This window comes from Lycium barbarum, chromosome 3 (genome assembly GCF_019175385.1).
Source record: "Lycium barbarum isolate Lr01 chromosome 3, ASM1917538v2, whole genome shotgun sequence".
Taxonomy (NCBI): domain Eukaryota; kingdom Viridiplantae; phylum Streptophyta; class Magnoliopsida; order Solanales; family Solanaceae; genus Lycium; species Lycium barbarum.
In genome coordinates this window covers 78,881,308-78,953,396 of record NC_083339.1, presented here as the reverse complement: position 1 = coordinate 78,953,396, position 72,089 = coordinate 78,881,308, and the positions used below count along the sequence as shown (strand labels likewise).

General features: G+C 39.4%; 2 protein-coding genes across 2 annotated transcripts; both read left to right on the top strand.

Moving 5' to 3' along the window:
• The first annotated feature begins 41,919 nt into the window (after positions 1 to 41,919).
• LOC132630969 (uncharacterized) lies at positions 41,920 to 44,228 on the top strand. The gene is made up of 3 exons (XM_060346563.1): positions 41,920 to 42,063; positions 42,987 to 43,274; positions 43,821 to 44,228. The coding sequence occupies exons 1-3, from the start codon at positions 41,920 to 41,922 to the stop codon at positions 44,226 to 44,228; spliced, it is 840 nt and encodes a 279-aa protein (XP_060202546.1).
• Positions 44,229 to 44,395: 167 nt separating this feature from the next.
• LOC132630968 (uncharacterized mitochondrial protein AtMg00810-like) lies at positions 44,396 to 44,953 on the top strand. Its single transcript, XM_060346561.1, has one exon. The coding sequence runs from the start codon at positions 44,396 to 44,398 to the stop codon at positions 44,951 to 44,953; it is 558 nt and encodes a 185-aa protein (XP_060202544.1).
• Positions 44,954 to 72,089: the final 27,136 nt, after the last annotated feature.

Here is a 72,089-nt window from a genome sequence, read left to right as displayed (position 1 = left end):
AGGGTTTTGATTTCTTGGGCTGGGAAGTTTCTTGGACCATGGAGGGTTATTTCATCGTTCATATTGCTCTAATAACACTTTATACTCAAGATCTGGTTAAAATGGGGTAGTTCCTATTGGGGTAGGGGTGTTTTGTAGTGGTGAAATTTTTCGGTACTCTTGCTCAAAAGTTTGGTACCCATTGTAGTTGGAATAGGGGTGTAATAGGTTGTAAAAGTCATGAATGCTATCATAATACTTAATTCTTGACAAAAATAGGGAAACTATGGTGAAAATTTGGGTTTTCTAATAGTTGGGTTTAGAGGGTTTTCGTTCTGGGAAGACGATCCCGCTGCAACAGTGGTTGGTCACTGGGAGCGGACCTGTTTGGTTGGGAGGTACCCGTTGTAGTGGGCCCATGCTCGCTATAGCGAGCCCGCTACAGCGACCAGGCAACGCCATGGCGGAGCCTTGTCCGTTGTAGCGACCCTTTGGTCGCTATAGCGGCTTCGCCGCAGTGAAGTTGCCTGAGGCAGAATCCAAAATTTTGGGTTTTCAACTACTTCATGCATGCTCTATCATTGTTAAATCTTAGTACCACAATACTCTAACTCAGTTCTCCCTTTTCAGGCTAACACTTTCACTCTACTATGGCGGATCCACAACAACAACAAGGACAACAACAACCAGAACAACAACAACAAGGACAACAACCAAAACAACAATAACCACCAACTTCCCTCGCATATGTTAGGTTTGCCTCCCCATGCTTGTCGGAGGCGTTACATAGAACAGCAGTCTATGGGCCTACTCTATGAGCGGGCCTTTATCATGGACCGGGTGGAAAAGCTGGCCCCGGAGTTCTACCAATGTTTACAACACATACTTTAAGGTTCGCTAGTCGAGGAGCTGGGGGACATTAACTTCAACTAGGTTAGGGAATTTTATGCTATGCTCCCTACTATTTATTGGACTGCCCCAGAGCCGGAGATTACTATCGGGGGGGGGGGGGGTAATCATAAAGGTGGGTGCTGAGGCTATTAATGTTATTCATGGGTTTCCCAACCCTTCACAGGCTGAGCTTAGGGCTAAAGACCACGAAGGGAATGGACCGTGGCTAGTGAGAATGCTGGTGAAGGAGTCCATGAGGAGAAAAACTACATGGGGTGTTGCCCGGTCTGCCATTAAGAGCCGGTATTTTACTCCGATACTCAGAAGTGGCTGAACCTCGTTGCCCGATGGGTTCGCCCTTAGAGAAATACTACTGATGTCGCTTATCCTCGGGCATTTATGGATGCTTGCATCTTGGATGGCGTGCCCGTGAATGTGGGGATACAGGTAATTGAGGAGTGGCGGAGTTTTATGGCCAAGGCTAGTCCGAGTTTGATGTTTCCCTCCTTGATTACCCACCTATGCTGCAATGTTGGGGTGCCCATGGAGCCTTGCGACCGCTATGTGGAGTGTGATGTCCCTTTTGACCCGCTGAAGGTTAAGGGAGCATAGGGCAGGTACAAAAAAAAAATAGGATTGGTTCGGATGACGATGATGACAGCGATGGCCCACAGGGCGGGAGTGGTCATTCATAGACTCCGGGTACCCTGGAATGCATGGAGGCAGATATGGCTGCGGTGAAGGCAGCCATAATGGGGTTTGCACGGCCTTCCATGGAGGTCGGGTCGTCTAGTGGTGCTGCCGGTACTGGCTACTTCACTATTGATCAGATGAAGGGCTATATGGATGTCCAGACCAGGATGGGGGATGCGGTGGATGCCTTGCAGGGTGCTTACGGATCTTTGGCCCAGGCCTATGTTGATCTCCGGGAGAACTTGGACTGGGAGAAGAAGAAAAGCTGGTCTAGGGACAAGCTCTTTGTGAGGATGTGGAAAGGCGTCAAAATCCTTTAGAAGGCCCTAGTCCCGATGGCGAAGCCTCCCAAGGTGACCATCTGAGATGTCCCCAGTTTTCCTTTCTTAGCGTGTCCAGACTCGGCAGCGAGGACTCTAGTGACTCGGAGGATGGTGGTGATGAGGCGACTAGTTGAGGAGTGGCTTAGAGATCCCCCCACCCCTTTTTATATCAGTTTTGGTTATCACTTGCCCTTGCAGGGCTTGATGTTCAGACAATTTCTTGGTTTTGGTCTGTTTTGGATGTTTGGATAATTTTCTCTTTGTTGCTTTTGGTGTGGGTGCCCCGATTTAAGGGCACTCGTAAGATAATTTCCCTAGTTGGGCTAATGTTTTTATGCAGGTATTTTGCTTTGGAAATGGCTTTTTCTTGACTTTGTTGATAAATTGCACGGGTTGGGAAAACAGGGAGCTGAAAGAGGAGCTACTGGTTCATGGTACCGCTACAGCGGTCACTTGATCACAGTGGTGGTACACGCTATGGCGATGACAGTCTCACTATAGCGACACTGTGCAGAAGCTTGGATCCACTATAGCAGACATATGCTCGCTATGTAGCTGTGCCCATACCGTTGCAGTGGTGCTACAGTGCCAGTAGGCAGAAAATATTCCCACCAATTCAGTTCGCGTAGGGGCTCAATCATTTGCTTAGCGCGTAACAACATGGTTTTCCCTAACGAGTACGTATGCCCTATTAACTTGCTAATCTTCCTAAAATAAGCACACAATCTGTAACACTTACACTATCATGAAAATTTCTTTTGTTCACACAATTAACACGCACCTACTAATAGAAGGTCTTATTTGAGGCTAAATAGAGCGACACCAATTGGAATCAACAGATATCAATTAGCCCGTCAAGATACCAATTGGATTCAAGTAGGAGACGACGTATTGGGGCAGCACGATAGAATGAATGAAAGGAAACTTCTAGATATCCTATAGCCTATTGCGTATGGGTACGGATGTCATCGTACCATTCCACAAGACTCTACTGGACATTTGCTCTTGTACTTGTGAGACTGGTAACCTAGGCTCTGATACCAACTGTCACGACCCAAACTTACGGGCCGTGCGGGCACTTACCACATTACTAACTAGTGGGCGAACCCTTACCAACCAACCCAAAATTCATCCAGTTTGTAAGTAACAATTTCAAAATAATCACCATGTTTAAGAGTAAAAGTTTCATACAGACTCTGTTTTAAATACAAGAAACAGACAACTTCCCGGAATCTAGTCTGGAAAGGTACAAGAGCTCCTACAACACAAGGAAAACAAAAAAAACAACATGATCCAGCCTCTGCTTTGAGTTAGAAGTGCGAGGCTATAGGAGAATGCCTGGTAATCCACACGAAGAAACTTCAACTTAACCTGCAACATACCTACACCCAAAAAAGATGTAGCAAGACTAGTATCAGTACACCACATGTACTGGTAGGCATCATAGGTCCACCAAGATTAGTTCATGCAGTACAATATAAAGTCAATAAGATAAGCAGATAAGTCGACCCTCAAGACTATCAATATAGATTATTATATCGTCACGAACTTACCTTCTTACTCCCAGTTATTCACTCATCTTACCCCCATAAAATTACCGGCTATCTAACTAGTCATTGAAATCCCATTCCACCTTCCCTTAAGCCAATTAATTAAGTCTCATCTCCCTATTTATACTGCCATCTAAATTCCTAGCTTTTAGCCGTAGAGCTTTTCTATCCAATTCACTTACTAAGATACGATGCACTTATGGGACGACTCACCACTCAGAATTCGTTCTTACGCTTACATTCATAATACGCACCACCTCACACAACCTCAATCGAATCACAAAAGATGCACAATGCAATATAACAGACTGACAGTACACGAATATAAGGACATAGCAGTATGAAATGTAATGCAATGTAGATGCGATGCAAAGGCCCAATCATGCTATACACACATGCTAACTTATGTCATTGCTCAGTAGTTATTACCTGCTGGGGACCCATGGTGTCCATGTACCACTCGTTCCGGATACTCATCACACCCGATCCATAAATCCTCCACTCCGGAAAGAACCTCAGACGCAGATCCACATCATATAAATATACTCACCATTACCTTACTGCCAATGATTGGCTGACAGATAGTACCTTTTATTCAACCCAACTCGGCCATATGATCGGATAACACAACTGACATGTACTCAGGCTTTCTGCTCTATGTATTACCTCATCACCACATGTCATGTATGCAATGATGCTAATGAATGAAAATAGTGTCATAAATCAAGTCTTGATGGGCGTAGCACTACTATACCTTCCTTCAATCCTCTTAGTTAACAAGAACGACAATCATATGAATATTTCAATAAACTTGAAAATTGTTGCTCCCAAACGCAAGTATACGTGGTCATACAAGTAATATAGGATTTTTAAAGTCGAGATATCGTACCCACAAAGACATATGATTAACTATTTACTAAATTAAATGATACTAATTATCTACACAAAAAGTAAAATCTCAAGATATAATTATTAACTAATTAAAAAGTAAAACAAATAATAAACTTCAACCAAGAAAGAGCAGATTTTTATCGAAGAAGAGATAGATCAAGGGCTATGACCACTAACAATCCAGTTAAGTCTTCAACTCGGTCTACCTACGGGTTACTAATTGACGGGATAATTATAACTTTATGAGTATTTTCCGAGTTGCTCACAAGCCTGTAGATGCTACTATAACGCTTATATTCCTATGGTCGCCAGAGGTAACAAGAGTGCATTTACTTCTCTGTATTCAACTAAGCAAGGCTAAAAGGTATATTCCTATCCTCATTAGCGAAACGATTAATCGAACAAGCTCTATTTATTCTTATTACGCATGCAAATTCCCTATGCCTAGTTCAATTCACACGCCACAGATAGTGTCTAATTAGTGATCAAGTAATTAAACAATTAAGACCAAGACTAAATAAATAACCCAAAGATGGAAAATCAATCGATAGAAACGATAATCAAACGTCAACTTTCATGTTTGTGTCAAAGCCCTAGATCTAAAGAGTTAGCTCCACATAGACATGGAGGAAAAACAACAAATCATCCGAATAAAAAATGTAAAAATGAGTAATACGGAGAAGAGAAGGTAAACCGCTGTAACTCCGGCTGCCACGGCAGCTCTAAGCTCTCTCTAGGTCAAAAGTTATGAACTAATGGTTTTAAGTTTTTCCAAAGTTATGGAAAAACCCTGTAGAATATGTATTTATAGGGTACCAAAAGGCCTGGGCTTTTAAAAGACCAAATCCAACTTGGACCGAGAAATTCTAAAGTCTTCCTTTCTCGGCCACTTTGCTGCAAAGTACGTTTTCTATTATGCTCTCCTTTACCATGTAGAATTCTAACTTTCCACGTCCAGCAGCCCTTTTTTCTTATACTTACCATAAATAAATGCCACTTTATATGTTAAGTAATTCACTCCCCAAATAATACTGGAATCAAGATTTCACTTTTCCTTTTTGAGGTCCTGACAATATTTTAATAATTGTGCTCACTTGAACTTTCCTCCAGAAATTTGCATGGGCAGTCGCACCTTCACGTATTTGTTTGCACAAACTTTTTGTCTTCTTGTTTTCTTAATTTCAACACAGTACTTCAATATTCTCCCAAATTTTCTCATTCTGGCACTGCTTTATTCCTACACAATAAAATTATAATATTAAGCGCACATTAATATAATAATACTCAAAAGACGATTAAAATTATTAAAATGTGAGGCAACAATGAGTAAATATATGTATTTTTGGCCGAACATCACCACCCCACACTTAAACTCTTGCTCGTCCTCGAGTAAGCATTAAAATCACTATCAATAAATCAAGCGTAGGAACATCGCCACTTTGGTTGATACCAACAATTAGGCCCTATAGCAACTCAAACCATCTAATATACAGTTCCTGATCATCATGCAAGATATACAAGTCAACAAACAAACAATAAACTTCTAACTTCCTAACCTCATAGACGGACTCTAACTCATCAAATTTAAGCTCGCTCACCTACTTTGTCAAAGAAATCTAATAGCATCACCTATCTATCATGAAACAAGTGCCCTCACAAGAAAAAACAATAGTCCACACACCTAATTCAAGGGATGAATGTAATTTAAGAACTTAGCATCAAGGCACAACTCTCGCAGTCACAAAGAAATTCACATGTATGCACAAAGAACTATAGGCGTGCCCATTATGTACATCTCCACTAATTAAGCGTGCTCGAATAGAATCAAATAGGACTTTAACGGGTTGCAATGTTGGCTAGGGGACGGGTAGGAAAACTATATAATAGTGACTTACACTTCCCTACGCACTTTGCACTTTTAGACTTCATCACCCATTATTTTCATTTCTTAACTTTATTTTTCAACCCTCTCTTCATCAATTATTTCACTAGAAATTCTCATCATATCAAGAACGATTCATTTTTTTTTTTCAAGCATTTTTTTTTCACATTCTTTCTAAGACGGCCTTTTCTTCACTTTGGAGCTATCATTGGTCACCATTTTTTTCACTTGACTTTCCCTTTCTTCAAATTTATCAATTATTCACAGTCTAAGCTACAGTGCTCAAGGAAGCAAGGTGCAAAAATCAAGGATTCAACAAAAAGGGTCAAGGCAAAAATACGGCTAACAAATGAAAGGCTACAGGCTCAAAGGGCTAACTAGTGATACAATTTCTGAAAAGGCTAAAATTTACAAGCCATATCAAAGAAAGTCTATTATCATCTTCTAAACAAAACAACACTTTTTATTTCGCTTCAATAACATGCAGGGCAAGTTCTAGACTAAGATGAAAAACATGGAATATATGCAAGAAACCCTCACCACACATGGCACAAGTCTTAATCAAGATAGATCAATTCTATTCTAGGACAGATAGGATCATGACGATCTACAAAATAAGAATAAGTTATACAGAGAGTCATAACCTTGAGCTAGATGTCAAAAAGTCTACTATATTTTTCCTTATCAAACACTCACAGGAAAGTACTACTCAAGCTCAGGCCCAAATATGCTAGCATCAAACAAGTCACAAGGTCTTTCTTCTCTCTACTTTACTACTCCTAAAAAATAAAAAAGTTAATCCTAAAAATAAAAAATTACCCGGTTCAAAGCCCCCCCCCCCCCCCCCCCCCAAGGAAAGAATTGAGGTCATAAGAAAATCCAAGGGGGTGGATGATGAATGCCACTAATGAGGGGATTAAGAATTTACTAAAGAAAATCAAAGAAAAAAAAACTTTTTTGAATTTTTCAATCAATTTTTTTTCATTTTTTTTCCTCGACACTGAGACTCAAAACTAATAAAACAAAATCCTAAGGCATATTAAATCATCATCCTCAACCTTACCAGGGACGTATTTCCCACCCCACACTTAAAATCATACAATGCCCTCAGTGCATATAGATGGAAAAAATAAAAACTAGTAAAGCAAGAAATACTCCCTGGGATCCTCTAGGGCCTAGCTAGCAACATGCTCTCATCATCAAGGGATGAATGACCCCACACTTAAAACTCTGGCATGCTCCTCAACTTTCAACTTCGGGTACTCAGACTTCCCCTAATCTGCAAAATAAAAAACACAACAAAAACAAAACAAAACGTGACACTATAAAAAATTTTAAAAAAATACAAGCTGGGTTGTCTCCCAACAAGCGCTTGATTTAATGGCGTGGCACGACGTGAATCAACTTTTTCCTCCACCTTGAACTTATGAATTGTACCCCTAACAGGGCATCCAGTCTGCGGCTATGCTCCTTTGGTGGAGGTACAAAGATAATTAGGCCAAGTAATAAATTTTTCACTTTGCATTGTTCGGCCTTTAGATGAGGAATGTAATTCTCACTTTTTGGCACAACAAATTCAAGAATATAGGCACTCTTATCCTCACCCTTTGGCTCCCCTATAGACTCAGATGGATCGATTACCATCTTACTATCTAAGCACAATGTGGAAAAATGATTGGAATGAGGTCTTATGCGCCCTAACTCATGAATTGTACCACTATCTCCATCCCCATATATACACAAGCTAGAGTCATCAAAAATAATATTATCTACTTTCTCACAAGACTCTAGTGCACTTGTCTCAACATTGGCATCATCAAGAAAAATATGGTATAATGATTTACTCTCGAATTTTGACTCCTCAATTTGGTCTAGAAGATCCTTTTCAGCTTCACGCAACTCATCACTAAGTTGTTGTTCGTTAAAAGAATCAACTTTTGCACTCAAATCCTTATTCAAGTAGTGAACAGGGACACAAAATTCTTCAACCTCATGGTAGAACTCAATTTTTTCTTTAAATTTTTGAATAATACCATTCGAGAGTCTATCACTTAGAACGACATATATTTTAAAGTTGTACGCCAAAGATGCCAAGTAATGACAAGGTGAAAACTCCATGTAAAGAAAAATACACAAAACAAAGCAAAAATAAAATAGAATAAAAACTTGTAAAGATAAAAGAAAAGTCTAATCTAGAAAAACAGTTAATTTCTAAGTCCCTGGCAACAGCGCCAAAGACTTGTTGTTCCCAAACGCACACGCAAGTATATATGGTCAAACAAGTAATATAGGATTTTTAAAGTCCAGATATCGTACCCACAAAGACTTAGGATTAACTATTTACTAAATTAAACGATACTAATTATCTACACAAGAAGTAAAATCTCAAGATATAATTATTCACTAACTAAAAAGTAAAACAAATAATAACCTTCAACCAAGAAAGAGCATATTTTTATCGGAGAAGAGATAGATCTAGGGCTATGACCACAAACAATCCAGTTAAGTCTTAAAATCATTCTACCTACGGGTTACTAGTTGACGGGTTATTTATAACTTTATGAGTATTTTCCGAGTTGCTCAGAAGCCTGTAGATGCTACTATAACGCTTATATTCCTATGGTCGCCAGAGGTAACAAGAACGCATTTACTTCTCTGTATTCAACTAAGCAAGGCTAAAAGGTATATTCCTATCCTCATTAGCGAAACGATTAATCGAACAAGCTCTATTTATTCTTATTACGCATGCAAATTCCCTATACCTAGTTTAATTCACACGCCACAGATAGTGTCTAATTAGTGATCAAGTAATTAAAAAATTAAGACCAAGACTAAATAAATAACCCAAAGATGGAAAATCAATCGATAGAAACAATAATCAAACGTCAACTTTCATGTTTGTGTCAAAGCCCTAGATCTAAAGAGTTAGCTCCACATAGACATGGAGGAAAAACAACAAATCATCCGAATAAAAAATGTAAAAATGAGTAATACGGAGAAGAGAAGGTAAAACGCTGTAACTCCAGCTGCCACGGCAGCTCTAAGCTCTCTCTAGGTATGAACTAATGGTTTTATGTTTTTCCAAAGTTATGGAAAAACCCTATTGAATATGTATTTATAGGGTACCAAAAGGCCTGGGCTTTTAAAAGACCAAATCCAACTTGGACCGAGAAATTCTAAAGTCTTCCTTTCTCAGCCACTTTGCTGCCAAGTACGTTTTCTATTATGCTCTCCTTTACCATGTAGAATTATACCTTTCCACGTCCAGCAGCCCTTTTTTTCTCATACTTACCATAAATAAATGCCACTTTATATGGTAAGTAATTCACTCCCTAAATAATACTGGAATCAAGATTTCACTTTTCGTTTTTGAGGTCCTGACAATATTTTAATAACTGTGCTCACTTGAACTTTCCTCCAAAAATTTTCATGGGCAATCGCACCTTAACGTATTTGTTTGTACAACCTATTTGTCTTCTTTTTTTCTTAATTTCAACACAGTACTTCAATTTTCTCATTCTGGCACTGCTTTATTCCTACATAATAAAATTATAATATTAAGCGCACAGTAATATAATAATACTCAAAAGATGATTAAAAGTATTAAAATGTTAGGCAACAATGAGTAAATAAATTTATTTTAGGCCAAACATCAGAAATAAATACAGAAATCACATCTACCTAGGTATACATATGCTAAACAACACAATACCCCCTTTTTAACCATGACCAAAAATCACTTCCTACTCCATAACCCATAAACCTCAACGATAGTAGCACTCAACACTCAGTTAAATACTCGTTGTTGCCCTAGTTACTAATTACACAAAACATTCGTTAAATTGCAAATATATCATCCAAACTCCGTGTCCGAAGACCTAATCATCCAATCTCCCATCAACTCTAAATGTATACACGATTCACTAATCAAAGTATAACTTAAGTAAATCATAACCTACCTCAATAACGAGCAGCTATTTGAATTTTCACGAATTTCTCCCCTTCCTAGCCCTTATCCGAATCCATGAGAGATGATAGATGTGGGGGAATATGTGGAGAATGGTGGGAAAAGCCTTTTCTCTTAGTGTCAAGGGTTTTTCTTCTTGTGAAAACCTAATTGCAGCCTTGGAGAGCATTTTGTTATAAAGGAGGGTGAAATTTAAGCTGAGTAACCAAAAAAATGTGTCACTACCCTGCAGCGGACGAGGTCTCGCTATAGCGGCACCGCGGCGGTGGTCCCTTGGGCGCTATAGCGGCCCAATTTCTGCCCTGGGCCCACAACTTCTAACTCTTTCCCATGCAGCTTACAATTTACAATCGTAGACCTAGATTGGGCATTGTTTCTCGGAATATTAAATAACGACCGGATGGGTCGTTACATCAGATACCAATTAACAATCGTTTGTCCTCGAACAGTGTGGGGTAAGTTAATGATCACACTCCTGGACCTTACACCATAGGAGGCAAGATTTCGAGTTATCATTACGAAAAAGGAAAATTTTCAACGAGGTTGGAATAACGCAGCCCGGTACAGCGGTAAAATCACCGCTGAAGCGATCATTGACTAGATTCAAAAATAAATGGGGTGAATTCAGTTTACCCCTCCCACTTCCCATTCATCCCTCATAACTTAAAAATCCCCTCCCCTCCCTCGAAATTCTCTTCCCTTATTCCACTACCTAGTCCTCTCATCTCCTTCCCCACTCCCCTTTTTAATCACTCTACCCCCCTTTATTCCCTTAAACACTACTCATATTCTAAAGAAAAGAGAACAAAAATTCTCTGCACCCAAGGTTCACTTTTCTTGCAATGCTTGCAGATCTCTTATTATTTCAAGGTATGTACTCTCTTTCACTGTCCTACAACTTGTTTATGGCCTTCTATTTCGAAATATCCATGCATAACTTGCTAGATTAGAGAAAAAAATTGTTTTCTTGAACAAGGGTTTTGATTTCTTGGGGTGGGAAGTTTCTTGGATTATCGAGGTTTATTTTGTCATTCATATTGCTCTAGCAACACTTTATACTCAAGATCGGCTTAAAATGGATTAGTTCCTATTGGGGTGGGGATGTTTTGTAGTGGTGAAATTTTTCGGTGCTCTTGCTCAAAATTTTGGTACCCATTGCAGTTGGAATAGGGTGTTATAGGTTGTAAAAGTTATGCATGCTCTCATAATACTTGATCCTTGACAAAAATAGGGAAACTATTGTGAAATTTTGGGTTTTCTAATAGTTGGGTTTGGAGGGTTTTCGCTCTGGGGAAAACGGGTCCGCTGCGGCGGACTTTCCATCGCTACAGCTGTCCCGCTGCGGTGATGGTTGGTCGCTGGGAGCAGACCTATTTGGTTGGGAGTCTCCCGCTGTAGCAGGCCCGTTCTCGCTATAGCGAGCCTGCTACAGCTACGAGGCAATGCCATGGCGGATCCTTGTCCGTTGTAGCGGCCCTTTGGTAACTACAGCGAAGCTGCCTGAGGCAGAATATAAAATTTTGGGTTTTCAACTACTTCATGCATGCACTAGCACTGTTAAATCTTAGTACCACAATACCCTAACTCGGTTCTCCCCTTTTCAAGCTAACTCTCTCACTCTACTATGGTGGATCCACAATAACAACAAGGACAACAACAACTGGAACAAGAACAACAAGGACAACAAATACCAGCTCCTCTCGCATATGTTAGGTTTGCCTCCCATGCTTACCGGAGGCATTACATGGAACAGCAGTCTAAGGGCCTACTCCATGAGTGGGCCTTTATCATGGACTGAGTGAAGGAGCTGACCCCGTAGCTCTACCAACAGTTATAACACATGCTTTAGGGTCCGCTAGTCGAGGAGCCTGGGAACATTAACTGCAACTGGGTTAGGGAATTTTATGCTATGCTTTCTACCATTGATTGGACTACCCCAGAGTCGGAGATTACTATCAGAGTGGTCAATATAAATGTGGGTGTTGAGGCCATTAATGATGTTCATGGGTTGCCCAACCCTTCACAGGCTGAGCTTAGGGCCAAGGATCACAAGGAGAATGGACCGTGGTTGGTGAGGATGCTGGTGAAGGAGTCCAAGAGGAGGAAGACTACATGGGATGTTACCCGATCTGCAATTAAGAGTCGGTACTTTACTCCCGATGCTCAGAGTTGGATGAACCTCATTTCCCGATGGGTTCGCCCTTCGAGTAATACTACTGATGTCACTTATCCCCGGGCCTTTGTGGTTGCTTGCATCTTAGAATGCGTGCCCGTGAATATGGGGATGCAGCTGATTGAGGAGTAACAGAGTTTTATGGCCAAGGCTAGCCTGAATTTGATATTTCTCTCCCTAATTACCCACTAATGCCGCAATGCTGGGGTGACCTTGGAGCTCGGCGACCGCTATATGGAGTATGATGTCCCTTTTGACCTATTGAAGGTCAAGGGAGCACAGGGCAAGGGCTAGAGAAAGAGGATTGGCTCGGATGATGATGATGACAGCGATGGCCCACAGGGCAGGAGTGGTCATTCATAGACTCCAAGTACCTTGGAGCGCATGGAGGCAAATATGGCTACTGTGAAGGCGGCTATGATGGGGTTTGCACAGCCTTCCATGAAGGTCGAGTCATCTAGTGGTGCTGCTGGTACTGACTATTTCACTCCTGATCATATGAAGGGCTATTGGATGTTCAAACCAGGATGGGGGATGCTGTGAATGCCTTGCAGGGAGCTTATGGATCTTTGGCCCAGACACATGTTGATCTCCCGGAGGACTTGGACCGGGAGAAGAAGAAAAGTCGGGCTAGGAACAAGCTGTTCGTGAAGATGTGGAAAGGCGTCAAAATCCTTTTGAAGGCCCTAGTCCCGAAGGCAAAGCGTCCCAAGGTGACCATCAAAGATTGTTACACCTCGAAAAAATTTCATGTCGTCATAAGATAGATAGAACAATGCAGGGTGGGACGAATATGATGTTTCTATAAGCAAGAAAGGTTATTTAACGATCCTAATTAAGATTTCAAAAATGTTGGAAGTAAGAGGAGAAAGTTCCTTAAGAAGGGCAAAGTATATGTGGTGTTTGGAAAAGCTCCATAAAGTACCGAGCTAATGTTGACTTAATGATTTCTTAGAGAAGAGTTGTAACTCTCTTGAGATTGGTAATGAAGTGTTAAACAAGTGTGAAGAAGGTGCCATAAGGATTAGAGATCGAACGAAACGACGGAAACCATTTCAGGGAAGTGGAGTTATACAACCACTTATATGGTCCGTATAAGGGGTCCGTATAACCCCCAGCAGGGAGATGTTTTTCATGGTGGTGAACCACGGCCACTTATACGGACCGTACAATGTTATACAGACCGTATAAGTGTCCGTATAGTATCCGTCGAGCAGATTTTAAGTTTTTGTATAAATAGTTGCCCTTGGTTCTTTTATTTCATTTTTCATCTTCTATAAGTATTGAGAGCTCAAAACCCATCTCTAAATTTATTCCACCCCAACCCAAGATAAAACAAAGATCATGAGGCAATAACCAAAGTGTTCATACGTTGGAAGGTTTCTTAGGATTTGTAGACTACAAGAAAACTTGGGCATTGTAGCTTGGGTTTTCCACGAAGTTGGTAGCTGCTCCAAATCTTGTTTCTATGGGATGAAAGGTTAGTTTACATGCTTATTTCATGTTGTTGAGAATGTTTGGTTGTAGCAAAACTTGGGTAGAAGAACAAAGTAGAAAATGAAGTCTAAATGTAGCTTTTATGATGTTTATGAGTAGTAATTTATATGGAGTCATGATTCTTAGTATGATATGGATATTACCATGTTATGGAAGGAAATAATGGTGATGAAGAAGACTTATATGAAAATGTGCTAAAATGGGTATGAAGTTGCTAGTATGAGTTGAACATGGGGGTGAATATTGAAGGCTTAGTGTAATGTGATTACTTGAATTGGATATTATGAGTGTATTATGGATGTTATTGTGGTTGTTGGGAGTTGTTTCGTGATATGGTGAAAGTTGACGAAACAGGGGAAATGCTGCCCAATTTTCATTAGACTATAATTAATTCTAGTTTGAATTTAAAAGTATCATTAAGGCTTAACCATGGCATGAATCCTTCTAAATGTAGATTATTCAAGCTTCACGGTGAACGCTAGATAGTTGAGAAGACAAAGAGGTATGTTAGCCTAATCCTTCTTTCATTAAGGCATGGTTCCTTGGCTATATATATATATATATATATATATATATATATATATATATATATATATATATATATATATATATATATATATATATATATATCCTTTCATGAGTTCTATAATGTCCTCCAAATGATTCTATCTCTAAAGCTACTAAAGCTCATGACCCTCGATACTTTCCCGATTCCATTGCATCCTCTATATGTTAGTTGATCCTCCAAGGATAGACGTAACAAAAACGATAATGGTAATGATGTTGATGATATTTATGGACTCTTAAGTATACGTGTCTAAGTATGTATGACTATTATGTAACACCGAGCTTATATGGCCGGGTATGATATCTATTGCGCGCACACCACTGCAGTTGGGCACGGATACCACTGAGCCTTGGTAGGGCCAGGTATGTATAATCTCCGAGCATTGTCATAGTCGGGTATGTGAAACTACCGAACCTTCATGGTCGGGTATGCTATGGATATGAATATGTATATGAATACGGATAGAATATGGATACAGATATAGATATATGTATATGTTTGTATGTATGTACACCAGCACGCATTAGAAATGGAAGGTCCCTATGAAAGACAAGTAAGTAAGTAATGATGATGATGGCTTTATTATCTCCGAATTCTCCCATCATATGTTGTTTCTTATGCTGTATCTTATGTTCCAATTATGATGTTGATTATGATTTACATACTCAGTACAATATTCGTACTGACATCCTTTTGTTTGTGGATGCTGCGTCATGCCCGCAGGTGGCCAGGGAGACAGGCTTGATACCTTTTCTTATTCAGGGACTACTTAGGGGAGCTCCATTTCATTCGGAGCTACAGCTTTTGGTATTATTCTTTTGTGTACATACATGGGCACGGCGGGGTCCTGTCCCGCCTATATGATGTTACTTACTCTTCTTAGAGGCTCGTAGATAGTTGTATATGGTTAGATGTCTTGAAGCCTTGTCGGCTTATATTTTGTATGTCATTTTAATGGCCTCGTCCGTTTATGTATATTGATGTGGGCATAGTTGTTAATGATGGTATAAATGTGTTGTTTCCCAATGAATTTAGCATTATTGATGTATAGCATTCATGAGTAAACTTTGTGGTCCACTTAGATGTGAATACGAATGTACGATAAGAGGTACCCGAGTGGGTTAGCACCGGGTGCCCATCATGGCCCTCGGGTCGCGTCGTGACAGAGATGTCCTCCAGTTCTCTTTCCTTAGAGCGTCTGGACTCGGCAGTGAGGACTTTAGTGACTCGGAGGATGGTGGTGACGAGGCGACTAGCCGAGGAGTGGCTTAGAGATCCCTGCCCCCCTTTATTTCAGCTTTAGTTATCACTTGCCCTTGCAGGTCTTGATTTTCAGACAATTTCTTGCTTTTGGTTTTTTTTGGATGTTTGGATAATTTTCTCTTTGTTGCTTTTGGTGTGGGTGCCCCGGTTTAAGGGCACTGCTAAGACAATTGCCCTAGTTGGGTTGATGTTTTTATGCAGGTTTTTGCTTTGGAAATGGTTTTTTCTTGACTTTGTTGATAAATTGCACAGTTTGGGAAAACAGGGAGCTGAAAGAGGATCTACTGGTTCATGGTACCGCTACAGCGGTCACTTGATTGTTGCGGCGGTACCGCTGTGGCGATGACAGTCTCGCTATAGCGGGATTGTGCGGATGCTTGGATCCGCTATAGCGGACCTATGTTCGCTATAGCGAGCTGGCTGTAGCAGTGCCCATACTGCTGCAGCGGTGCTACAGTTCTAGTGGGCGAAAAATTTGCCCACTAATTCAGTTCGCGTAGGGGCTTGCTCATTTGCTTAGAGTGTAACGACATTGTTTTCCCTAACGAGTACGAATGCGCTATTAACTTGCTAATCTTCCTAAAATAAGCACACATTCTGTAACACTTACACTATCTCGGAAATTCCTTTTGTTCACACAATTAACACGCACCTATTTATAGAAGGTTTTCCTTGAGCCAAAATAGAGAGACACTAATTGGAATCAACAAATACCAATAAACCCGTCAAGATACCAAGTGGAATCACCCAGATACCAATTGGATTCAATGCGGAGACAGCGTATTAGGGTAGCAAGACAGAATAAGTGAAGGGAAACTTCTAGATGTCCTATAGCCTCTTGCGGATGGGTATGGATGTCATCATACCATTCCACAAGAATCTACTGGACATTTGCTCTTATACTTGTGCGACCGATATCCTAGGCTCTGATACCAACAGTCACGACCCAAACTTACAGGTCGTGCGAGGACCTACCTCATTACTAACTAGTTGGCGAACCCTTACCAACCAACCTCAAATTCAGCCAGTTTGTAAATAACAATTTCAAAATAATAACCATGTTTAAGAGTAAAAGTTTCATACAGACTCTGTTTTAAATACAAGAAACTAAAAAATTCCCGGAATCTAGTCTAGACAGGTACAAGAGCTCCTACTACACAAGGAAAACAAAAAAATAACATGACCCAGCCTCTGCGTGGACTGAGATGTACGAGGCTGTAGGAGAATGCCTGGTAATCCACACGAAAAAACTTCAACTTGACCTACAACATACCAACACCCAAAAAGGATGTAGCAAGAGTAATATTAGTACACCACACGTACTGGTAAGGATCATAGGTCGACTAAGATTAGTTCACGCAACACAATATAAAGTCAGTAAGATAAGCAGATATGTCAATGACCCTCAGGACACTCAACATAGATTATTATACCGTCACGAACTTACTTTCATACTCCCAGTTATTCACTCCTCTTATCCCCATAAAATTACTGGCCATCTAACTAGTCATTGAAATCCCATTCCACCTTCCCTTAAGCAAATTAATTAAGTCTCATCTCCTCATTTACGCTAATATCTAAATTCTTAGATTTTAGCCGTAGAGATTTTCTATCCAATTCACTTACTAAGATATGATGCACTCATGGGACGCCTCATCATTAAGAATTCGTTCTTACACTTACCTTCATAATACTCACCACCTCACACAACCTCAACCGAATCATAAAACATGCACAAGCTAATATAACAGACTGACAGTACACGAATATAAGGACATAGCAGTATGAACTGTAATGCAATACAAATTAGACGTAAAAGCCCAATCACGTTGTGTACACATGCTAACTGATGTCATTGCTCAGTAGTCATGACCTGCAGGGGATCCATGGTGTCCATGTACCGCTCGTTCCGGATACTCATCAAACCCGAGCAATAAATCCTCTGCTCCGAAAAGAACCTCGAATGCAGATCCACATCATATAAATATACTCACCATTACCTTACTACCAATAGCTGACAGATAGTACCTCATATTTAACCCAACTCGGCCATATGACCGGATAACACAACTGACACGTACTCAGGCTTTCTGCTCCATGTATTACCTCATAACCTCATGCTATGTATGCAATGATGCTAATGAATGAAAATAATATCATAAATAAAGCCTTTGATGGGCGTAGCACTACTATACCTTCCTTCAATCCTCTTGGTTAACGAGAATGACAATCATATGAATATTTCAATGAACTTGGAAATAAATACAGAAATCAAACTACATAGGTATACATATGCTGAGATAAACAATACCCCCTTTTTAACCATGACCAAAAATCACTTCCTACTCCATAACGCATAAACCTCAACGATAGTAGCACTCAACACTCAGTTAAATACTCGTTATTTCCCTAGTTACTAATTTCACAAACTTTCGTTAAATTGCACATATATCATCCAAACTCCGTGTCCGAAGGCCTAATCATAAAATCTCCCCTCAACTCTAAATGTATATACGATTCACCAATCAAATTCTAACTCAAGTAAACCATAACCTACATCGATGACGAGTAGCTATTTGAATTTCCATGAATTGCACGCCTTCCTAACCCTTATCTGAACCCATGAGAGATGATTGTTGTGGGGAAAAACGTGGAGAATGTTGGCAAAAGCCTCTTTTCTTAGTGTCAGGGGATTTTCTTCTTGTGAAAACTTATTAGCAGCCTTGGAGAGCATTTTGTTACAAAGGAGGGTGAAATTTAAACTGAGAAACTAAAAAAACACGTCACTGCGGACGAGGTCTCGCTATAGGGGAATCTCTACGGTGGTCCCTTGGCCCACAACTTCTAACTCTTTTCAAAACTGATTTTTCTCACTACTGAACCTTAAAATAGCCCATGGGGCTTACTATTTACGATCGTAGACCTAGATTGGGCATAGTTTCATGAAATATTAAATAACGACCGGACGGGTCGTTACAGGGAGAATAGTAAATGGGTTTGATAAAGAGGATTACACGAACAATAGTAAGGTTTAGACTGTTGACTAGAGATTGTTGTAATTATTTGGATGATGAAATATGGTGTTAGTATATCTGTTTGGGATTGTAGAATCACCTAGAAGCAAGAGAATGGGAATTTGGTGAAGAAAACACCATTAAATAAGGACTATGAAGCTTTACGCCCATAAGGTGTTTGATAAAATGCTTAGATGACCAAAGCATAGGTATTATTGCTAATATGGAATCCCTTTGACTAGTATTGCTATAGATTAAAGTTAAAAGAGTTGACGAACGTTATACTACGCTTAAAGGTGGAATTAAGGTATGTGAGGCTAACTCTTTACATTTGGAAATGTTAATGATTCTCCCTACGCCACGTTCTTTACAGCGTTACGAATTGCCTCAGAAATATAGTTAAGCTTAGTTCCTTGAATAGTTACAGAATTTCATTTCTCTAGTTACTTAATTCTTTCATGACTTTCATTCCGAACGCTGTCAGCTCAGTATGTAATCAATATAGACTTGTGTTTGATACCTATGAGTCTCAATCTAGAATACTCAGCACGTTTATAAATAGTAAAGCTTCAGGTCTCATAATTAATTCATGAATGCATGTCTCAGTGTAGTAATATGCAGTATTCCATAGTTATGCATTACAGCATGATCCTCAGTTCCTTAATACAAATTTTTGAATGTTGAATACCTGTAAATAGGCACAAGGCCACAGATTTTGCATGCTTATACTTAGGCACAAGGCCATAGATTTTGCATACTTATACTTGGGCACAAGGTATGTATGCACATATATATTGGGCCTAAGGCCACAGACTATGATTTTCAGTTACACAGGTGATTATCTATTCATAATAGGAAGTATTCATATATTTACTTCTTTTGTTCATTTCAGTTATCAGTTTCAGTTTCAGCACTTATTACATGTTTATTGAGTTGGGCTGCCCTTTCCTCGAGCTCCCCACTTATAGTTCTTTCTATAAGTTACTTTACATACCAGTGTAATTCAAATTTACTGACGTCCCTTTCGCCCGGGGCTTGCATCTCGCGATGTAGGTAATGATTTATAGGTTGGCGATTCTTCTTGCTAGGACATCTCGTATCTGCTATTAGTGAGCCCTAGTCTTTCGGGGCATTATCCCACTTTTTAATCTTTATAGTATTTCAGTTAGTAAGGTATGCCAGGGTCCTTGGCCCTGTAAACAGTTAGTATTTCAGTATTCTTTAGAGGCTTCATAGACCATAGTTATAGTCAGTCAGATGTTTAGCAGTCTTTTATGTTAGCCTTGTCGGCTACTTATTTAGACTTTCAGACTTATTCAGTATTTCCGCAATTAGGATATCTTAGTAAGGCTTTTAGTAGATCAGCACGTTGTGTATTTATATTCTGCTTACAGTTATACCACATGAATCAATCAGCCAGTTGGTTTGCTCGGTCACATGCAGTCAGGCACCGAGTGCCATGTTACACCCAGGCCATGGTCTGAGGCGTGACATTTTCTCCTCCACAACTCATAGCCACGCGAACCCACACAAAAATCAAAGGATTTCAAACACTAAGAATAATTTTTAGACTAATAAGGGTTTTGGGCGAACCAAAACCTTAAGTGTACTCACAAACTCATTATAAAACCTAGAAATGGGTTTTTGCTGAAAGTTCCAAGTATTTATTTTTGTGTGTGTATAATGTGGAATTATGGGTTCTTTATATAGAACCCAAATTTTTGGGTTTTCATGCTCAGTGACGATGTGGAATAAGTGGAATTGGGGGGGGGGGGGGGGGAATTCATCTTGAATTCCCTCCAATTGTGTGACAATCCAATGTAACGACCCGCTAGGTCGCTATGGGGGTGACTTAGTAAACTAGACTTTCATTGGGAATTATGAGGTCGCGAGTGAGTCTGTAGCGTGTTTTGATGTATATGTGTATCGTGTTGGATTGATGTTGGGATTTTTGGGTCAAAAACTAGTAGAAAAATCCGAGCTACTGGTCAAAATGGGCCGTTGCAGCGGTTGTAAGACCGTTGTAGCAAGTAGGGGACTACCACTGTGGGGCGGGAAAAATCAATAAGGTCCGCCATAGAGGGACATTTCTCGCTATAGAGGGTCGCCGCAGCGGGAAGTCGACTACTGCAGCGGTCGACGGGAGGCAGAATCAGCGTTTTATATTCTTTATTTCGAACGCATTCCCCACATAACTCCAAAATAGTTCCCAAGAACACTTGTGGCAATTTTCTAAGGCTAGGGCTAAAATACTCTTGAAAGGTAAGTCTCAACCCTTTACTTTGTTCATTCCATCATCATATTAAGTTCCATGATTAGTTAAGGGTTCTCTAATGGTAAATCAAAGGACTAAAGCCCTAGAACTTAAGAAACCCTTAGATAATGAATGGGTTAGTGATTTTATTGTTGTTTATTCATCTAAGCCTATAGATTATCATTTCCTATGGTGGGAATTCAAGTTCTAATGAATGAGAATGATGTATTGAGACTTAGGGTTCCATAAAGATGGTAGCTTTGGCATAAAAACTGCTTGTAAAAGGGTTAAATTGATTAGAAACCCATGAATTAGAATGGTATGATCATTGGGAGAGGGGTAATGATGAGGTCACCATAAGTGATAGTTCAACCCGTTGGAAATAGTAGAAATAAGTGGGTTCCCTTTTCAAATTGTTGTATTGTTTGAGTAGATGATTCGAATACTCATGTAGCGCTATATTTCTAGACTTTGAATGTTCTGAGAAGTTGCGAAAAGGAAAGGCTCACGAGGAATAGCTTACATTGTTCCAGTTCTGCGTTGAGGTAGGTTACGGTCTACTTGATTTAGACTTTGATTAGTTGATTGTATATGTTATGAAATTGATAGGTAGGTTACGGTCTAGTTGAGTTAGAATTTGATTAGTTGATTGTATATGGTATATAATTGATAGGAGAAGCATGATTAGGGCTTCAGAAATAACGTATGGTTGGAAATTCCTAAGTTTGACATTGACTGATTAATTATGTGATGAATTGTTATGACATGATATAGAAGAAGTTAATGAATACTCTTCTTGTTGACTTAGAGTAATCCCTTATTCGTGCTATTGATGAATTGATTTTTTTAGTCTTGATATGACTTGTGGCATGGTGACTTCTGTTCCTTGATATTGATTTATTGGATGTTCACATTCCCTATTGATTGTTGGAACAGAAATATATTGAAATGAGAAAGAACATAAAAATATGAAAAGGTACATTTGACGGGGGGTGAGGATGTGGCCTAGTTATGGGCTCGTGATCCGAGGTCATTTTCGGAGCGAGTGGTACCGGTACCATGTGTGTACGGATATATGATAGAGTGGAGACAATTTGTGAGTCACGATTGTTTGGTGATGATATGGGCTGAATTACTTTTGTTGATTTTTGTTATGTGGGCTTATCTTAATTCAGTGTTGGATGATTTTGTTGATAATTTCATATGGTTATGTGCTATTGTGCCTACCTATCTATTCTGTTGGTTTTGTGAATTTATGTACGATACTAATCTTAGTCGACCTATGATATTTATCGGTACATAGTGTTTGTACTGATACTACCTTACCGCATTCTTTTGAGTGATGATTGTGATCCAGCGACATCTACCAAACCTAATATTTAGCGTGAGGCGAGTTTCCATCAATTTGAGGGTAAGCTCTTATCCATGCCAGGCCGCCTGAAAATCCTCTCTTATTGATGTCTATTTCCATTCCAGGCATTACTTATGTTATTTCAGGCAGTTGTTATTTCCTTAGACAGTTTATATTTTAGAGTCCTTGTATGATGACTTTCGGATTTTGGGATTGTAATAGTTAGACTTCACATTTGTTATTTATTTATGGCATGACTAGACGATTGGGTGATTATTAATTTCGTTATATCCTTGATTTATCTAAAAGTGGTTAATCATTTAGTAATCATTTGGATGGTTAGTGAAGTAGATGGTTCGCCCAGTAGAGGATTTATGTGGGTACCACTCACGACTGCTTGGGTCGTGACAAAGTTGGTATCAGAGCCCTAGGTTCATCGATCTCGTTGTAAAAGGACATGTCTAGTAGAGTCTGGCGGATCCGTACGAAGACATCTGTACTTATCTTCCAGAGGCTATGGGATACTAGGAAAATTCAAATTCTTCCTTTCTATCGCGCTACTTGAGTCCAATTGGTATCTGGATGATTCAAATTGGTATCTAACTTTTTTTTTCTATTCTCTCACAAATGGTGAGGACTCGTGCGGCAGTAGCAGCTAATGAGGTACCTGTGCAGGCCGCTAGGGCTGCAGTTCATGCCTGGCCTGGCTGTAACAGAGGCAGGGGAGCAGCAGCAGCAGCTGGCGACGGGGCTCATGCGGCTGGTCAGGACCCCGCTGAGTCTCCTGAGCCTCAGGTAATTCCAGATGAGGCAGCAGAGTTTGCAGCAGCACCAGCTCAGCCTGATATTATAGCTCCGCCAGTGTTGTCAGACATTATGGTTCGAGTATTGAACCTGCTGAATGGGTTGACAGAGGCAGGTGTGTTACCAGTTGTTCAGGTGCTCAGGGTGCAGAGTGGGTGATCTAGCTCCAATCTGAGTTCGTGCTCAGGGGTTACAGCATGCTGCAGTTGTGGCTTCTCGTTTGGATGAGGCTCCAAGACTGGAGGTATTTTCTAGACCAGTGGGAGGTCCGGTGTTGACTGGGGATGAGCATGATTTGTTCTGGAAGTTCACTAGGATGAAGCCTCCAGAGTTCTTTGGCATTGAGGTTGCGGACACTTATGAGTTCATTATGGACTGTCATGAGAGGCTCCATAAGATGGGTGTAGTGGAGAAGTATGGTGTTGAATTTGTGACCTTCCAGCTCTTGGGTAATGCCAAGATATAATGGAGGGCTTTTGTGGAGTGCAGGCCAGCGGGGTCCCCCCCATTGACATGGACTCAGATTTACCAGATGTTTTTAGACAAGAAAGTTTCTCGTACTTTGAGGGACTGTAGGCGTGATGAGTTCAAAAATATTGAGCAGGGTAATCTGTCTATGGAAGCTTATGAGGCTCGGTTATATTTGTTGTCTCACTATGCCCTCTAGCTTGTGCCTACTGAGGAGGAGAAGGTTAGGAGATTCGTGAAAAGGTTGAACACTGCTCTTCAGTTGTCAGCTCTTCGGCTTGCAGCAACAAGTTCTTCCTTTCAGGAAGTGGTGGATTGTGTTAGGACCGTCGAGGGTGTTAGGCGGGATGGTTATAACAAGTACGCGAATAAGAAGGCCCGGAATGGTGGTAGTTTTAGTGGCTCTTTCTCTAAGGGCTAGAGTTCTCAGGTCTATTCGGGACGCCTCATTCAGTCAGCCATACAGGCTTCAGTTGGAGGCCCATCAGGGCCAGTCAGCACTATTCCGGTCAGCCAGGGGGTTCGAAGGCCAGAGCTCCAGATTATGGTGGTTATTCGGCTTCATCAGCTTCTGTGCAGCATCCGATGCTAGACCACAGATGCTTTGCGTGTGGTGAGACGGAGCATTTCAAGAGAAATTGTTCCAGACTTAGGCAAGGTGGCTAGGGTAGTCGGTTTCAGGCTCCCAGAGCTCCAGCATCAGGTAGGGTAGGATCTTATGGTGGTAACCGTGCTCAGTCTAGACGTGGCGGTCACACGGCTGGTAGAGGTGGCACCCAGCCTAACAAAGGCGGGTTTCAGTCTGGTAGAGGTGGACATCAGCCCGACAGGGGCGAAGCTCAGACAGGGAAGGTTGATCGCAATGGTTCTCAGGCTACTGGCAGATGGGTTCATTGTTATGCCTTTCCTTGCAGGACAGAGGGTGAGGGCTCAGATGCAGTCATTACAAGTAACATCTCAGGCTATCACCGAATGGCTTCTGTATTGTTTAACCCGAGTTCTACATTTTCTTATGTGTCTACATATTTCTCTATAGGTCTTGACATGATATGTGATTTGCTTGATGCCCTTATACATGTATCTACTCCAGTTGGAGACTCTGTGGTTGTAGATAGAGTTTTTCGATCTTGTACTGTCACACTTATGGGGTACAGCACCTGGGTTGATTTAGTGATTCTAGACATGATAGATTTTGATGTCATCTTGGGTATGAGCTGACTAGCTCCTTATCATGCAATTCAGGACTGTCATGCCAAGACAGTCACCTTATCTATGCTCGGGATGCCTAGACTTGAGTTGAAGGGTAACCTGAGTCCTTCTTCAAAGAAAATTATTTCCTTTATTCGGGCAAAGAAGCTAGTGGATGAGGGGTTGCTTGGCTTATTTGGCACATATTCACATATTCGTGATACCGGTGTTGATGGCCCATCTCTTGAGTCAGTTCATGTGGTGCGTGAGTTTACGAAGGTGTTTCCCGCAAACTTGTCGGGCATGCCACCTGTCACAACCCGACTAGGGACCATGACGGTTACCCGAGGCTAACCACCGAGCACCACTCATTCTGTTACTCATCATACTCATTATACACTTCTTTACTATTCATGTGCTCATAATCATAGGACAACTATTTTTCATTTGGAATTATAAATACCTTAATATACATAAGCCCTTCGACTCTCAAAATAATATATATACAATAGGGACATCGTGAGACCATACTACCCACACATGCGTATCTACGAGCCTCTACTAGAGTACTAGACATATGGACGGGACAAGACCCCGTCGTGCCCAAAATACATACATATATATATACATATATATATATATACACACAAGAGAATAATCCAAATAACGCCTCCAGAGTAATGGAGTGCTCCTATAAATCTGCTAATAACTTCTACGAGTCTGGATCACCTCCCTGTCTACCTGTGGACATGAACACAACGACCAAATAAAACGGACGCCAGTACGAACATTGTACTAAGTATGTAAGGCATCAATGAAATGAACATGATAGAGAAATCATAAGTCATAAGGTGAAGATACAACCTGCGTAACTTTTAAGGGTGGATACATTTCATACATATATCATATATATATATATATATATATATATATATATATATATATATATATATATATAATCATAGTACATGTAACATCATAGCGCATACATCATCGTATCATATAAATCATCATCATTAACCCGCGTCCGGGTAACCATCATATGCCGCCCACTAGTGGTGATTATGCCTGGCCCTCTAGGCTCGGTGTAAACATACCAGCCCGCCTTAGCAGTGACATGCCCGGCCAACTAGGCACGGTGGAATCGTATCATCATATAATCAATCATAAACTCATCATCATTACACATCTCATAGGCATATCATAATCTTATCATAACTTAACATCATCATACATTCATCATTAATCCTATATTAGAACTTGGAGGTAACCATGGCTATGTCGAGGTGACATAAGGTCGTGAACCCCCGACTACGTTATGGAGTGATCATAATCGTCATGTCTCACCATGGAGGGACTAGTATTTTAAGGTGAGTGTACACAAGGAAAATCATCAATGAAACTATACTTAGGATCATTAGCTTCAAGGACATCTTATATTAATCTAGGATTCTTCATACTTATATTCATCATCATCATCATTATCATGCTCGTATCGTATCTCCTTTCTTTATCATGTGCGTAGGTGGATTTTTATAATCATGGACTCATAATTTCCGTTATTTAGGAAGATTGTGGAAAATTAGTAAGATTCATGCCTCAGAAGGAAAGGATTAGCCTTACATACCTCTTTCGTTTAGCTATTCTATCGTTTGAATGTTCTGCTTCGTTGCTCGCGTTTCTACCTTCAAGAAAGTTCATACTCATATTAGATAATCGATAACATAAGCGCGTTTGAACTAAGCTAGAGAAATTTAAGCAGCATCTACTTTGTTTCTACTACTTTCTCCATATCATATATCAACTCCAAAACGTCAATAATAACATTCTTAATATAATCATCAATAACTTTTGTCAAATTCTTCATTATCCAATCCCCACAATTTCCCCTCAAGGTCCTACATAATCATGATCACAATACAACTTTACATTCATTCTCATCTAATGTTTCTATCATGCTCTTAACATCATTCATAACGTAATTACACTCACAACATATCAATATTCATGATTCACCCCAAACTACTACTCAAAAATGGCACTATTCCCACATTCATGACCCATTTTCTATCTCCTTCTACAATCCAAGTGTTTCAACTTTTCAATACCTTAAATAACTTAGAAATACCATAAAACTTACCTTAGATGATGTGGGAATGAACTTTAAGTGGAAATACTTCACTTGTGAAAAACCCTAGTTCCACTTCCCATGAAATTTCTTGCCTTAGATGAACCCTAGTGAGTTTCTTGCACTTGTTTCTCTTGATTTGATGAAGTTGATCATTGATTTCACTTGGATTTCTGTATATGAGGGGTTTGGAAAGTTCTAGATAGCTCTTGAGTCATGGAGAGAGAAAATGAAATGAGTTAAATGAACTTGGGATATTCTTTTATAAATTAAAAATCTGTCCCGACATCATTATACGGACACTTATACGGTCCGTATAAACTTATACAATTTGTATAAGTGACCATGAAATCGCTTTAGCAACCATCCCTTTCTGTGTCAATTATACGGTCCGTATAATTTTATACGGTCCGTATAAGTGACCGTGAAATCACCCCATCAACAACTCATTCTGTGACCATTATACGGCACATTATACGGTCCGTATAATTTTATACCGTCCGTATAAGTGACTGTATAATCCCACCAGTGAGGGACCTTCACTCTGACGATTCTGCGGACTATTATACGGACCGTATAATCGGTCGTATAAGCTACCTTTTCTCCGATTTTGTTCTCGTCACTTCGTTTGACCTCAAATCCTTATGGAACCTTCTAGATACTTGTTTCACACCTCGTTAACCATCTAAGGGACATTATAACTTTTCTCTAAAACATCATTAAGCTATCATTAATTCGATACTCGTAAATCGACATACAACATGTACCTTGTTTTCCTTAACAACTTTTGTCTCCTACCTCCCATGTCTTTGAAATCTCATTTAGAACCATCAATTGTTATTTCTTACTTATCGAAACATCATATACGTTGTGCCCTTTGTTAGTCTACTCACTGTACGTTAACGAAAAAATTTCCGGGGTGTAACATTCTTCCCCCCTTTTGGAACATTCGTCCTTGAACGTTAAGTACTCGGGAATTCTACAAAAATTTCGCCATAGTTTCCGCTGTAATATGGCACTTCCATCCTATCACAACAGCCCACAATAACATTACATCACAGGGCTACAACACAGTAGCAATATAAGTGGGCCACACACGACCCATGTGCACAAAAGAAAGCATACATACCTCATAATCTTGATGTTTCATCGTGGATCTCTTATCGGAGCTGAAATAAATGCGGGTATTTAGATTTCATAATCTCTTGTGCTTCCCAAGTCATTTCTTCTCGGTTGTTATTTTTCCATAAAACTTTAACTGAGGTCACTTCCTTATTTCGAAGTCTCAGTACTTGCCTGTCTAATATGGCAATGGGCACTTCTTCATAGACTAGTTTTCGGTCACTTGAACATCATCTATTGGAACAATCCTCGTAGGATCTCCAACGCACTTGTGGAGCATTGAGACATGGAAAACTAGATGGACTGATTCAAGTTCTGGAGGCAAGTCCAATTCATAAGCTACTTGACCCACCTTGCGGATAATCTTATAGGGTCCAATGTATCGAGGACTTAACTTTCCTTTCTTACCAAATCTCATCACCCCTTTCATTGGTGACACCTTTAAGAACACCCAATCATCAACTTGAAATTCTAAGTCTCGCCGGCGGTTGTCCGCATAAGAATTTTGGCGACTTTGGGCTGTCAATAATCGGTCTCGGATCACCTTGACCTTTTCTACTCCTTGCTGAATCAACTTAGGGCCTATTAGTTGTACTTCTCCTGTTTCAAACCATCCAATTGGAGACCTGCATTTCCTTCCATATAGAGTTTCATACGGAGCCTTTTCGATACTGGAATGGTAGCTGTTATTATATGCAAACTCAATAAGAGGTAAGTGGTCATCTCAACTACCACCGAAATCCAGTACACATGCTCGCAGCATATCCTCCAAGGTCTGAATGGTACGTTCGGCTTGCCCATCATTTTGCGGATGAAATGTCGTGCTAAGCTTTACTTGAGTACCTAGACCTTCATAGAATGATTTCCAGAACTTGGCTGTAAATTGCGCTCCTCTATCTGTGATAATGGATATCGGAATACCATGGAGTCGTATAATCTCCTTGAGATACAACCTTGCATAATCTTCTGCTAAGTATGTGGTTTTGACTGGAAGAAAATGAGTTGCTTTCGTCAATCTATCCACAATTACCCATATAGAATCGTACTTGCCTCGGGAACGAGGTAACCCTACAATAAAATCCATGTTGATCACTTCCCATTTCCAAGTAGGGATTTCCATTGCTTGCAATAATCCTCCTGGCTTTTGATGTTCGATTTGAGATCATGATACATCTTTGTTGCACCTGGGTGAATAGAATACCGAGAATAATGAGTTTCTTCTAAAATTCGACGGCGCAATTCTGCAACATTCAGAACGCATAGCCTGCCTCGGTATCTAAGAATTCCATCCATAGAAGTTTCAAAGGGAGACTTCTCTTTTTCATGAAATGTGTCTCTGTAATGGCTCAAATAAGGATCTTCATATTGATGCTCTTTTACTTCCATATTCAGGGATGGAACTGTGGAATCATTAATACCAATCCCTGCACTACCCGAATCAATTACATGTACTCCAAGATTAGCTAGTTGGTGGAGCTCATGGATCAATTCTTTCTTTTCCGGAGGAACTTCACGTAAGCTACCCATTGATCGGTGGCTAAGCGCATCAGCTACTACATTTGCCTTTCCAGGGTGGTATAAAATGCTCACATCATAATCTTTCAATAATTCTAACCACCGCCGCTGCCGCAGATTCAACTCCTTCTGTTTGAAAATGTACTGAAGACTCTTGTGATCTGTATAGATATAAACATGCACACCATACAAGTAATGTCTTCACATTTTTAACGCGTGAATAACTGCAGCCAATTCAAGATCATGAGTTGGGTAGTTCTTTTCATGTTTCTGCAGCTGTCTCAAAGCATAAGCGATAACTTTACCGTGCTGCATTAACACACATCCTAACCCAACACCGGAAGCATCAAAATATACAACATAACCATCTGGCCCTTCTGGGAGTGTCAAGACGGGGTCTGACGTTAATCTATCCTTCAACTCTTGGAAGCTACGTTCACAAGCATCATTCCACTGAAACTTAGCTGACTTTTGGGTTAGCTTCGTCAATGGGGCTGAAATAGAGGAAAATCCTTCTACGAACCTTCTATAGTACCCTGCCAATCCCAGAAAACTACGGACTTCTATGGGCGTCATAGGCCTTGGCCAAGTCACAGCTTCAATTTTCTGAGTATCAACTCTAATGCCATCATCTGAAATAACATGACCCAAAAATATCACAGAATTCGGCCAAAACTCGCACTTCAAAAATTTTGCATACAATTCTCGAGTTCGAAGAATTCCAAGAATAATACGTAAATGGTCAGCATGTTCTGATTCTGTGCGAGAGTATACCAGAATGTCGTCAATTAACTTTATTACGAATAAATCCAAGAGAGGCCTGAATACATTACTCATCAAATTCTTGAACACTGCCGGAGCATTAGTTAACCCAAACGACATCACCCGGAATTCATAATGGTCGTACCTCGTTCTGAAAGTTTTCTGGGAATATCTTCTTCTTTAACTCTCACTTGGTGATAACCTGACCTCAAGTCTATTTTTGAAAACCACTTGGCACCCTGTAGTTGATCAAACAAATCATCAATCCTGGGGAAAGGATATTTGTTCTTTATCGCCACCTTATTCAACTGCCTATAATCGATGCACATGCGTAGGGAAACATCTTTCTTCCTCACGAATAGGACTGGTGCTCCCCACGGTGATGAACTGGGCCTAATAAATCCCTTCTCAAGAAAATCTTTCAACTGTGCATTTAATTCTTTCAATTCTGCCAGAGCCATTCGGTAAGGAGGAATAGAAATAGGCTTGGTGTCCGGCAACACATCAATGGAAAAATCAACCTCTCTTTCCGGTGGAAGACCCGGAAGTTCATCTGGAAATACGTTCAGGAATTCATTCACTACCGGAACGGATTGGAAAGTTGGCGACTTTGCTTCGGTATCATGAACTCGGACTAAGTGATAAATATATCCCTTAGCTATCATCTTTCTTGCCTTAAGGTAGGAAATAAACCCACCTCTTGGAGATGCTGTATTACCCTTCCATTCAAGCACGGGCTCTCCCGGAAATTGAAATCGAACCACTTTCATTCGGCAATCAACATTAGCATAACATGAGGCCAACCAATCCATACCCATAATCACATCGAAATCTAACATTTCCAGCTCAACTAAATCAGTTTTAGTCTGGCGGTCGCATATCACAATTACACAATTTTTATACACTTGTCTAGCTATCACGGGATCACCAACCGGAGTAGATACCTCAAAAGGTTTAATTGGCTCAGGTTTCACCCCAATACGACCAGCAACATACGGTTTAATATAAGATAGGGTAGAACCCGGATCTATGAATGCATACACATCATGGGAAAATACGGATAATGTACCTGTAACCACATCCGGGGAGGACTCAAGATCCCGTCGTCCGGCTAAAGCATACATACGGGGCTGAGTGGCACTTGAAGTAGATGCTCCCCCACTGCCTCTACGTCGACCTGCTGAAATCTGGGGAGTCTATCCTACCGGGCGCACCAAAGAAGAACCGGCTGCTGATCCTGTAGGCTGACCCCCACCTCTACCATACCTCGAGGAACAATCTCGCATCAAGTGCCCAGTCTGTCCACAAACATAGCAAGCATCTGTGCCCTGGCGACATGCCCCTGAATGTAATTTACCGCACTGACTACATCGCTGCACGGGTGGTCTCCTCTGACTATGATCACCCCCAAACTGAGAACCTGAAGCTCTCGAACTCTGACTCTGCCCTGAAGGAAAGGAGCGATCAAATCTCCTACCCGCAAACCGTGGAGGTGCACTAGTCGCCGATTGGCCCGAATGTCTAGAATATACCTGCATTGATCCCCCTCTATAATCACTTCCTGCCCCCATAGATCTGGCCCTCTTGCTTTGCCTTCTATCAGTATCACGGTCACCCCTTTGCGGAAGTTGTTGTCCTTCTAAATTTTGGGCATAGGCTTGAATGCGAGAAATATCCATCCCATCTTGCAACGAAGCTGTCAAGCAATCCTTAAATAAATGTGGCCCTAAGCCACTCACAAACCTGTGCACCCTATCTCCCATGTCGGCCACCATAGTCGGGGCATATCTAGCCAAAGAATTAAACTGAAGGCTATACTCCCGGGCACCCATATTTCCTTGTTTCAAATTTAAGAATTTATCCGCTCTAGATCGGCGGACCTCAGGTGGCAAATAATGGCGGATGAAGGCATCTATAAATTCTGCCATACGGGAGGAGGCGCATTCTATTTTCTTGACGATATCCAATTATTATACCATAATACCGCCACATCTAGGAGTATATAAGTCGCCAACTCCACTGATTCAGTTTCGGAGGCATTAATAATCTTCAACGTCCTCAACATTTCATCAATAAAACTTTGCGGGTCTTCATTCAGCTTTGACCCGAAAAACTCCGGAGGATTCAAACTCATGAAATCACGGGCTCTGGTACTAGCTGCCCGATCACTTGGACCCGCATTCTGCCGTTGTGCCTGGGCGACAACTAACTACGTCAATAGATGAATAGCCTCGGTAATTTGTTGACCCGAAGTAGCCGGTGGAGGAACCGGAGGCATAGGAGCTGGGACTAAACCCCCTTCTTGTTCTTCTACATTGGGCGGGGCGGAGGAAGTATTAGATGGGGCCTCATTATGTGATTCGCCCTCTTCTACATTCATTGGCGGCTCTCTTTCTACCCGCCTCTTCATCATAGTCTTGCCCTTCTGGGCGGCTGTAGCTTTTCCCTTTGGCGGCATTTCTGAAATCATAGCACACTATTAAGGAGGAGATAATCTTATAACACAACTCTATTGCACGATCTCTCAAGATGAAAGATGGTCATTTTTCCTAAATGCCTTGTAGCCTCCTGTTTATTAGTGTGGTGCGCAAAACACCATAAACAAGACTCTAGTAGACACAGCTCGTAGACACTTCCTAGGACTGAACTGGTCTGATACCACTTTTATCACGACCCGACTAGGGGCCATGACGGGTACCCGGGGCTAACCACCGAGCACCACTCATTCTGTTACTCATCATACTCATTATACACTTCTTTACTATTCATGTTCTCATAATCATAGGACAACCATTTTTCATTTGGAATTATAAATACCTTAATATACATAAGCCCTTCAGCTATCAAAATAATATATATACAATAGGGACATCGTGAGACCATACTACCTACACATGCGTATCTATGAGCCTCTACTAGAGTACTAGACATATGGATGAGAGAAGAACCCATTGTGCCAAAAATGCATATATACATATATATGTACACAAGAGAATAATCCAAATAGCACCTCCGGAGTAATGGAGTGCTCCTGTAAATCTGCTGATAACTTCTACGAATCTTGATCACCTCCCTGTCTACTTGTGGGCATGAACACAGCGTCCAAGGAAAACGGACGTCAGTAGGAACATTGTACTGAGTATGTATGGCATGAATGAAATGAACATGATAGAGACATCATAAGTCATAAGGTGAAGATAGAACCTGCGTAACTTTTAAGGGTGGATACATTTCATACATATATCATATATATATATATATAATCATAGTACATGTAACATCATAGCGCATACATCATCGTATCATATAAATCATCATCGTTAACCCGCGTCCGGGTAACCATCATATGCCGCCCACTAGTGGTAATCATGCCTGGCCCTCTAAGCTCGGTGTAAACATAGCAGCCCGCCTTAGCGGTGACATGCCCGTCCATTTAGGCACGGTGGAATTCTATGCAGCCCGCCTTCGCGGTGACATACCCGGCCAACTAGGCACGGTAGAATCGTATCGTCATATAATCAATCATAAACTCATCATCATTACACATCGCATAGGCATATCATAATATTATCATAACTTAAACTCATCATACATTCATCATTAATCCTACATTAGAACTTGGAGGTAACCATGGCTATGTCGAGGTGACATAAGGTCGTGAACCCCCGACTACGTTATGGAGTGATCATAATCGTCATGTCTCACCTTGGAGGACTAGCATTTTAAGGTGAGTGTACACAAGGAAAATCATCAATGAAACTATACTTAGGATCATTAGCTTCATGGACATCTTATATTACTCTAGGATTCTTCATACTTATATTCATCATCATTATCATGCGCGTATCGTATCTCCTTTCTTTATCATGTGCGTAGGTGGTTTTTTATAATCATGGACTCATAATTTCCGTTATTTAGGAAGATTGTGGAAAATTAGGAAGATTCATGCCTTAGAAGGAAATGATTAGCCTTACATACCTCTTTCGTTTAGCTATTCTATCGTTTGATCGTTCTTCTTCGTTGCTCGCGTTTCTACCTTCAAGAAAGTTCAAAATCATATTAGAAAATCGATAACATAAGCGCGTTTGAACTAAGCTAGAGATATTTGAGCAGCATCTCCTTTGTTTCTACTACTTTCTCCATATCATATATCAACTCCAAAACGTCAATAATAACATTCTTAATATCATCATCAATAACGTTTGTCAAATTCATCATTATCCAATCCCCACAATTTCCCCTCAAGGTCCTCCATAATCATGATCACAATACAACTTTACATTCGTTCTCATCTAATTTTTCTATCATGCTCTTAACATCATTCATAACGTAATTACACTCACAACATATCAATATTCATGATTCACCCCAAACTACTACTCAAAAATGGCACTATTCCCACATTCATGACCCATTTTCTATCTCCTTCTACAATCCAAGTGTTTCAACTTTTCAATACCTTAAATAACATAGAAATACCATAAAACTTACCTTAGATGGTGTGAGAATTAACTTTAAGTGAAAATACTTCACTTGAGCAAATCCCTAGTTCCACTTCCCATGAAATTTCTTGCCTTAGATGAACCCTAGTGAGTTTCTTGCACTTGTTTCTCTTGATTTGATGAAGTTGATCATTGATTTCACTTGGATTTCTGTATATGAGGGGTTTGGAAAGTTCGAGAGAGCTCTTGAGTCATGGAGAGAGAAAATGAAATGAGTTAAATGAACTTGGGATATTCTTTTATAAATTAAAAATCTGTCCCGGCATCATTATACGGACACTTATACGGTCTGTATAAACTTATACGGTCCGTATAAGTGACCGTGAAATCGCTTCAGCAACCACCTCTTTCTGTGTCAATTATACGGCACATTATACGGTCTGTATAAATTTATACGGTCCGTATAATTTTATACGGTCCGTATAAGTGACCGTGAAATCACCTCATCAACAACTCATTCTGTGATCATTATACGGCACATTATACGGTCCGTATAATTTTATGCAGTCCGTATAACTGACCGTATAATCCCATCAGTGAGGGACCTTCACTCTGACGATTCTGCGAACTATTATACGGACCGTATAATCGGTCGTATAATCTACCTTTTCTCCGATTTTGTTCTCGTCACTTCGTTTGACCTCAAATCCTTATGGAACCTTCTAGACACTTGTTTCACACCTCGTTAACCATCTAAGGGACATTATAACTTTTCTCTAAAACATCATTAAGCTATCATTAATTCAATACTCGTAAATCGACATACAACATGTACCTTGTTTTCCTTAGCAACTTTTGTCTCCTACCTCCCATGTATTTGAAATCTCATTTAGAACCATCAATTGTTATTTTTTCCTTATAGAAACATCGTATACGTTGTGCCATTCGTTAGTCTACTCACTGTATGTTAACGAAAAAAATTTCAGGGTGTAACACCACCGGACTGTGACATTGATTTCTGCATTGACTTAGAGGTAGGGACCCGCCCTATTTCTATTCCTCCATATGGATGGTACCAGTAGAGTTGAGGGAATTGAAAGAACAACTTCAGGATCTTCTTAGTAAGGGTTTCATTCGTTCAAGTGTCTCCCCGTGAGGCGCTCCTGTGCTATTTGTGAAAACGACAGATGGGACTATGCGGATGTGCATTGATTACCGCCAGTTGAATAAAGTCACCATCTGAAAATAAGTACCACATCCCTCGTATTGATGATTTGTTTGATCAGCTTCAGGGGGCTTCGGTGTTTTCGAAAATTGACTTGAGATCGGGTTATCGTCAGTTGAAACTTCGGGCAGAGAATATTCCTAAGACAGCTTTCCGAACAAAATATGGGCATTATGAATTTCTTGTTATGTCATTCGGGCTTACTAATGCCCCAGCATCTTTTATGGATTTGATGAATGGCATTTTTAAGCCATACTTAGACTCCTTTTTTATAGTGTTTATTGATGACATCCTGGTTTATTAGAAGAGTAAAGAAGATCATGAAAAACACTTGAGAGTTGTTCTTGGGTTTCTGAGAGATAAGGAGTTGTATGCCAAGTTCTCTAAGTGTGAGTTTTTGCTTGCGTCCATGTCCTTCTTAGGACATGTTGTTTCGAAGGAAAGGATTATAGTTGATTCTAAAAAGATCGAAGTAGTGAGAGATTGGGCTAGGCCTACATCAATGACAGAAATTTACAGCATTGTGGGGTTGGCCAGTTACTACCGTCGGTTCATGAAGGGGTTTGCTTCTTTTGCTTCGCATTTGACCCGTTTTACTCAAAAAGAAGTACCTTTTCAGTGGTCCGACAAGTGTGAGGTGAGCTTACAAAAGCTTAAGACTCTACTAACTACAACTCCAATTTTATCTTTGCCTGTGGAGGGCAAGGACTTTGTGGTTTGTTTTGACGCTTCTCGTTCTGGTTTGGGTGCTGTTTTGATGCAGGAAAACAAGGTGATTTCTTATGCTTCCAGACAGCTAAATATTCATGAGAAGAACTATCCTACTCATGACTTGGAGTTGGCAGCTGTGGTTTTTACGTTGAAGATTTGGAGGCACTATCTCTATAGTACCCATTGCAAGGTATTTACTGATCATCGCAGTCTTCAGCATGTGTTTACTCAGAGGGATCTTAATGCTAGGCAGCAGAGATGGATGGAGTTGCTTAAGGATTATGATATTACTATCTTGTATCATCCTGGCAAGGCAAATGTAGTGGCAGATGCCTTGAGCAAGAATCAGCTAGCATGGGTAGTTTGGCCCGTTTGATTGCGTCAGAGCGTCCTTTAGCCATGGAGGTTCAGACTCTGGCTAACAGTTTCATTAGGCTTGATGTGTCTGATTCGGGCAGAGTATTGGCTTGTGTTGAGGGGAGATCATTGTTTCTGCAATAGATTAAGGCCAGACAGTTCGAGGATGCAAGGTTGAGTAAGATTCGCGATAAAGCCTTGTGTGGTGAGGCCAAGGAGGCCGTGATTGATGATGAGGGTGTCTTTAGAATCAAGGGGCGCGTTTGTGTTCCCTACGTTGGTGATTTAATTAACACAATTTTAGCGCAAGGTCACAGTTCTAGATATTTCATTCATCCTAGTGCTACTAAGATGTACCGTGACTTGAGGCAGCACTACTGGTGGGCTAGGTCGAACCGTGATATTGTTGAGTTCAATGCACAGTGTTTGAATTGCCAGCAGGTGAAGTACGAGCACCAGAGACCTAGGGGTACGCTTCAGAAAATGCCCATTCCAAAATGGAAGTGGGAGAGGATAGCGATGGACTTTATGGTTGGTCTTTCAAAGACTTTGGGTAAGTTTGATTCAATTTGGGTCATTGTTGATAGATTGACCAAGTCTGCCATTTTATGTCGATTCAGATTACCCATAGCGCCCAGAAGTTGGCCCAGAATTATATCCGTGAAATTGTTCGTCTGCATGGGGTTCCTATTTCCATCATATCCGATAGAGGCACGACCTTTACATCCCGGTTTTGAAAGACTTTGCATTTCGAATTGGGCACTAGATGGCCAGTCTCAGTGGACTATTCAGTTCCTAGAAGATATGCTCCAAGCTTGTGGGATTGACTTCGGTGGTCGTTGGGATCAGTTCTTACCATTGGCAGAATTTGCATATAACAATAGTTACCACTCGAGCATTGACATGGCAACGTTTGAGGCTCTTTATGGGAGAAGATGTAGGTCGCCTATCAGGTGATTTGATGTATTTAAGGTAAGGCCATGGGTATAGATCTTTTGAGGGAGTCACTAGATAAGGTTAAGGTGATTCAGGAAAAGCTCTCGGTGGCTCAGAGTAGACAGAAGGAGTATGCGGATCGGAAGGTCTGATATCTTGAGTTCATGGTTGGAGAACAAGTCTTGTTGAAGGTATCACCCATGAAGGGTGTGATGAGGTTTGGGAAGAAGGGTAAGCTTAGTCCCAGAGTCATTAGTCCATTTGAGATTCTTAATCGTGTGGGGGATATAGCCTATGAGTTGGCTTTGTCCCCAGGGTTATCGGGTGTGCATCCAGTGTTCTATGTCTCTATGTTGAAGAGATATCATGGTGATGGTTCGTTTATCATTCGTTGGGATTCTATCTTGTTGGATGAGAATCTGTCCTATGAGGAAGAGCCTATTACAATTCTAGATAGAGAGGTTCGTAAGCTGAGGTCGAAAGAAATAGCGTTAGTGAAAGTTCAGTGGAAAAATCGCCCCGTTGAGGAAGCTACTTGGGAGACCGAATCCGATATACACAATAACTATCCCCAGCTTTTCACTAAGTCAGGTACCTTTTCCCTTGTTTTCTCTTCCTTGGCCATTTGGGGACGAACAGTTGTTTAATTAGTATTTGATATAACGACCTGCTAAGTCGTTATAGGGGTGACTTAGTAAACTAGACCTTCATTAGGAATTCTGAGGCCGCGGCTGAGTCTGTAGCGTGTTTTTATGTATATGTGCATGTTTGGTTTGCATCTGTAGGGCCTCGAATTGGTGTTGGGATTTTCAGGTGAAAAACCGGTGGAAAAACCCGAGCTACTGGTCAAAATGGGTCGCTGCAGCGGTTGTAGGACCGCTGTAGCGAGTTCGTCATAGTGGGTAGGGGACCGCCACCGCGCCGGGGGGGGGGGATTAATGAGGTCCGCCATAGCGGGACATTTCCAGCTATAGCGAGACCGCCGCAGCGAGAAGTCAATCGCTGGGAGGCAGAATCAGCGTTTTATATTCTTTATTCCGAACCCATTCCCCACATAACGCCAAAACAGTTCTCAAGAACACTTGTGGCGATTTTATAAGGTTAGGGCTAAAATACTCTTGAAAGGTAAGTCTCAACCCTTTACTTTGTTCATTCCATCATCATATTAAGTTTCGTGATTAGTTAAGGTTTCTCTAATGGTGAATGAAAGGACTAAAGCCCTAGAACTTAAGAAACCCTTAGATAATGAATGGGTTAGTGATTTTATTGTTGTTTATTCATCTAAGCCTATAGATTATCATTTCCTATGGTGGGAATTCAAGTTCTAATTAATGAGAATGATGTATTGAGACTTAGGGTTCCATAAAGATGGTAGCTTTGGCATAAAAACTGCTTGTAAAAGGGTTAAATTGATTAGAAACCCATGAATTAGAATGGTATGATCATTGGGAGAGGGGTAATGATGAGGTCACCATAAGTGATAGTTCAACCCATTGGAAATAGTAGAAATAAGTGGGTTCCCTTTTCAAATTGTTGTATTGTTTAAGTAGATGATTCGAATACTCATGTAGCGCTATATTTCTAGACTTTGAACATTCTGAGGCGTTGCAGAAAGGAAAGGCTCACGTGGAATAGCTTGCATTATTCCAGTTCTGCGTTGAGGTAGGTTACGGTCTACTTGAGTTAGACTTTGATTAGTTGATTGTATATGTTATGAAATTGATAGGAGAAGCATGATTAGGGCTTCGAACGTAAAGTGTGGTTGGAAATTCCTAAGTTTGACATTGCCTGATTAATTATGTGATGAATTGTTATGATATGATAAAGATGAAGTTAATGAATACTCTTCTTGTTGACTTGGAGTAATCCCTTATTCATGCTATTATTGAATTGATTTTTGAGTCTTGATATGACTTGTGGAATGGTGACGTATGTTCCTTGATATTGATTTATTGACTTTTCACATTCCTATTGATTGTTGGAACGGAAATACATTGAAATGAGAATGAACATATAAATATGAAAAGACACATTTGACAGAGGGTGAGGATGTTGCCTAGTTATGGGCTCATGATCCGAGGTCAGTTCCGGAGCGAGTGGTACATGGACACCATGGGTCCCTTGCAGGGCATGGCTATTTAGGCAAACAATACCATTTAGCATGTGTGTACGGATAAGTGATAGAGTGGAGACAATTCGTGAGTTACGGTTGTTTGGTGATGATACGGGTTGAGTTACTTTTGTTGATTTTTGTTGTGTAGGCTTATCTTAATTTGGTGTTGGATGATTTTGTTGATAATTTCATATGGTTATGTACTGTTGTGCCTACCTATCTATTCTATTGGTGTTGTGAATTTAAGCATGATACTAATCTTAGTCGGCCTATGATGTCTACCGGTACATAGAGTTTTTACTGATACTACCTTGCTGCATTCTTTTGAGTGTAGATTGTGATCCAGCGACATTTACCAAATCTCATAGTTAGTGTGAGGCCAGTTTCCAACAGATTTGAGGATGAGCTCTTATCCATGCTAGGCCGCCTGAATATATTCTCTTATTGATGTTTATTTCCATTCCAGACATTACTTATGTTATTTCCCTAGACAGTTCATGTTTTAGAGTCCTTGTACGATGACTTTCGGATTTTGGGGTTGTAATCATTAGACTTCCGCATTCATTGTTTATTTATGGCATGACTAGACGTTTGGGTGATTATTAATTTCGTTATATCCTTGATTTATCTAAAAGTGGTTAAGTAATTGGTAATTGTTTTGATGGTTGGGTAAGTAGATGGTTCGCCCACTAGGGGATTTATGTGGGTGCCACTCACAGATGCTTGGGTCATGACATCCAATTAGATTCGAGCATTTGAAATCGTAACAAGGAAATATCAATTAAGAAAATTGCAGAAAAAGCAAAAAGAGGGCTAAACTCACCTTTTTGAAGCGTTCTACAGCTGATATGGAGGAGAGAGGGCAAGAGCCTTAATTGCTCTTGCCCAAAATGATCGAACAGCATAGAGAAATGCACAAGTACACTGCACCGTTGCCATTTTTGGTAAAAACAAAGAGAGAGAGAGAGAGAGAGAGAGAGAGCAATGTGTAGAGGCGGTGTTAAGGTTTTGACCTTTTTCAACATAACAAACATGCTTTGTGTTTGTATGTTTAGGGGTCGTTTGGCTTAAGCTCGTAGACATGAGGAAGGGGCCAGGTCTGGTCCACTATTGGACTGTGCCTAGTCATTTTTTAAAAAAAGAACATGTCCCAAATGTATATATGTGTGTACATGTATACACATATATATACATATATAAAAGAGGAAATTTTGTGCTATTAATTTAACTAATAGCCAATTTTAACAGTGTGGCAACTAATTAACTATTTCAATTATAACCAGGTTAAAAGTAGAAGCTAATTAGCCTTTTTCAAATATGACCAATGCATAAGATAAATTGTTCATTTCAATTATATCCCTAATTAAAACATAACAAACAATTAGCTATTTCAATTATGGCCACAATAACTCATGCAATAAACAAACAATTCAATTTTGATCAATTTTTTAAAATAATTTCAAACATGGACATATAACTTATAAAATTGAGAGGTAATTGATTATCCATTCAATTAATCAAATTTCTTGATTAAACGGGATAAAATATTTATCAATTGAGTATTAATAGTTCTAAACAATTACTTATATAATTGTTTTAACTATTTCTAAATTAAAATTCTGACAAATATACTTGAAAATTATAGAAAATATACAAAAATACATAGGATAATATGCAATAATATATTTGAAGATATTTTGCCAAATGAAATGGCAAAATGTCACCGAAATAATTTTGCAAAAAACATTTTTGACTTGTAAAATGTACATTTCACTTCGTTTGTAACTCAAGAACTTTGAATGATTAAATAAAATAATTGGAAGGCAAAAATTAGATGTCAACAGTAACAGGTATGGTAGAAGATGTGGCACTGATAGCCCCCAGTAATCCCAGTAATCCTGAATGGACAATTGATACTGGGACCACCAATCACATGACTTCTAATTCTAAGTTATTGAATAAGGATACCATTAACAAAACAATAGTTCCTAAAAGAGTACACTTGCCTAATGGTGACATGCTCAAATTACACATACAGGAACTAGTCCAATATCTAAGTCTAACACTATATCTAATGTGTTTTTGGTTCCTCGGTTCAAATATAACTTGCTATCAGTCTCAAAAATTACTAGAGAATCATAATGTTCTGCAATTTTTTTTCCTGACTTTTTGTGTTTTCCAAGATCTCTTCACCGGGTGGGTGAAGGAGATTGGTAAAGAGATAGATGTACTCTACTTATTGTTGAATCATCATGCTTATGATGGAAGGAATATCAGCTCAGCAGTTCCGAAGTCAAATAATGTAGTACTTAGTCATGACATTAGTCTGTGGCACATAAGATTTGGCCACACCTTATATAATGTTTTGAATAAAGTGTTTCCTTATATTTCTTAAGATATTAAAAAGAATATAGATGATTGTATTTTTTGTCCTTGTGCAAAACAGTCCAGGGTACCTTTTCAACTTGGCAGTATCAAAAGTAGTAACAGACTTGACATAATACATGTAGATTTGTAGGGAGCTTATAAAATTCCTACTTTTGAGTGAAAAAAGTTTTTCTTGACCATTGTAGATGACTTTTCAAGATTAACTTGGGTATTTCTACTTAAACATAAGTCTGATGTATGTGTATGCTTACAACGGTTTCTCAACCCGATTAAAAACCAGTTCAATAAGACTACATAAATTATCAAAACTAATAATGGCACGGAATTTATAAAATTTGTGTGTTCCAACATGTTTAATGAATTAGGCATAATCCATCAAAGAACTTGTGTATATACACCTCAACAAAATGGAGTTGTTGAGAGAAAACATAGACACATATTAGAAGTTACAAGAGCTATAAGATTTCAAGCTCATATACCTAATGCATTTTGGGGACACTGCATTTTAGCAGCACTGTATCTGATTAACAGGCTCCAACTACTGCGTTGAACAATTTGTCTGCTTATGAAAAATACTACAATTGCGTACCTTCTCTAAATCATTTAAGTATACTAGGCTGCTTGTGCTTTGCAAAAGATTTAACTCAACATGATAGAATGCAATCCAGAGCTAAAATTGCAATACACATGGGCTATTCTGATACACAAAAAGGATATGTGATATATGACTTAGCTAATAATGTGTTTTTTGTAAACAGAGATGTAGTGTTCAACGAAGACATATTACCATTCAAAATAAAATATGCTACATCAAAATCTGTATTTTTCGGCACATCTCAAAATGACACTGAATCTTGACCCAATTATATTCAGTTCAACTCAAGAAATCCTTAATCATCTTATGAAACTCAAGAAGGTGATCACATATATCAAGATCAGATATTTCAAGAAACTGCAGATGTCATAAAATCTGCAGAATCACAAGTTCATGTTCAACAACCAGTGGTACCAGTAGAAGAAACACTATAAGTTCCGCCTATGCATGATTAAAGGATATCAACTAGAGGAAAGAAACCTCCAGCATGGATGAAGGACTTTGTAAGTCTAAACATTCATGAGGATGCACCTTATGGTCTGAATAAGTATATCAACTATGACAACCCAAGTCCAAAGTACCAGGCATATATTGCTGTTTTTTCATCTGTCGCATAACATAGTAACTATTCAGAAGTTGTTCAAGACCCATGATGGGTTTAAGCAATGAAGGAAGAGATTACAACTTTAGAAAATAATAACACTTGGGAAATTGTACAACTTCCTCAAGGTAAATAACCACTAGGGTGCAAATATATTTATAAAATCAAGTGCAAGGCCAATGGGGACATTGAGAGGTTCAAAGCTAGACTAGTGGCTAAAGGATATAGTCAAAAAGAAGGTATTGACTACCAAGAAACCTTTTCACTTATTGTGAAAATGGTCCCAGTAAGGACAGTACTGTCAATTGCTGCAGCTAAGAAATGGCACATCCATGAAATAAATGTTTACAATGCCTTTCTTCAAGGTTATTTATATGATGAAATTTATATGGAGCTACCAAAGGGATTTTCCAGTCATAGGGAGAAATCAGTGTGCAGACTGATCAAATCCCTTTATGGTTTGAAACAGGCACCAACGCAATGGAATGCCAAGTTACCAAAGGCACTTATCAAGTTTAACTTCAAGCAAAGCCAGTATGATCACTCATTGTTTATCAAATGGTCCAAGGCACTGTGATCACTCATTGTTTATCAAATAGTCCAGTATGATCACTCATAGTTTAGCATTGATTGACGAAACAAAGGCATCTTTACAACATACTTTCAAGATGAAAGATCTTTCATCTTGAAGAATTGGTGTATTTCTTAGGCATTGAATTTGCTAGATCAAATCAAGGCATCACAATGCACCAAAAGAAGTATGCTTGGGAGCTTATCTCAGAAGTTGGATTAGCAGGTGCTAAAAAAAAACCAATTATCACTCCTATTGACACAAATGTTAAGCTTACTTCAAAAGATAACGATAAGATAGTGCAACTAAATGGAAAAATAGGAGAAGATTTTGGAACTGATCAGGCTGCTTACCAAAGACTTGTAGGAAAGTTACTGTACTTGACAGTAACAAGACCTGATATCTCATTTGTTGTACAAAGTCTAAGTCAGTTTTTGCAACAACCAAAGACTTCACATATGGAGGTTGCTCTAAGGACCGTTAGGTATGTCAAAAATCAACCAGGACAAGGCTTGCTACTCTCTAGTAACTACAACAACAAAGTGACTGCTTATTGTGATGCAGACTGGGCTGCATGTCCTATAACTAGAAGGTCAGTTACAGGATTTATGATCAAACTAGATGATTCACTAGTATCCAGGAAATCAAAGAAACAAACAGTGATTTCCATAAGTTCTGCAGAAGCAGAATATAGAAGTTTGGCAACAACTACTGCAGAACTAACTTGGTAACAAGGTTTACTCAAGGAATTAGATTAAGAAATTGCTTAACTATTACTGTATACACTGATAGTAAAGCAACTACGCAAATTGTTGAAAATCCAGTGTTCCATAAAAGGACAAAGTATATTGAAATTGATTGTCATTTTATAAGAGAGAAAATTCAGCAAGGGTTGGTTACTACTCAGTACATAAACACAAAAGAACAACCAGCAGACATATTTCATTAAGGGGCTCACTAAAGTACAACATAAGTATTTGAAGATCAAGCTAGGGGTTCTTGATATTTTTACACCACCTAACCTGAGGGGGAGTGTTAAACGATATTAGTACTCAGGTGCAGTTTAGTCTTATTAGACTGTCCAAGTTAGTTGAAGTAGTTAGGTAGTTCATTTCATGAGGTTAGTTATAACTAACTTCTTAGCTAGTATAGATTATAAATACCACACTTTGTATATTGTAAAGTTTAATACAATCAATGAGAATAACTTCCTTTCTTCTTAAATCTCTCTATCTTTCTACTCGGCTGATTCAAGTCTTCTTCATCCTCATACCCTTTCTTTAACCTATTGTCATTTTTCATTTGTGTTCATCAATGAGATTAGTATTATCTCATATTATAACAAATCTGGGAGGAGATGCTATTTTGTATCTGATCGCAAGAGATTCCTAAGATGTTCCAATGAATCAGTTTTTTGTGTTCGACCTCAACCACTTCACGGCTTGCAATGTTTGTACTTAACCTTATGACTAAGCATGAAAAGTTGATTGACGCTACATGTTTTTCTAAAACATATTCCTATTACAAAAGGTTAAAGGCAAGCAAGATTAAGCTAACAATGATCAATGAGAATGAATTTTCCGCAGCCTGAATTGTTTCTATGTTAAGGAATGGTGCTTGTTATTGTTTTAGTGGTATATGGTAGTGCCTGCATCTAGGGGTGTTCATGGGTCGGTTTTTGATTAAAGTCAAAATCAAACCAATTTAGTCGGTATTTAAATTCTTAAAATTAAACTAAATCAAATATAATATATATCCACCGGAGTGGTTGTTGTTGGTTTAGTTCGGTTTGGTTCGATTTTTTTGGTTTTTAAGAAACCTAATGGTATTTCTCTCTTTCATTTTTTATCCTACTAGGAAAGACTTCTCCATCATTTTCCAACTTATAATTCGTTATTACCCTTTTATTGTGAGAGCTATAATTTTCTTGGATTATAGAGAAAAGGTCATAAGATCTTATAAGCTCTAATGAAGTTTATAAAAGATACAACTTTTTTAGGTAAATCTCCTAGCCGTTTATTTGAATAAATGAGTTTGGATTCATGGATTTCTTTTAAGAAATGAGCTTAAGGTGTAAAGTCATTTGCCTATAGATATAAAGAGAATTTTGATGAAAAAGTAAGCAAAATATTTAAAATTATTTATAAAAATTAATATATTTTATATATATAATTATAAAAATTGTATATATTATTTTTTCGGTTTGGTTTTTTTTTTCGGTTTTCTAATAGAACCAAAACCAAACCAAATATTGTCTGTTTTTAAAATTTAAAACCAAGCCAAACCAAATCCAAACAAGGTTTTTTTTAATCGATTTGGTTTGGTTTGATTTGGTTTGCGGTTTGAATCGGTTTTTAACCAAACCGTGAACACTCATACTTGCTTCAATGGTTTGTTAATACCAGTAAAACTGGAAGTATTGAAAACAAAGAAGAGCTGGTGGAATAGTTGGAAATTTTGGTAAACAATGTCATAGTTCTAAACAAATTTTGGTAGAATTTTCTTATTTAAAAAATCAAATATTAAAAAAGTAAAAATATTTGAAATTTACTAGTTATAGTAGGCTTTAAAGTTACTTGATTGTACAAAAAAAAAAAATTACATAGAATTCTTTGTTACATACTCCATGTCCAATGAAAATTCATAGAGAGGAAAATGGTGGAAGTATGATTTTAAATGGAAAAAACTTTAAAAAAGCTCAATGTGTTATAAATAAAATAGATAATATAGATGTCCACTAGTTTTGTCCATGATGTATAGTTAATCCTCCACCACTTCATAACCATTATATGGTTATTACTCCCACACCTTCATGATTTCCCTCATAACTTTCTCATGATGTCAATTGGTTAATGTCACCTTTAAGACATCCTTTTTGTAACTCTACCTCTATGTAATAGTATAAATAGAGGTATAGGATGTGATATGGATACACACTTGATACTTGGAAGAAATAAGAGATGCTCTCCTCTCTTATCTCTATTTATCTCTTTATTGTTGTTGTTGTTTTTATCTTTAATTTAATATATTATATCAACTCTTTTAGGTTGATTTTATAACACGTTATTAGCACGAGACTCACAAATTAAACTAGGCATCAACGACATGGTTTGCAGTCATTGAATTTGGCTTGCAAAAGAACCGAAGGTTATATGTATTGGTTGACCATTCTCTGCCCCCAAAACCCCTGGGAGAAGGTATATAATTTTCTTTGTCTGCTTATTTGAGTTTGATCTCCACATTAGCTACAAGAAAAAATACTAAAGAACAAAGATCCTTATGGTATGAGTGGAAATATGGTAAGCCACGTCTCTATTTATTCCCAACTCATAAGTAAAAATATACCTCGAGCCTTCTTGATATTAGTATTATGGTTTATGCAATATTTACTATAGATTTGTTTTCCCCACTTTTTATTATGGAATTTGCTTATTGACAGTGATGTTATAGCCATCAGATGAGATACGGAAAGACTTTTTGCATGTCAAATAGTCTTGTGTATATTAAAACTTATAAATAGAAAACTGGTTGTAATTAATAATTAAATAATTGATAAACTTGAGAAGTTAGTTGTTTTGCCAACATGACTTTTCTCATGAAAGTATTCTTTCCTGAGGCGGAAAAATTTTGTACACAAAATTTTAGGGAAAACAACACAAAATACCTATAAACAAAACTATTTAGGCCAAACCCATCGGAGCCCCTTATGGTCGTCAAGATCTTTCACTTAAACACCTCAACTAAGCATTATTTCATTTAGACACCTACGATAGGGTTCGATTGTGCCATATTTTAGGGGTATTTGGTGTTGTTTTCCCAAAAACTAATTACACATACCCATTCGGCAAATAATTGTTATCTGATCTACCCATATGTGTTATGAGAGACAAGATCGGTGGTCTTTGTATAATTAAGGGCAATTTGCACGATTGCCCTTATTCGTGGTCGTTAATTTTTTCCCCTCAAATTGCTGATCTTTAATTTTTGTCCTTCGCTTAAAAACCCATAGATTTCAGGTTCGAACCCCCGCTTAGTCAAAATTTAAAAAAAAAAAATTGCAAGGCAGAGTTTGGATTTCGCAGGGCAGAAATTGACTGCAAAAACTATTCCTTAAGGCAGAGTTTGCTACCTTATGACTGCCTTCAGGCATAAGACTCTGCCTTCATTATAGAGTTTGAATCCAAAAAATTCAAAACTCTGCTTTGCGAATTTTCTTTTAATTTTTGACTGAGCGGAGATTCGAACCTGTCACACCCAAGCCCGGAGGGGCATGGCCGTCACCCGATGCCATCCTCGGCCCGAACGAACCATACTGAGCTTGAATCTCTAGAGCGGTAACACTCAAGTTAGACCGACAAGGTCTACCTGTAACAGAAGATACCAATAGGGCCGACAAGGCCACACAAGAACAATCCACAACACTTAGTCATCAAGACTACACGAGATATAAGCCAAAACATATATGTACAACTGTTATGCCAACCGACGAGGTCGTCATCCGTCAGTACCAAAATGAGTACATAAAGGGCCGGCAAGGCCAAGACTCCACTACTATGCAGGACACGTCTACAAGCCTCTTCTGAGTACGCAACTGTAACATAGTCGGGACAGGGCCCCGACCTACCCATCATATATGCATAGCAAAAGAAGACTTCGAGTAGACCTGACAACTCCAGAAACAATGGAGCTCACCAATCAGTTGATCTCTCGTCTCGTCTACTGAGGGGGTCTATCTGGCTGTCTATCAGAATCTACAGGCATGAATACAGCGCGCCCCGGCAAAAGGGACGTCAGTACGAATAATGTACTGAATATGTAAGGCAGATAACAACTGAAATAAAATAACAAGTTGTACTCTAGTTATATCAAGAAAGGATCTGGAGGTTCTCTACCTGGGTTGTTCTCATATGAGGCAAGATAACATAACTCTATAGATATAACTCTGTGACCTGAGGGTTAGGCATAGATAACTCCATGACTCATAGGCCAGGTATAACCAACTCTGTGACCTGTAGGTCAGGTATGCGCAACTCCGTGACCCGTCGGTCCGGCAACAGCTCCATGACCCATAGGCCAGGCGTATACATACATAAAATGATAACTCAAAGGCAACATAATAGCCTATAAGCAACATATACACTAGTTATACTGTTACACCTCGCACTTTCAGAGCATAATCATGCTACATACTTCACCGTATTAATGGAGTATCGGAGACGTCCCATGAAATTTTGGAAGGTACAAGCCATGGGAAGTACGTGACAATGAAGTAAAGGATGAATTACGATCTCGTAAGTTGTAACTGGGAAGGACAACCTTGAAACCAAAGAACATGACCATTATCAAGTATGATTAATGATAAATATCATGTATGAAGAGTTTCAAAAGATTCCGGGACCAAGAAAATCGAAGAAAATAAGTTTGTCGAAGAAATTGAAAAACATTGGCATAATTCTGGACAGAATTTTGGGTCAACTTTAGATGGGTATATCTCCGGGTATATCAGGAGTTTTAAGGTGTTTCAAGAGCCTAAAATGAAGTTCATCAAGTCTAGTTTCCAACGCAACAAACCGTTCGTCAATACGACATCGGAGTAGGGAGTTATGGGCGACAAATCCGGAAAGTTCACTTAAAAGCCCACTTATGTTTTGACCCGGCCCAATCCGAGTTTGGCACCTATAAAAGGGCCTCTACACTTCATTTTATTCATTTTTCTTCAACTCCACAACCCTCTAGAAATCTCCTAACATCTCCACACCTCTTTAGAATCTCCCACACCTCTCTAGAATCTCCCACACTTCTCTCTCCATTATAAGAGTGTTCTTGAAGGTTCTCCGCCATTCCAAAACATTCTATACCATCACAAAAGAGGATGAAACTCCAAAACCCCAAGCTAATTCATGGAGATGGATTGTTCTTGTCTCTACTTAATGTTGTGATGAATTTGGTCTTGGAAGGAGTTGAGTTGGGTGAAGTTCTTCTAGTGTAAGGTATGTTCTCCATCTTGTTTCTCATGATTAAGTTGATTTGAAGGTTTAGCAAGTCCTATAAAAGAAGAGAATCATAGTAGAGAAGTTGCAAAGTATTAAAGTGAAGATGATGACTATGGAATGAATTTGAAAGGAGATTTTGGATTAATTTGAGATTAAATAGAATATAATTCTTTGATTATGGTATTGTGGATATTATTATGGTTGGTTGGGAAATTGGGGAAAAACATCGTGTGGGATGTTTTATGAAGTATGTTGGTGTTGATGATGATGTTGTTGATATTAGTATTGCTATTGTTGTTATTTTGTTGGTATTGTGATTTTGGGCTAGGGATATAAACAGGGGAGATGCTGCCCGAATTTCGACAGATTTTAAAAGGAATTAATTTAAAGACTTAAGATAAGCATATGACGATAAGCCTAACAGTGGTATGGATCCTCTTGAATGTAGATTTACGAGCTTGGAAGGCTAAGCGTTAAGTAGTAGGAGACTAAAAAGGTATGTTAAGGCTAGTCCTTTTCTTTATAAAGGCATGATTCTCTTCTTATGCAACCCGTACATGTTTTGCATAACATCCTTATTCTCAAAAGCTAGAAGTTCATGGTTCTCAAAGTTCTTATGATACTAAAGATAGATGTTTTCTAAGATAATGATAATGATGATGATGATCCCATTCGAGAGATTCCAAAGCCAATTGATTTGATGCTATTATGAGATTATTGAGATTGTTTCATGATTTCCTTGATTCTATTCATTGTTGTTGATCTCATCTTATAATAATTGTTCCTTCAAGGTGAGATATAGCGATAATGATTGTTCCATAACATAAATCGGAGGTTTCTAACCTTACGTCACTCCGATAAAGTTGTAGCTTTATTTGGGCTCTCATACATGCTTTACGTATATGTATATGTATGACTACACCGAGCCTAGTTGGCCGGGCAGACACCACTACGGTGAGCGTAGTGGGCGGCTTATGGATAATGATAATAACACCATGCATATATAACACTGGCAGACACCATTAGTGGGCGGCGTGAGATGATTACCCTGAACGCGGGAGGCCCGGATGCGGGCTAATGATAATAAAATCGTGCCTATATGACACGGGTAGACACCACTAGTGGGCAGCGTGAGATGAGTACCCCGGACGCGGGAGGCCCGGACGCGGCCTAATGATGATAACACTGTGCCTATATGGCCGGACAGCATAACATCGTACCTATATGGTCGAGCATTATATATATATATATATATATATATATAATGTTGTTTTAAAAAGTTAAAGTTAGCATGCATGGTATCCGCCTTATGAGGCAATCAGATGTACAGGTTATCTTTATCTTATGTTATGTTTCATATTTCTTGTTATGTTGTTATTCATGCCTTACATACTCAATACATTATTCATATTGACGTCCCTTCTTGTGGACGTTGCGTTCATGCCTGCAGGTAGGCAGGGAGATGGATCAGATCCGTAGGTGCTTTATCAGCAGATTCTCAGGAGCACTCCACTTACTTCGGAGCCGCAGTCTATTGGTATTGGTCTTCATGGTCACTTGTATTCTATGTAGAGGCTCGTAGACATGTGTGTACAGTTAGACGTTTCATAACCCTACCGGTTCATATCATTGTATAACATTTTAGTATCCTTGTCGGTTGGTTATGATGGATATAATTGTTGAACATTATATAGAGATGTGCCGTTATGTTGTGATATATGTCCTTACAGATTATGATATCCATGAGATATCTTTATGGTCCACCCAGGAATGATTATGAGATGTATGTTTAGAGGTGCTCGGTGTGTTAGCTCCGGGTGCCCGTCATGGCTGTTTGGTTGGGTCGTGGCATATACCTTCTATCATTCTATAATCTTATATAGCTCGACTATTCTTATACTCATTCTTAACTAGAGAGGAGTATTATAATAAGGCCATGGTAAACCAAGTACAATCTGCGTGAATAGCACATCCTTGTGCGAATAGTCAAAGGTGGCTTAATAGTAGGAATCATGCCAATGAAAAGAAGCAATAGCCTTAACATACCTTTTCCAACTCTTTCAACAATGATGACGAACTCAATATTCTCCATATGTTAATCTACATCAAGCGATAATAGCACTAGTGTTAAGCTAAGGAAAGCTACTACAACGATACATCGAGCGGCAAGTTCACTATACAAATAAATCTATGGTATTTCTCTCGCCTTTCTTCCTTCCAAACTCCATAATAACAACAACAACGCATATAAATAATTATAACAACAACCCCATAACCTCAACATATCAGGACAACCCAACAATAGTCTATAACAACTTTAAACAATTGAACTCGCGGCTTCCGAACGCCATCCCATGAGTTCATAACAAAAACATACCTCAAATATTCACACGATATCGTAGAAGGTCGTTGACGAAGAATCTATCGTACCTTTATTCCCCCTTTCAAACATTCTGTCGCTTTTCTTCATTACGAAGAAATCTCCGATCCGATCAAAATAGAAAATAACGTTCTTGTTCCAATATAAAGTGTGTTGGCATAAAAATATTTAAAAGAGAGAATTGTTCCTTGCTTCATATTCTAATAAGAAATGGTTGTTGTACGTCTACAGTTCATGAACATTTCCAATTCTTGAACTTAAGAAAATAATTGTCTCCTCCGTATGATTTTGGATCCCCCCACAAACGTGATTACTATGCAAAGTGAAGTTAAGATCAAAATTGGCATGCTTGATCACTTTACACGCGTCATCTTGACAGATCAATTGTTGTGACTCTTCATTTCCCATTTAATGCTAGCTTTCATTTATCTACTGCCACATGGCAGCTTGTAGATGGAAAGCATGACTTTATTATATACGAGCAAAAAATGTTGCATATGTAATATTTATCCAACAATATTAATTAATTTCTTGATCTCAATTCACTTAAATAATAATCACTTCCAACACACTTCATATACTCATTATCATGGTTCATGTCATATAACACTAGTCCATAGTCTCTTTTGTCCTGCACAAATTATGTTACACCTCGGAAAATTTTTCATTCATGCACAGTGAATAAACTGACGAAGGGTATGATGTATGCGATGTTTTGATAAGTAAGGAATGACATTTGATGATTCTAAATGAGGGTTCAAAGACATTCGAAGTAAGAGAAGAAAGTTTGCCAAGAGGAGGCAAGACATACGTTATGTATCGGAGAGGATTTACGAGTAACGATGTATGATGATTTAATGATGCTTTGGAGAAGAGTTATAACGTCCCTTATATTGTTAATGAAGTGATAAACATGTGTTAAGAAGGTTGTATAAGGATTGGAGATCAAACGAAACGACGAGAACAACTTCAGAAAAAAACTGTGAGTTCCACGACCAGGATTCACGAACCGTGAAACCTTCCACGGACCGTATACTAGTCCGTGGAATACCCAGAAGAGATAATGTCTGGTTAGTGGTGAACCACGACCACTTCCACGAGCCGTACAATGTTCCACGGACCATGAAAGTGTCCGTGGAAGTCCCGACGAGTTGAATAAGTTCTGATTCTATAAATGTGATCCCACTTCATTTATTTCATTTCCCACACACTTCTTCATCTCTCAAAACCTCTAGAAGGTTCCACAAACATCATATACAAGAAATCAAATGAAATCCATGATCAATTACATCAAACCAAGTGAATCAAATGTAAGAAACTCATTAAAGTTCATCCAAGACAAGGAATCCAAGTGAAGGTGAAACTAGGGTTTTGCTCAAGTGAAGTGTTTGCACTCAAGGTTCATTCCTACACCATCTAAGGTACGTTTTATGGTATTTACATGTTGTTTAAGGTATTTGAAAGTTGAAACACTTGGATTGTAAAAGGATATAGAAAATGGGTCATGAAAGGGTGAATAGTGTCATTTTGAGTGATAACTTGAATTGAGTTATGATTATTGATGTGTTGTGATATAGTTATGTTATAAATGATATTAAGGACATGGGATAAGCATTATATGTGAGAAAATGTACTAGTACACTATGACCATAATTATGGATGAATTGAGGTGGAATTGTGAAACGAGGGTAATGTAGATGAATGAAGATTGTTGGTCAAGATATTGCGAATGTTATTATAAATGTTTGGGAGTTGATATACAATATGGGAAAAGTTTTATAAACAAAGGAAATGCTGCCCAATTTTCTCTAGCTTTAGTAAGCACGTTCATGTAATCGATTAGCTAATGTGAAGGCGAATTCTCTTGAAGGTAGAAACGTGAGCATTGAAGGAGGACAACCAAGCGATGGAAATTGTTAAACGAAAGAGGTATGTAAGGCTAGTCCTTTCTTTCCAAGGCATGAATCTTATGGTACGAATCTTCCTATCTCTCCATGATTTTCCTACGTATTGGGAACTATGAATCTACGAGTATAAAGAACTTCATATGGGATAAGATAAGAGGTATGCTACGAATGCGATGATGATGATGATGAGTCTAAGTTGAAATATTCTAAGGCCTATAGTATTATGATTCTACAAGGCTAATGATCCATATTACGATCCATTAATGTTGTTCATTGACTACACTCACCTTATATGCTAATTCCTTCAAGGTGAGGCATAATGCTTATGAATGCTCCATAATGGAAGCGGGGGTTCTCGACCTTATGTCACCCCGACATTGTTATAGATTGTCTATAGGCTCTATTATATGTCCTATGACCAATATTCCGAAAAGTTACGAGTCCATGTTCATAGAGGATTTCATATGAGATAAAGGTAAGAGATATGCTATAGATGCGACGATGGTAACGATGAGCCTAAGTTAGAGATTATAAAGGCTATTGTGCAATATTACTACGAAGTTCGTGCTACGAATACGATGTGATTCTCATAGATTGTCTTTAAATCCAAATGTATGCTCCATGAAAGGTTATGATAAGTTTATGAGACATATGTGATGATAATGATGACGATATTGGTAATGATGATGATAATGATGACGATGTTGATACTGATAATGATGACGATGTTGATAGTGATGATGATAATGATGACGATGATAATAGTGATGACGATAAAGATATTTATGGGCTTTTATGTATATATATATGTGTGTGTGTGCTTATGTATGACTATTATGAAACCCCGAGCTTATAAGGCCGGGTAGAATATGTATATATTTACATAACCCTGAAGCCCTGGTAGGGCCAGGTAGGCATAACCCTAAAGCCCTGGTAGGGCCAGGTAGACATAACCCTGAAGCCTTGGTAGGGCTAGGTAGATATAACCCTAAAGCCTTGGTTGGCCAGGTATGTATATGATATATGGATATGTATACGATATGGATATGTATATGATATAGATAGGTATATGAAATATGTAGGAAAGGCCCGGAAAATGTGTATGTGATATTGTCAAGCCACAACGTGGCCGAATGCGGATAACGTTAATGTGTATGAGCAGATACGGTATTATAATACATGTATGATACGATGATGTATGCGCTATGATGACACATGAACCGTGATAATATATGATATAGGAATGAAAGGTATCCTCCTTTAAGAGTTACGCAGGTTATGTGTTCATCTCATATCTTATGATTTTCTATTATGTTCATCTCATTCATGCCTTACATACTCAGTACAATATTCGTACTAACGTTTGTTTTCTTTGGACGCTGTGTTCATGCCCACAGGAAAACAGGGAGGAGACAGCGGGTTCAAAAGATCAACTGTATGGAGTTTTTACTGTCTATTACCATAGACCCAGATTTGTAGAAGTCGATAAGCAAAGTGTTGTGTATGTGTGTATTATTTTGATAGCCGAAGGGCTTATGTATATAAAGGTAATTATGTTTCCAAATGAAAAATGATTTTTCTACGATTTTAGTATGGATTTGATGAATGAATGCTTAACGAGTATGATAAGTAGCAGAATGAGCGGTGCTCAGTGGTTAGCCTCGGGTACCCGTCACGGCCCCTAGTTGGGTCGTGACAAATTACTATTTCCAATCACCGTCATTCCACTTTTGAGTCTTAAATAATTTTGGGACTTCATCCTTTTATACACCGAGCTCTTGATTTGCATGTTTGAATATGACTTAATCCTCTGGGCTTGGGTAATTTACTCATGTTGGACGGTTCAATTTCCTAGTCCAAAATACGGGGTATTATAGCTTGGGTTGTATTTCATTCAAATAAATGTCGAACCTCGACGAAACTTATACTATTCAATTTGTTGAATCTCTAACCTTCACGACACTTACTTATCACTTGTTAAGCATCGCATAAATACTTATAACCTCAAAAATTAACCTTGTCCTTGAACTTATGTCAGTTAACTTACGACAAATCCAACGTACAAAAGTACGGGATGTAACAGTCTTCCCCCCTTTAAAAACATTCGTCCTCGAATGTTAAATCTTAGAGACTTGCAAAAATTTTGCCAGAGGCTCTACTATAAACTTAACTAAAATCCAACCTGTACGCAGCCAGAAAACACACTATATATGTCACACGCCAATATCCATAAATAGCAACACTTTTTTTCACTTGATCGCAATAAGAGCTCACGTCAAGATCTACTGGCTTGTGCCAAATTTCTAAACTCGAGTATCATCTAGTCATAAGACAGGGTATATTACTGAACTACAATCCTACGATATCCTTATATTAGCGATCCCATTGGGATACGATTGCATACTGACGAAAACTTGATTCACTAGGCTTGAAATCGTTTGAAGATCCAACTATATAAGAACGGAAGGCTTCATTTCATATTCCTTTATCTTAGTGTAGCTCACATCATGGTAAATGATGCAATCCCCACTCTGGCTCTTATAATTCTCGTTTTACATTTTTGAAGCTTAGTCATTGATCTTTGGCTTCAGTTCTTGTAACATTCTTAGTTAACCTCCTGTCGCGCCTCGTATAAAGATATACATATATTTCTGCTTCGTATAAGGAGCGAATGAGTTAGGATGGGTTTCAACTCTTCGATCTCATATTCTATGTCACTCTCGTGAAAATTTGAGCTTAACTTGCCATCTTAGCCCATACTTCTGTGATAATTCGCCTATTTTGACTTAGCATAGCTTGTCCTAACAGACGCTTTTGAATAGGACAGAGGCGATATGGATATTCATTCGTCTATGTTATATTCGATGTCCCTCTATCATCTCCAGACTATTTATTACATGATGTCACTCGTCTTAGATCATCTCTTATATTTACTGCAGTACTCTAGATTACAACTCAGCTGTCATCTGTGCTTCTTAATAGAATGGTAAGAATGATGCTCTCTCACCATTGTGTTATTTCAAAGTCCCCCAATAGTGGGGACACATAGTTAGCCTCGACATCCCCACTCTGTCTTTTGTTATCTCCAAGGATGACACCCTTCTAACTTGGATTTTGTCTTAGAGTTGTTATAAGATAAGGTTGTTGTACTGTCTTTCTGTACTTCTGCTATTGAGGTTGATTACTGTAATCAACTGGGTCTAATTATCGGACTTCTAATTTTCTTAACTAGTGTAACTCCCGAGCTTTCTCTTCCTTCCAGCTTTTAAGTAAGCCTAAGTTGCCTTTCAATCTGGGGCTCATAGCATTAGCAACCTTAAAGATTTCTGGTTCGTTCTATCACTTGCAGCCTGGATACTTGACTTATCTTAGTGCCCACACACCCCGGGGACGTCTTGTAACTCTTATGATCTCGAATATCACCCTTAATTCTGCTTCTCCGTTCATTAGCCACAATAGGTGCCACTCCCTTGTGGAATACATACAATATTCTAATGAGACTTTCGTTAAACATCACATTTTCTATAACATTGGGTTCAAGTCTCTATACTTAATCGCAGCCTTCTCTCTTACTTCCTCGGCTAGTCTTTCATTGTACTACTTAGGAGAGACCCTCTGACTTTTGGAAAACTGCAGCCCATTATGCCGTATACCAGACAAAATTATCGATGATTCTACTCGCCTTTAAGTATCCTTAGTTTCATACATTTGCGCTCTTGTGCTCATAGGGTTACTTTTGAACTCAAATTCTAATTACCTGCCTATTCTATAGGCCCAGTGGAATTCCCTTCTACTTATATACACTCATTTAATACAATTCCTATCTGAGCACTTCCCGGGGAATATGATCTTATTTGCGAGATTGAATTTCATATGCTGGGGTTCAGTATGCTATTCCGCCTAATCTGATGATTGACCTATGGCCTCTTATTTGGCCATAACTAGGCTCCTCATAAATCGACTACGAACCTTTTTTCGGTCCGCTCTCGTATCTATGCTTCAGGTAACCTCCCATGAATTCTACTTTTATCTTAATTTGCCTCTCATACTAGGTCATTATGTATCAAGTATCCGCTTGAACTTACTATCAATTGGCACCCCTTTTTGCTAGGAACCCTTATTGCCTCTTTTTTGATGTCATACTTTAATAACATTCTGGGATCCTGACATATTATCTTTAGGGTATGTCTAAATATAACATCTTTTGTTTCGCCTTTTGTTACATTCTTCCTTCACCATTCTATATTTAGATGGACACTTAATCTAGACTTAATACCATATCGCACCCTCCCCCCCCCCCCCCCCCCTCAGGGGAATACTAACATTTAATGCTCTGGAGTTCTACTTGTAGATGTTTTATCTCTTAATCTTCAGCATCTTGTCACATTTTCAATGACCTTTAAAGGTTACTCTTCTGTCGCCCATTCTATTATTTCTGGAATGCGGTCTCTGTAATTCTCTCGACACCAACTATTATTGAAATCCTCTGGGTCCTTAATCCCTGTTCAGTTATCTTGCTTATTACCCATACTGATAGATGTTACCTTGGGAATCTAGCTTAGCCTTCCGATGATCTTGCTGGAGTCACCAATTCGTTTTGCCAAATATTGGTATAACCTTATGGTTTATACTCTCTTATGACCTCAAGATTCGTCTTATCTTGTCTCCTCTCGTTCTTGGCCACGAACTCGACATTCTGCCATATCCTGACTTACCATTATCACATTTTACTCGTAACGCTTCACTTATCCTCCTATTATCCTCTTACTAATGTTCTTGTCTCTTATTTTATTCAAAAAAAAACTTCAACAAGGCACTCTATCACTTTTAGCTCTCCTTGCTTCATCCCACTATGTTCTTCTGGTCACCCAATATTTTCCTTTATTGGGAATGGGAACCATACTAAGATTAGTATTTATCCCTTCTAGGATTCAACACTTAGCTTCTGAACTTTCTAAACGATTTGGTAATCATATCTGACTGTACTGTTCTACAGTACACCACCCTGGTGCCTTATACGAGGGACTTTTACCACATTCACAATATCAATAACAAATTTCACCAGCACTAACAATCTGTCCATAGTTTCGGGTTACTCTAACCCCAGCTAGATCCTAAAAATCCGTCCTTCTCTTAAGCTATATCTGTTAGTTCTCGTAAAGCATATCTGAAATGGGTGCAGCTAATTGTACGTACCTCTATTACGGTTAGAAGGGGACTCACAATGCTTATATTTCCCTGCCTAAATTGTAAACACTTATAATCTTCACTAACTAGGTACCTCGTACCCTTTTCACCTTGCCTCTTTTGCCTGCTAGAACTTATACTTTTACCTCCTGATACTCTCATAGCCTTCTATCCGGGGGGTGTGGTAGATGTCCCCATCTTAGTTTCTTAATCATGAAATTGGCTCATTCGGTATACGCAGCCTGATAGGGCCTCAAACTTGCCACATCATCTAGAACTCTCTCTTATAGTGCTCTTACCTGCTGTTGTATTAGCCCTTTGGCTAGCTGTAATCTCTCAAATTGCAAGCATCTTTGTGTATCCATAGCAAACATAAATCCTGACTCAAACTCTTATAACTCAGCTCTATAGCATGATTTGGATTTGAACGAAGGGTAATAGACTCCTAAATGCCCTGTAGCTTCCTGTTTATATAATGTAGTGCACAACACATTTATAAACAGGACCCTACTAGACACGGCTTGTAGACTCCCCAGGACAGACCTTCTCTGATACCAAGTTTGTCACACCCCCGGAGAGGCATGGCCGGCACCCGGTGCCATACTCGGCCATAGCAAACCATACTAAGCTTGAATCTCTAGAAGGGTAACCCTCAAGTTAAACCGACAAGGTCTACCTGTAACAGAAGGTACCAATAGGGGCAACAAGGATGCACCAGAGCTATCCACAACACTTAGTCATCAAGACTACACGAGATATAAGCCAAAACACATATATACATCTGCTATGCCGATCGACGGGGTCGTCATCCGTCCGACAATACCAAAATGAGTACATAAAGGGCTCGCAAGGCCAAAATTCTACTACTATGCAGGACACGTCTATAAGCCTCTACTGAGTACACAACTGTAACATAGTCAGGAGAGGGCCCCGACCTACCCATTATATATACATAGCAAAAGAAGACTCCGAGTAGACTTGGCAACTCCAGAAAGAATGGAGCTCACCAATCAGCTGATCTCTCATCTCGTCTACTGAGGAGGTCTATCTGGTTGTCTACTAGAACCTGTAGGCATGAATACAACGCCCCCGACACAAGGGACGTCAGTACGAATAATGTACTGAATATGTAAGGCAGATAACAACTGAAATGAAATAACAAGTTGTACTCTGGATATATCAAGAAAGGATCTAGAGGTTCTCTACCTGGGTTGTTCTCATTTGCGGCAAGATAACATAACTCTATAGATATAACTCCGTGACCCGAGGGTCAGGCATAGAAAACTCCATGAGTCATAGGCCAGGTATAACCAAATCCATGACCCGTAGGTTAGGTATGTGCAACTCCGTGACCCGTCAGTCCGGCAACAATCTATGACCCACAGGCCAGGCATATACATACATATAATGATAATTCGAAGGCAACATATACACTAGTTATACCTTTCTCATTCTATCATCTTATATAGCTCGACTATTCTTATACTCGTTCTTAACTAGAGAGGAATATTACAATAAGATCATGGTAATCCAAGTACAATCTTCGTGAATAGCACATCCTTGTGCGAATAGTCAAAGGTGGCTCAATAGTAGGAATCATACCAATAAAAAGAAAGAATAGCCTTAGCATACCTTTTATGCCAACTCTATCGACAATGATGATGAACTCAATCTTCTCCATATGTTAATCTACATCAAACGATAATAGCACTAGTGTTAAGCTAAGGAAAGCTGCTACAACAATACATCGAGCGGCAAGTTCGCTATACAAATAAATCGATGGTGTTTCTCTCGCCTTTCTTCCCTTCAAACTCCATAACAACAACAACCACACATATAAATAATTATAACAACAACCCCATAACCTCAACGTATCAAGGACAGCCCAAGAATAGTCTATAACAACTTTAAACAATTGAACTCGCGGCTTCCGAATGCCATCGCGTGAGTTCATAACAAAAACATACCTCAAATATTCACTCGATCTCGTAGAAGGTCGTTGACGAAGAATCTATCGTACCTTTATTCCCCTTTCGAACATTCCGTCGCTTTTTTTCATTACGAAGAAATCTCTGATCTAATCAAAATAGAAAATAACGTTCTTGTTCCAATATAAAGTGTGTTGGCATAATTTTCTTTTTTAAGAGAGATTGTTCCGAATTGGTTCATATTCTGATAAGAAATGGTTGTTGTACGTATACAGTTCATGAACATTTCCAATTCTTGAACTTAAGAAAATAATTGTCTCCTCCATATGATTTTGGATTCCCCGCCCCCCTCCCTCCCCCCACCCCCCAAACGTGATTAATATGCAAAGTGAAGTTAAGATCAAAATTGGCATGCTTGATCACTTTACACGTGTCATCTTGACTCATCAATTGTTGTGACTTTTCATTTCCCATTTAATGCTAGCTTTCATTTATCTACTGCCACATGACAGATTGTAGATGGAAAGCATGACTTTATTATCTACGAGCAAAAAATGTTGCTCATGTAATATTTATCCAACAATTTTAATTAATTTCTTAATCTCAATTCACTTAATAATAATCACTTTCAACACACTTCATATACTCATTATCATGGTCATATCATATAACACTAGACCATAGTCTCTTTTGTCATGAGTCCGTAACTTTTTTAATTCAAAAAGTGTCTAAAGTTACCAAAATAACCCGTTAAAAAAAACAAATTACCTGTGCGCAATTGGGGTTACTAAAATTTCCCTTCGTCGTCCCCACCCGACACAATCCCCACCATTAACTTTAAAAAAAACGATGGGAACCTCACTTTCAGTGGCCCCCATGATTAAAAAAAAAATCATTTTTGTGTTATTTTTAACACAAAATTCAATATTCTTGGTATATTCAAGGCAAGGAACAAGTTTCAAAGCTTTGATCTCGGAATAAGGCGGCGTAAAACTCGATTTCAAAAACTAAAAACCACCTTCATTCTAGGTATTTCACTACGAATTATGTATTATATTGTTCAATATATTACTATCCTACGCATGATTGTTGTGTAATAGTTGTGGATTACGAAGAAAAAAAATATTGCCCACTTTTTTGTGCACAATGGGCAGTTTTCGTTTTCAAAAAAATAAAAAAATTATTAATTATTTGTTAGGTAATTGTTTATTAGTTGATTATTTATTTCGTAACCCCTAATTGTCGGATTAACTAATTGTTTATTTGTTAATTATTTGCTAGCTAATTGTTATGTTTTTATTTGTTAATTATCTGCTAGCTAATTGTTAATTGTATTTAATCTTTAGGTTAGGTTTGAACATCCCTAGTTTAAGAGTAAAATTAGCATTAATATAATATTAGTTAGTTAATTGTAGTTAGTATAATAATTAATTAACAATTATTAATTCGCAAATTTAGATAGTTAATATAATTTCCCGTTAAAGTCTTAGTTAGTTAGTATAATTGAATATCCTTAGTTTATTTGTTAGTTTATTGTATTTAATCCTTAGGTTAGGTTTGAACATCCCTAGTTTAAGAGTTAAAAATAACATTAATATAATATTAGTTAGTTAATTGTAGTTAGTATAATAATTAATTAAAAATTATTAATTCGCAAATTTAGATAGTTAATATAATTTCCCGTTAAAGTCTTAGTTAGTTAGTATAATTGAACATCCTTAGTTTAGGTCTGAACATCTTTAGCTTAGGATTGAACATCCTTAGTATAATTTTTTGATAAAAGATTACATAATTACTAGTACATGTTAATGATTAATTAAAAATGCGTAAAACAGATACGACACCTCCATGGATCCCGCCCCCTTCATCCGGGGACTTTCGAGCCAGAGGTGTTTCACCTACAGCAACAGCATAGGTCCCAGCTAGTATGGGATTCGGATGTAGATCCCACCCGCTTGGTCCGTCCCAGGGTTGTGGAGCAGGCATGGGATATTTTAGAAGCTCGGCCCCCACATCCTCATGTCTTAGAGATACTATATTGGGGCAGTATCTACCGTTGCGTCGCTGCTGGTCACGTACAGTATGACAGGGCTCTTGTGATGGCCATGATTGAGCGATAGCGACCGGAGACCCATACATTTCATCTCTGCACTGGTGAGGCCACCATCACCCTTCAAGACGTGGAGGTCCTTTACGGTATCTAGGTCAATGGACGCGCTTTGTATATTGAGGAGCCCCAGCAGATGCCGTCGTATCGACAGGGAGTTGACCGGGCTCACTGGTTTCGCGCCTCAGGAGGGTCATAAATGGGGACAGAGTTGGCTGTTGATGTCTGCCCTCTTCGAGCAGTTGTGCCTCATAGACATGCAACATCCGATTACAGAGCACACATATTAGGCTGATGTTGACCGACGTGCTCGTCTATACCTTCTCATCATATTCGAGGGCATCCTGTTCCCGAACACATCGGGTTCGCATGTGAGCTTGAGGTATTTGCCCTTTTTGGAGCATCTAGACGAGTTGGGATGTTACAGTTGGAGCGCGGCTGTTTTGGCATTCATGTATCGCGGATTTTGTCGAGCGTCTATTGGCGTGAGGACCGATATCGCTGCATTTTTCCCGCTCCTCCAGGTACTATATTTAAGTCTGTGTAATTGTATTCTAAATATAGCTTTTTGAAACGACGACTTATAAAATATTTTTTTAATAACCCTTTCAAATATGGGTATTGACTATGATGAGACCTTTTCAGCCCATAGTTGTTGCCCCTCCGCTCGATTATATTGTTGAGGCGATGTCATATGCGTGGAGATGGACGAGAGGAGGCGTTATTCAAGATGCGGATACGCACCATAGTCTTCTCCCGTTCAAGGATCAGCTGGATAGTATTCTCCCGTTCAAGGATCGGCTGGATCGTATGACGTCGGACACGGTAAGTTTTTTTGATTTAACATTAGTATGTTATTTTATTTTATTTTTATATTTTAGTCTTTTATTGTTAACTAATTCAATTATTTTTACAGGCTTTTATATGGACGCCGTATGATCAGAATTTAGATCAGTTGCTGGCATTTTGTAGGGCAGGTGAGCCCTCGTGGAGGTCACGGTGTCTGTTGATACATATGGACATCGTTGAGGAGCATGCGCCCGACCGTGTCTTACGACAGTTTGGCCATGTACAGAATTTACCTGAGCAGCCAACTTGGGAGCACGACCATTACACACGGGACGAGCGTACGGTCGTCACTGATGCATGGCGGACCTTTATGCAGCTCTAGGTCCACCGTTGGGATCAGAGGGTGGGGACGCTAGCGGTAGTCGGACATTCGACTCCGGTCCAGACGTACATGCAGTGGTACGCTCGGATCACTCGCAGCTTGATTGGAAACCCCGCGAGGCCTCGTGCAGATGGCCGAGGATATGCAGCTCTCTCAGGAGAGTATGAGGCGTTGGTAAGTTTTATTAGTCTTAAACTTCAATAATCATTTTATGTATTAAGTTACAAATTTATTCAATCATTAATATTTGCAAACAAATGCAGCTATGGATCGTACAGAGGATGTGCTGAGAGAGCATGGACCATATGGATGCCCCTGAGACAGTGGGATATGCAGCGCGGATGGTTCAGCTAGCTGAGGGTGGTATGCAGCAGGTGTAGGAACTCGAACGTGTCGACGAGCCTATTCCTGAGGTCCCGCATCAGGCAGCGGGTGGTCGTGGTCGTGCCAGAGGGGCTAGTGGCTGAGGTGGTAGGGCCAGAGAGGCTGGCCACAAAGGAGGTGGGGCCAGAGGGGGTCGTGGTCTGGTAAATAAGCCTAACAACCATATACCAGGCCCAGCAACCTCCATTGACTTCTTGCCAGCCGTCGACTTCAGACATCCCGTCGACTTCAGAGCGTCCGTCGACACCTGTGTATACACAAGATTTGTTTTTAGGTCACATGTTCTGGCCATCGTCTGCACAGCCGCCAGTTCGTCATCCATAAGGCGAGCGGACATCTCGTGATCTACAGGGTGGCACAGAGCTGGACTACAATTTCTTATTCGAGGATTTCGACATGTCTACGGCTCTGGGGCTCGCTTAGGCGACCATTGAGGAGCCATCTCAGGAGCCGTCTAGCCAGCCATCTCAGGAGCCCGTCGACACACAGGTTTGAATTTTTACAATTAAATAATGTATTGAGTTAATTGTTTATATGTTATTTTATGTTTAGTTTAGCATAAAACTAAAATATATTGTTTATATGCTATCTCAGTTTCATTCTTCTGCACCTGTGAACCCGACTCCTGCTCTGGCACCATCTACATCTCCGGCTCCGGGGCCCACTATCACGACCCAATCCCGTAGGCCGTGACTAAGTACCCGAAATGGGTACTCATATACACTCCCGTTAGCTACATGTTCAGTCCACAATAAACACCATATGGAATCCATAACGACCAAACCATGGTCTCAGATTTGTCGCATAATTATACATATAAAAGCAAGCCTACAAGGCTGCCATCACATATCAATATCATATGCAAGCCAACAAGGCTGCCATTATAGACGAACATCATACCACAACACATCGTATAGACACAGCTGAACAGAACCCATACACAACCCACACATATGTCCACAGACCTCTAAGAGTTTCAACAGTGAAATATGACGGGACAGGGCCCCGTCGTACCCTTAAACAACATATGCATATATTTAGATCAAAAGGGATCTATACCAAATTTTGGGCTCCGGAACAACGGAACTCTCCAAGATATCAGAAGGGAAGTCTTAAGCTGGCGGTTCACCAAAACGCGTTTCTGTACCTGCGAGCATGAAACGCAGCCCCCCGAAGAAAGGGGGTCAGTACGGAATATGTACTGAGCATGTAAAGCGTGAAATACAGTAAAAGGATCATAACTGAAATATGGAGTACAGTAAATGTGTACAATATTTAGAATACCAAAACACTTGCCTTTGTAACATAATCATACTTAACAATATCATATATCGTATGCATGTATATATATCGTACCCGGCCCTTTAATGAGGGACTCGGTGAATAAGATCATCATATGCCCTCCTGGCCGCCATGACATGTCATCATATCATCATATCATCACATCATCATATCATCATATATATATACCGTACCTGACCCTTTAATGAGGGACTCGGTGAATAATGCAGTGAAACTGTGCACGATAACATACCCGGCCCGGGACTCGGTGAAAGACATATTGAGGTATGCACGAGCAGAGTAATGAGGAACTATATGCAATTCAAAACGTTTTTAAGAACTCAATAGAATAGTCAACACGAACCATCGTTCGCAAATTCAAATAATAGTCATATCATTACCTTTCGGATGTCCCTGTGGATTATATCAAAATGGAACTTTGAAATCATATGTACATATCAATATATATATATATATATAATGTAAGTTATGAGAATCAAGATCATTAGCCATCCTAGTGGCTCTAGGAATAGGAATTCCTTTGGAATCATATATATATCGTATATTCATTTCACAACGATCATGCCAAAAAGAAATAAGGGTTAGCTTCACATACCTTTAACGCTTATTTGTCACACAATATGTATACGCTGCCCAATAATACTTCAACCTATATTAAGATGCCAACAACTACGGTTAAGCTACGGGGAGATTCAAAACGTATTCTAACGTTAGTAACTCCTTTCTAGATGTTTAGACGATCTTTTCTCTTGTAGCCAAACCAACAACATACAACCAATCTCACATCAATAATTATACGTTCAATACCAATCCGGACAGCCCTCACAACATCCCAAATAGTCCGCATTCACAACATTCAATAGCGATTCACATACGGCTACTACATTCTCAAGTTATTCGTAATAGTTTGTAGCCTTAACGTTTGCATGTAACAACTTTATAACAGCCCATTCAACCTACCACACAATGCATAATATTAATTATCATTAATATTCCAAGCTCAAGAACAACAACAACGTGTCAAAACAGTCTGTATGCGATTTCAAATCAATCCATACCTTACAACATTCGATAATAGTTTACATGCGGTTATGACACCTTTATTTTATTCTCATTAGTCTATAGTCGTAATACTTCATCAAAATGATTCTATAACAGCCCAATTACCATGACAACATGATGTATACTCTTAATTATAATTAGTTTTTTTCCAACTTAACAAAAACAACAACACGTCCAAAACAATCCTTAACCAACAACATAAAGATGCTCGGAATTCTTGCAAACATTTACGAACATATTAAGCGAACCACATACGATTCTTACACCTTATTTCATGTCTTCTTTTCATATAATTTCAGTGAATTACGACCAGCAACCACACGACATGTACATCATCACTTCATACGCAACTAAGCTACATTGTCATCACTATAATCCTTACAACAACCCACAAACGATTTTGGTTCTAACTCCAACCATTAAACACCTTCATTTCCATCATAAAATTCATGACAACAACAATCAAAATATCAAGTAAAATCAGCTCATTATCTTCGACAAAAAACAGTCCCTACACGGTTTCAACATGCTTCAACATCACACACAAAATTCCATGGATTCAATTTATATTCATACTAACACAACTTCACCTTTAACCTTCCAATTCTTTTCATTCTTTTTATCATGAAATCTATGATAGCATCATCCATAATTACTAAAGAAAATCAGTCCACCATGGCCACTAAAACAGTCCCTACGGCCAAATTAACATTCCAACACCAACATTCATGATCTTATGCATGCAATTCATGTTCATCAAGTTACAACCATACTTCAACATCAACATATATAATTTCATGTCTACTATCATGCTCCAACATCAACACACATCATTTCATGCATGAAACTTATATTCACACATCCACATCACCCTTAACACATGTAAAAGAAAGTTAGATCTTACCTTGACAATTCGACTTCTCAACTTGGCTAGAGTTTGTGAATTGAAATGATAATAGTTCTTGTTGCTCCAATGACTATCTTCACGTTTATAGGGACCTTCTAAAGGGTTGAAACACCTTGGAAAATAATTTTTGGATCAACAATTTTAGAGCTCAATTTCAGCCTTCTTGGCCGAGAGCTTCTCCTCTTGTCTCTAAGTTTTTTTATTTTTGTGTTGTGAAGTTGAAATGAAAAGATGATCTCTCTTAGTCATCTATTTGATTAAAATAAGATGCCTACAAGTTGGACACAACACATGCTCCACTCATGACATTGAGCACTCAATTAACTTTGAACTAAAATTCAATTCTTTCCCTACTACTTTCGGCTAGGTGTTGGCCGAATGCCCCTTCCTTTTTCCTTCCCTTTTAATTGTTTACAAGACAATTGCATGTGTACTGAATGAATCATACACTAACCTTTGTCCATTGCAATCATACAAGGATGAATGGTTAATATTTAAATGTGCAATGACTCATCCAACTTGTATGCCTTCATAAAATAATGGATGCCTTCAATATTCAAATGCATGCCTCAACTTTTTCTCCCCTAATTTCAGCCACCTTGGCCGAACCTCACCTCTTATTTTCTTTCAATTTGGTTGTCCACAATATAATGAAAGTATAGTGGATGAATCAACATTTAAATGCATATTTGTATGTCTTCCATAATAGTCTTATTTTAGATGACTTTGAGTCATCTTTTGGACATGGCACGTTATTGTGTATTTTGGCTCATTGTTGCCACTAATATTTACTTAACAGCACAATTAAGTAGTTCCTAATCTCCAATAACATTCTTATACTAAGTAAATTTTATAACCGATTAGTTCTAGTTTAGATAAAAAAATCTGAGGTTTCTATCTCACGCCGATTCCTTCGCGAATAACTCGACGTATAAAATACGGGGTCTAACATTCTCCCCCCCCCCCCCCCCTTTAGAACATTCGTCCTCGAATGTTGATTTGGTCCCGTAAGGTCCTATAAGAACTTTTTTGGAAAAGTTTCCCTTATCGTCATAACATAGAGTCTTATCGGACAATCAATATAATCAAGGGAAGAGATGACTTGGGAAGCCACGTCCTTAGTTCGTAATATCCTAACCTGCCGATCAAGTATGGCTATAGGCTGCTCCTCGTAGGATAATTCCTCTGTCACCTGGACATCATCTACGGGAAATACTCTGGAAGGATCGCCTATACATTTGCGAAGCATTGACACGTGAAAGACTGGATGCACTGCTTCCAAATCAGCCGGTAGGTCTAACTCGTAGGCAACCTGGCCTACTCTACGGACAATCTAATAAGGTCCAACATATCTCGGACTTAACTTCCCTTTACTGCAAAATCTCATAACACCTTTCATGGGTGACACCTTCAGGAACACCCAGTCACCAACCTGAGATTCTAAGTGTCGACGTCGATTATCTGCATATGATTTCTGCCGACTCTGGGCTGCCAGTAATCTCTCCTGGATAAGCTTCACTTTATCAACAGCCTGCTGAATCATATATGGGCCTATCAACTTGGTCTCACCAATATCAAACCAGCCAACAGGTGATCTGCACTTCCTCCCATACAAGGCCTCATACGGTGCCATCTGAATACTCGAATGGTAGCTGTTATTATAAGCGAACTCAATTAGTGGCAAATGATCATCCCAGCTACCCCGGAAATCCATAACACAAGCCCGTAACATATCTTGTAATGTCTGAATGGTACGTTCGCCCTGGCCGTCAGTCTGAGGGTGAAACGCCGTACTGAGACTCACTTGTGTCCCCAATCCCTCCTGGAAGGATCTCCAGAAGTTAGCTGTGAACTGGGCTCCTCTATCCGAGATAATAGCTGTGGGAACCCCGTGAAGTCTCACTATTTCCTTAAGGTACAACTTGGCATAATCCTCAGCTGAATATGTAGTCCTGACTGGAAGAAAATGGGCTGATTTTGTCAACCTATCAACGATGACCCAAACAGAGTCATATTTTCGCGGAGTGCGAGGTAAACCTGTGACGAAGTCCATATTGATCACCTCCCACTTCCAGGTCAGAGTCTCCATCTCCTGTAATAGTCCCCTAGGCTTCTGGTGCTCGACCTTAACCTGCTGACAATTCGGACACTGAGCAACAAATTCTGCTATATCCCTCTTCATGCCGTCCCACCAATACAAGCATCTAAGGTCATGATACATCTTCGTCGACCCTGGATGAATTGAATAACGGGCACAGTGTGCCTCTCCCATCACTTGTTGTCGTAACCCTGCAACCTCAGGTACACATAATCTACCTTTGTATTGTAGCACTCCGTCAGGTGCAACCTCAAATGGGGTCTCTTCCTTTTGAAGAGCTGCATCCCTATGATGTACAAGGATAGGGTCCTCGTACTGGTGTCTCTTTATCTCTTCTATGATAGAGGACTCAGCAACTCCCCGAACAGAAACCCTGCCATTTTCGGAATCAGCCAAACGGACTCCCAAATTAGCTAACTGGCGAATCTCACGGACTATCTCCTTCTGCTCTGGTTGCACGTCTGCCAAACTACCCATAGATCTACGGATGAGTGCATCTGCTACAACATTTGCTTTCCCTGGGTGGTATAAAATGTCAACATCATAGTCCTTCAGCAACTCTAGCCACCACCTCTGCCGCAGATTCAGTTCCTTCTGCTTAAAGATGTACTGGAGACTCTTATGATCTGTATAAATGTCAACATGCACGCCATATAAATAATGTCTCCATATTTTTAAAGCATGAATCACCGCTGCTAACTCCGGATCATGGGTGGGATAATTTCTTTCGTGCTTTCTGAGCTGTCGGGAGGCATAGGCTATGACCTTGCCATGCTGCATCAACACACAACCTACCCCAACACCGGAAGCATCACAATAAATGACATAGCCATCCGGTCCCTCAGGAAGAGTTAGGATTGGGGTCGTAGTCAATTTATCTTTCAGTAACTGGAAACTCCGCTCACAAGCGTCGGTCCACTGGAACTTAGCTGCCTTCTGGGTTAGTGTTACACCCCGGAAAACTTTTGCGTTACCAAAAACTGTAGACGGCTTACTATGGGCCAAAGGGGCCAATACAGCGCAAACGCGCTGAACGAAAATTCGAGAATCAAGTTTGGAATGAAGTTTGTGTTGTAAGAAGGTAATAATATCATATATATGACATTTGGAGACCATATGGTGTAAATTAGTTCATATGTTAATTGACGAAAAGCCCTCGTGGCTGCAAGCTAAGTGGGGCCCACATGTCGGAGTTTTAAAAAAGGACATATGAAGATACATACGCGTAGCATATGGAAAGTTGAGCAAGTCATAAGAAGGACCCATAAGCCAAAAATGGGCATAAGCCCTCTAAAAGGACAATTTAAGGAAACATTTTCGGATGATTTGACTTCTAGGGGAAACAACGGCATTATAAGTTTGGAATTTGGGAAAATCCCCAGAAATAAGAGTTGTAGATAATTGAATTATCTTTCCAACCATAGGTCGTGAGCCCTCATAC

What these genes read in the sequence shown, in the direction of transcription:
- LOC132630969 (XM_060346563.1), top strand. Translation starts at nt 41,920, where the DNA reads ATGGTAGAAGATGTGGCACTGATAGCCCCCAGTAATCCCAGTAATCCT. An exon ending in AAACAATAGTTCCTAAAAGA is followed by an intron (nt 42,064 to 42,986) that starts GTACACTTGCCT and finishes TCTGATTAACAG; the next exon opens with GCTCCAACTACTGCGTTGAA. An exon ending in AATATGCTACATCAAAATCT is followed by an intron (nt 43,275 to 43,820) that starts GTATTTTTCGGC and finishes TATAAAATCAAG; the next exon opens with TGCAAGGCCAATGGGGACAT.
- LOC132630968 (XM_060346561.1), top strand. Translation starts at nt 44,396, where the DNA reads ATGCACCAAAAGAAGTATGCTTGGGAGCTTATCTCAGAAGTTGGATTA.